We start from the raw sequence: 72,089 nt of genomic DNA on the forward strand, positions 1-72,089 counted from the left end.
ATATATTTGTAAAGTGTGATAAAAGTGTAGAGTCTCATCTGATCCAAATCTTCAAATGATTTGATCATACGGAACAGAGAAAATGTCATTATTGTACAGTACTCATCTGATCCAAATCTTCAAATGAATTGATAACTAAACTCTTTTTTTTTTTTTTTGGGTAATATCTCACTTAACTTACAAGTTGTCACTTAAATAAGTCATTTTCTTTACTTTTAAACGGTCACCCAATTAACGAGCTTACGTGGAAGTGTGACATGTCGATGAAGCTTACATGGCATTTAGCCACATCATCGATTTTTTATAGGGAAAATGTCAATGTAGTATGATAAACTATTCATATTTATCTGATTTGGTCACTAAACAACTGTTTTGCACATTAGATCATTAAATTTACAAGTTACTTGTCAATGAAATCACTTTCATTAATTTTTAAAGGATCTCTGGTTACCGAGCCTACATGGTTGGCTGACTTGTATGGGACGCTTATTTTGTTATGTACCACAACCCTATCAATCAAATATAAATTTCTTCACTCCTAAAAGCTTGTATGAAAAAGCAAAACTCATTATTATTTCATTATTAATTTAGTCATTTTCTTTGGTAAGCTCCACCATATGTACTCTTGATTTGTAAATTCTCCCCCTCTTCTTCTCTCCCTCTCTCTAATCTTTCTCCTTTGGTGATTGGATTTCTACCCCTTCCACCTTCATCGAAAAATCATTAAACATCACAACCGTCGGAAAATCAAAATCTATATTGTGAAGTCACTAGGAGGACAATCTAAATCTCGTCAACATCTTCAACACCATTGTGATGTAGGGATGAGCAGTTTGTCCCAAATCCCAATCCCGTACCGGTACCGGTACCAAATTGTATCGAAATTAAAAATATGGGACAATAGTCGGTACTACCAATACATGAAATTCGGGATTCGGTACTAGTACCGAAAACCGATACAATTCCCGGTACCGATACCGATGATGTTAATTCGGTTCGGTATTTGACTTTCGATCAAATTCGGTTTTCGAAATTCGGTTTTTGGGAAATAGGGAACGGTATGGGTCCGTCCCATGCTCATCCCTACCGTGATGTCTTCCCAACACCCAACCCTTTAATCTTGTTTTCTTTTTCTATATTAGTGGCAGGGATACACACCGTAGGTTGAATTTTGCTGAGTTGCAGCCAATATGTGGGTCACTAAGGGAAATTCTACGGATCGTGGTTCCGTCAGTGATATTTAGGTAGGCATTAAAAAGAGACGGGGGAGGATAGAGATAAGATTTTGATTTTCGATGGTTATGGTGTTTTATGATTAAAGAGAGTAAGAGATAGAGGGACGGGGAGAATTTACAGTCAAGAGTCCATGTTGTGGTGCTTGGAAAATAAGATGACTAGTGTTGGTAGTGTAACAATGTTGAGATTTGCTTTTTCTTACAACTTTTTCAGGATTGAAGAAACCCATTGGATTGACGGGGAAGTAGGTGCAGTTGGGGTGGTATTACATACCCAAATAAGTGTTCCTTACTAGTCAGCCAGACATTTAGGCTCGATAATCTGTGATCCGTTAAAAATTAAGGAAAGTGATTTAATTGACATGTAACTTGTAAATTTAATGACCTAATGCGCAAAATTAGTTTAGTAACCAAATCGGTAAATTGTAAAAGTTGATTGTGCTACAGTGACATTTCCTTATAAAAATGGTGGATGTTGATGATGTGGCCCACGACCACTTAAGCTTCCTCACCCATTGGACTTCCACATAAGCTCGTTAACTAGGTAACCGTTTAAAATTAACGAAAGTGACTTAATTGACATGTAACTCGTAAGTTTAGTGACATATTGCGCAAAAAAATAGTTTAGTGACCAAATCGGGTAAATGACAATAGGTGATTGTGCTACAGTGACATTTTCCCTACAAAATAACATTTTTCTTTTTAAATCACCTCTATTGATCTAGGACCTATGTATCTATCTGTTGGGCCAAAGTTGTCACATGTAGCACATTTGACCTTATTGTCCTGAAAAAACTACAAAGGTTTAAATAGGTTATAAAAAGTGGAGATCCTAGGTAAAAGCCAAAGAGAATGAGGAGTATTCACAAATTTCTAGTCAGATTGATAATCTCGAGATAATTGTTGAATCTTGGCCATTAACTTCCCTAAAAGACACTATTGTAAACATTGAAAGAGCAGGATTTTGGAGATCGATAATGCTAGAAGGCTTGATTTAAAGCAAAAGGCATAGGTGAAATGGGACGTCGAAGAAGACGAAAATAGAAAAAAAAATTCATTGTCTTATAAATGGAAAGAAGAAAAAATGTAGAATAAATGAGCTAACAATTGATGAAAATTGGAACATTGATCCTAAGTGTATTAAATATGAATTCCTGAAGTTTTTTTTTTCTGAAAAGTTTGATGAACGTGTTCCATTTTGACCTAGGTTTGTTAATCACAATTTCATGAAGCTTTCCAAGTTGGAAAGTAAGAGTTTGGAGAGTACTCTGATGATGGATGTGATGGGTTTTATAGGTTACAAAATCGGATTTTGGCGGAAACGCTTAATCCTTAAGTTAACATGCAACCTAAATGATCTATGTTCTCACTAGGATTTGCAACAAACAATTGAAAATCAAGAAACCTAAAAGTATGTTGCTATTGTGGATGAGCTGAAGAGGTTGCTGGCAGAAGACTCAGACGTAGAACAACAACATACTGAAACATAGTTTTCGCACCACGATACCCTTCTGTTAGCAACGCGAGTTTCCTTGATTCCAGTTTGTGTTTCGTTTGATGGGGTGACCATTCCGTCTCTAGAGAAAGTTATAAAGTGCGACCTGTTTCTTCTTCATGTTCAACCAACAATAGTCTCCTTATCAAAATTCTGGAGATCTACAAGAAAAAGATCGAAAAGTCGATAGTAGATAACAAGATTAGATTTTTACAAATTGGTCAAAAAGAAACATTTGAAGCAACGACTGGATTGGCAAAAGCCCGAGTAGAAGTTTATTAAGTTGGGAGTCTAGATCAAGACTCGCTAAAAAATGTTTATCGTGAGGCAACCCGACTTTTATAAATTATTTTGCATTTTCGTTTTGTTACTAGTTTTTATTTACTTTTGAATAAAAAGTTATTTTGATGATAAGATACCGTTAAAGAATAGGATAACTTGCAAGAATAGGGTGAGATATTACGAGAATAAGGCAGGAGGCATGGGACACAAATAAGTGTTGGGTGCACATTTGATATGGAGCGATACCAAGTTCACTTTGCATTTACTACTACAAATGGGAAGATATTGATAAGAAGGACTATTCAAGAGCCTGATCACCTTTTGTTTGGTCGATTTATTCAATGATTTGGGATTTTATTTTTCTTTTCAATCACGTCGTGAACCACTATTCACAATGCAAATTATCAATTCCATCGCGACTAACATTCCTAATATTTGAAGATCATGACGCGACATCCATACATTAGCAACGCAAATGTGCCTATTTTTATTGACAAAGGTCCGATCTATAAGCAATGAAGTTAAGTTTCCAGAATTTATTAAGTCAAGACAATTCAAACATTGTATCTACAAGCAACCCATGCCAATCATTCAATCTCGATACTACATACATAAGGGGAGTTCGTTCTCTTTTGCTTTTGATCTTTATTGATTATTTATAGAATAAGTGCATTTGTAACATCTACGTCCAAGTAATGATTTTCCCAAAATAATTACTTTAATTATGAATTGTGAAGATTTTGGGTGGGCCACGTTGTGGTAGTTAAGGCCCCACGGCGTGGCAATTATCCGATTAAGAATGTGGATATGTGTAGTGACATGGCGTGGCAGCCTATATGCCACAACCTGGTAGCCATTTTGGTGTAAACCCTAGATCTTCGGGTTTATGCCCTATTTAAAGGCACTAACTCCTAAGGTTGCCTTATTTGGAAGCCTATATCCTTTTAAATCGATCCCCGCCCCAAAGCCTAACCTATTTGTGTGTGTGTTTTGAGTGTGTGAAACCATATTTATGAAGTTTGAAGGAAGGATAAGCTTATATTGTGGTTTTATCAGCTTGGTTCCATCTTAGATCCAACATCTTCATCACATTTCAGACCTTGTGGGTGCATATTTTGGCTTCAAGACCACGGTGTTGTTGTAAAGTGGTCTTGCACGAATAATTTTGGTGTTTATGCCTTTGGTGCAATAATTTAGAACTTTATATTAGAGATCTTTATTTATTGGGATGTCTTAATGAATAAATTTGGAAACTTTATCCATCAAGACCATGTGGAGATTCAGATATGAGCTTTGGAGCTCATGAGATTAGGAGTTAAGAGCTTAATCCATTAAGTTGTCCCTGTACAACTTCCACATCATGGTGACTTGCTTGCCTCGATGTAGAGACTGGTTTAGTTGCGACTATGTTGTCTGGGTTACGCCATGACGTGGTAGCATGTTTGCTACGATGTGGTAAGCGGTTTTGATCGGGATCAAGTTAAATGTCCACAGCGTGGCCATTGGTTGGCTACTACATGGAAGGCAGTTGGAGTTGACTTTGACCATTGATCTTAACTGTTGACTTTTTTCCTGGTTTGAATTTTATTCAAATCACTAGTTTTAGAAGATAAACTAAGAGTTCATATTGACTGTTTCCATAGGAGGTGTGTATCACCTGATTTTTGGTTGTGTAAGCTTGCTAGCTATTGACTACATTTGTAAGGTATGTCTTATTACTATACTATGTAGGATGCTAGCTGTCTTCGTGACTCTTCCATGGAAGACCAGGGTTTGGCCCCTGGAAATTGTGTGGAAGACCAGGATCTAGCCCCTGACACTTGTACAATTAAATACCATGATTTGGCCCATGGCAGGAAGTAAGACAATGTTTTGGCCCATAGCATCCGATTACGGCTCAAATAGACCCATCAAGTAATGTATGGTGTGTGGTATTTTGGGTAACTCTCTAAGCTTTGTGTTTACGATTTTATCTTTAAAATGTTTTAGGTACTTTTGGTTCCAATGGAAAGGGCCCAACCTAATCGTAGTACATCCCCTAAAGTTTTATTCCTTACTACTTATTTGATACACTCTTATGTTTTTGAGAATTTTATATGTACTGGTTGGTTTTAATTAAATGGTTATACGGTTTGGCGATTTGAAATCAAAATTTTTACTTAGTATATTTGGGACATTATAAGTTGGTATCCGATCCTTAGTTTGAGGGATTCAAACACACTTTCGGGTGTGTCTGGACTCAAACAGAGTATCTTTAAATTTTTTCTAAAAAGAAAAGACTATTATAAATAAAAATGGGTGTGATGCATGCAATCATTGGAGCTCAAGTAAGTGATTTTCAAAATACCTAGTTATGGATGTTACGCTTTAGTATGCTATTATGTGTGATGCATGCTAGAACAGGGCTAAGGATCCCTTCAGGAATTGCATGATAAAATTGTGTGTTATATGTGATGCCTTATAGCCTAGGAAATTGTTTTTATGTGCTACTTGGAGTCTAGATCAATAATGTTAATTGCTAAGTGTATGTTTTTGAATTGTACATGATTAAGATGATATAGCCTTAGAATGATTTATTTAGCCTTATTTCATGTTCCTTGTTTGGTTGTGGGCTTAGGGTAGAACCGTTTATTCGACAATATATTTGATCTTGTATTCTGTATAATTGGCATGCACAAAGCAACCAACAGTGTTGGTAGTGATTTCTCGTGGGAGGTAGTATTGGGCCCGTACTACAGGAAGCATAGGATTTATACTCGAATCAAGGAGAGTCACGAAAATTCTAAGGATCATATAGAATGAGGGATTCTTCAGGTATGTTCTAATCTTTTGTATTGCTAACTTTAAGTATGGTGGTGAATACCATAGGTTCTGATTTTGGTTCCGGTTCAGGCGTTGATGCTGAACTAATTGATTAGAGGATACATGAGTTTATCATGTCAGAGATCACAAGTCGTGTCTTCAATACGCGTCCTGTGATGCTCGATACCATCAAGGATGGTATTATAGAGTTGTTGGATGAGTGCTTAGGGGTCTTTCGTGCAAAGATAGTAGCGAGTCAGTTTTAGGCACGAAATCTCACATTTCGGAAGTTCAAGGCTTACAGAACCCCAAAGTTCTTCAGGAAGAAGGATCATATTTCCAACAGATGGTGGTTTACAGACATGGAGAGTGCTAAACGGATGAGTTTCTACCCCGAGGGATCGAAGTTGATGTTTGCATCTAGCCTTCTGAGGGATTAAGCTCGCAACTGGTGGGAGGGGGTTGGTCATGCTATGAGAGTGGAGGCCATGACCCGGAAAAAATTTGTTACTAGGTTTAGACCTGAGTTTGCGCCCGTTATCAAGCTGCAATAGTTGGCGAGAGAGTCTTAGGCTCTGTGTCAGACGATGGAGTCTATGGTGGGGATCACCGCCAAGTTCAGGGAGAGAGCTTTGTTGGTTCCTCATTATGTTATGGATGAGGAGATGAAGAAGATGAGATACCATGATATGCTGAGGGATGACATCATGGAGTTTGTTATCATTTCAAGATGCAATACTTTGGAGGATATGCTTGACTGGGCTCGGGAATGGGAGATTGAGTTGGAGCTTCAGACGAAGTGGAAGTTAGCTCAGGTTCAAGCAGCTGAAAGCCCAGCGAAAAGAGAGGAAGCTTAAAGGAAGAAGTGAGCTGAATCTGATCACGAATAAATGGATTTCGATCGCATGATTCGAAGATCGTATTTTTGAGCTGCTACTTTAGAGTTAGGATAGATATATTGCTTAGGAATATGTAATAGCATAGTTTGCATTTGAATTGCGTTGTAAGGAAAAGTTTTTCCGCACCTTTTAGAAATAAAATAAATTTTATTTTGTCTTATTTATGTATCCTTGCAATGAAATTGTGAAAATTTATGTTTGTATGTTTTTATTATTATCAATGTTGAAATGGATGTGACTCTTTATTACTCCCTCCGTCCCAATTTAAATGTCCATGTTACTATTTTAGGTTGTCCCAAAATAAATGTTCACTACTAAAAATAGATGAACAGTTTACCAAATTACCCCTTATTATTTGAGTTAACCAATATATTTTTATTAATGTGTTTTGTGATAAGTAAATTTCTTTAAAAAAAAAGTCATCCACAGAATATGGAAACAAATAGTAAATCTAGTAAACTAAAAATTCAATCATATGAATTCATTGTGTAGTGGCAGTAAATCAAATCATAACCACACAAAAGAAAACATCTCATTTTTCTAATTTTCATTAAAAAAAATTCAAAATACAATGTATTCTTTTCCAAACATGGTGACGCACAATGCATTTTTACTGGTTCAAATACAATATGGCATCGTTTAATAAATTTTGATCTCATTCAATTTGGAGTGGTAAATTACCTTCTCGTTCTAACCTACATTTACCAATATGCGGGACATGATAGTTGTTGTCACCTTGAACTTTTATGATTTCTTTCATACATGTTTTTAGAGTTAAAAAAACATTGTTAAGTTGTTGTGATGACATTCTTTCAAAAAATGTTTGAACCGTATTAACTAATTCATCAATTGTACACAAAACCTCTTGTTTTTGAAGTGATTGGATTGCTCGAAAAAACCCAAGGTCTAACACATTCAAATCCAGACTATTAGGGGGCTGAAAACAAAGTCGAATATCAAGTCCAACTTGAGATACCGCTTCAAGAAACTCGTTATCTTTAACATCAATATGGGGCTTTGCGTTGTCTTGTTGAAGAAATATTGGACCGATACGACCTTGCGGCCATTTGGCTTTGATATCCGGTAGAACCTTTTCTATCAAACATGACCTTGTTACCTCTTTGTTCACCGATAAAATAGGCTTCGTCTCCAATGTTCCCGCAATACGGTTTTTGCTTGAACGCCTAGCGGGTTCTAATGTTGTAAATGGGTAGACACCAATTTTTCTTGAAAATACTTCATTACCTAATGAATCAAATCTCGGTCTTGCTACGACCACTAGAAACATAACTTTTGTGATATACTTTTTGCTTTTACATGTTCGCAACGGTTCATCCTCACCGGGGACAATGTAGTAACGTTTTGATGGTTTTGATATGTAAAACCACTTTTCATCAATATGAACAACATTAAACATATCATAGAATGTCGGAATCGGACTTAATAATGATTGTATAGTAATTATGGATAATCAAAACTCTAACCTTTCTCTTCTACCCTCATGAGTTAGAGTCGGCTTGATCGAATTTGTATGTGGTCGAAGTACACCTTCCTTCATACGTATATGCATCGTTGATTTCGAGACATTTATAGATTTCGCAAGAGGTCGTATATTTTCTCGACGACGTAATGGAACTTCTGAAACTTGATTCAAGTTTATTTGTACCCTTCCACCCCCCCCCCCCCCCCAACAACCTTTGGCTTATTTGAAAATAAATCAACCGGTAATCCGTGGTCAATTTGAAATTTAGCTGGATGCCAAATGCGACTAATTGTCCGTGTAGAAACCGAAAATCGTGAAGCTATTTCACTTATGGAACCTTTTTTTAATTCTCCATCACTACTTTCTTGCAATAAGAATTGATATATGGCTTGACGTTGTACAACGGTGGTGTTTTTTTTAGTGGATGGATTTGTGGAAGGCTCCATATGAAATTTTGAATTATGACCAATAATAGATAATGTTTTAGGCTAGTCAGAGGAAGTCTTTGCTTAAATGAAGACATATGTATATGTAATTAATGGGGAGTGAAGAGACACATGGAATAAGTTGGCGGCAAAAGAAAAAGCTACGTAATCTAAAATCAAAATGTAATTTTAAGTGAGTTTTAATATATATGAAATTTTAACTGTGATTTGCAACAAAATTATGACGGCAAATTTTGCCTCCGTTTGTTTACCAAAAATAATGAAAGTTTCAAGATACGTTGTGGCAAAAAAAATTGTTACAAGATACGTTTATATGAATTCTAAAAGAAACTAAATTAATAAGGGTTGAAATGACATTTTATTAGGTAAAAGCCACATTGATTTGTGTTTTCTTAAACTACGTATTTTTTTGTCGGTGGACACTTATTTTGGGACGGAGGGAGTATGTTATTTTTGGTAATATCGAGAATTTACCAAATAAGAAAATGTTCATATTGCTCAAGTTTCAATTGAACAGAAACTTGGAATCATACAACTTGTATTGTATGATGAATGAGAATTGTCATATTTGGAAATTAAGACTGATTCCTTGACAGAGAGTCAAGTGAACGACTAGCAGAACTAGTACACAATGTTGTGCACTAGTCAAGTCCGCTACAAAGAATAATAAGATTGTTCGTCATGATTTGCTAAGAGTTTAGTAAACATGGTTATACTTATATGATTAAGTGTAATTCTGAGTTGTTGAAAGAGTTTCAATAAAAGAAAGAACGGATAAGAAGAATCGGTTAGGCAGAAGATAAAATCGGTTAGGCACAATGGTATGATAATAAATGCGAAAACACGCCAGTACATTAGTAGTTTTTGTATAACCACGGTAGGCATGACAACACAAAGTACATGGGTTTAGCATGACAGTACAAAAGTACTTGGATTTAGCATGACAATACAGAAGTACTTGGGTTTAACACGGTAGTACAAAAGTACTTGGGTATAGCACGGAAGTATAAAAGTACTTGGGTTTAGCATGAAAGTACAAAAGTACTTAAGATAGACACGGTTTATTATCTTACACGAATCTTTCTCTCTCTCTCTCTCTATAACCTATCACAACCTCCCATTTATTAATTTGCACAACCCTCACTACCCAGTCATATTATTAAGTATGTTAAACATAACAATAAATCAAGTAAGAATCATATTTGTACAACTACATTAAACACAACAAAGATAGCGTTCATAACAGTTGAGCATTTAGAATACTTATATCTATGCGTAAGCTTGAAAGTAACTATGCGCTCACCTGTTAAAGTGATGACTTGAAATTTATATAAAGCTTCGCTTCTAGCAACTGATCTTTCCTTTGACGTGACCTAGTATCATTATCACCAAGTCTTAGTTTAATATTCTACATAACTAGAGAGAATCAAGACCTATAAATCATTCTAATGAATACTGATAGTTTCTATTAAATAAGTTTCAACCAGGCAGGACAATCGGGAGGCAAGACCATTTCAACATATAGTATTTTTGAAATCCAACAACCAAGCTGACGTGGCCATTCTAGATACCTCTCCTGTAAGTAGATCAATTAGTATATGACTTGGAATCACTAATAAATCTTAATTATAGGTTCATAACAACGAATATGACCATAATTATAAATTATGTGAGGGCAGAGTAAGTGTAGCACCTGGTTTCCGGTATGTGAATTTTATTTGAGCATTTCCCTATTTTAGCCTTGGACTCGGCGAGTCATAAGGTCCGACTCGCCGAGTAGGGACGAGACTCAGGACACATTTAAGTTGGCGACTCGGCGAGTCCATATCCCGGACTCGGCGAGTCACCTCTGCTGGATGAAACCCTAAATTTCAAGGGTTTGCACCCTATTTAAACCCCCATTCCGCCCCAAAGTCGTCCCCATTCACTCCCAGAACTCCCAACATCGTTTTTCCCTTATTTCCTTGAGAGATTGAAGTGTTTTTGGAGTGTTCTTGAAGATTTTGAGGAGAAAGAAGAGTAGATCAAGAAGAGGAGAAGGAGACCAGGCATCTTTGTGTCATCTCAATGTTTTCCTTGAGGTATAGCTCGTTTCCCCTCTGTTTTCAAACTTGTAATCTCTTTTAGCTTCATAGGAGTCCTTCTTGGGCTCTTCCCCAAGCTTGTTTGTGCTTTGTGGGTTGTAATAAGTTGTTAGCCTTTAGATCTAGGCATGATTTAGTCCCTGGAGCTTGGATCTAATGCCTTTATGGGGTCATATTGCATGAAAGCCCTAGATCTACCTCTTTTGGTGCACTATGAGCCTTAAAATCCATATTGGTGAATATCTACACGTAAAGTTGGAAACTTTACGTGTGATTTGTGTCCTTGAAGCCCAGATCTGTGAATGGCATGGACTGGAATCGAGCAAATCGGTGTATTTGATGGATGCATGGTTGCGACTCAGCGAGTTGTATATGTGACTCGACGAGTCTGGTCGCGAGTCACTGAATTGGTCCCTTCATGATGTGTCGAGTTGAGCCGTGAGTCACAGGGGGTGACTCGGTGAGTTGGGAGCTGAACTCACCCATGTTAGGACTCGGCGAGTCAATGCCCTGACTCGCCGAGTCCAAGGCAATCTTCATAGATCAAGAACAGACTCGGCGAGTTGTTCATACAACTCGGCGAGTCTTAGCATATGTGTTCTTCGGATGAAGATGAACTCGACGAGTTGTTCATACAACTCGACGAGTAGGATGAAGGAGTTGAATGTCAGTTTAGAAGATGAACTCGTCGAGTCATAGCCCAACTCGACGAGTAGAATCAGGGACCCAGGACAATAGTCTGGACAGGGACTCGGCGAGTGGAGATCCACTCGGCGAGTCGGGTCAACTAAAAGTTGACTTCGAATTGACTCAGGGCTAGACCAGGGGTAAAATGGTCTTTTTACCCAAAGGACAGTTAGCAGTGTATGATTAAGTATATTGTGGGAATTACAACCGGGGAGTTTCCGGAGCAGCAGCAGTAGTAGTAGGTGATCAATTCCCACACAGACCAGCAGCTATTTCGAGGTGAGTTTCCTTCCAGTAGTAACAGGTCTAAGGCACCAAGGTCGGCCCGTATAGACGAGACGTTAGTATTAGAGTGTGGGCCAAGCCCGTATCTTTTAGTTGAGTTGATTATGATATATGCCAGTATGATAGAATTGCTTACACTTGTTGTCTGTGCGATACTTGCATGATATGAGCTGGCGGTTGAGTGTGGGCGAGGCCCGTATCTCTCCGAGAATGGAGTGTGGGCTAGGCCCGTATCTCCCAGATAGCGAAGTGTGGGCGGGGTCCGTATCTTCACGAGTGTGGGCGGGGCCCGTATCTCTCAGAAAGCAAAGTGTGGGCGGGGCCCGTATCTTCACGAGTGTGGGCGTGGCCCGTATCTCCTAATTGCATGTTGTTTGTTAAATGCTTGCATGGTATGGGGTATTATGGGGGAGCTCACTAAGCTTTGTGCTTACGGTTTCAGTTTTGGTTTCAGGTACCTCCTCAGCTAGGGGAAAGGAGCCGGCGTGGTAGCAGCATGTCACACACACACTCTTCGGTTTCCGCATTTACGAGCTTTCTGGGATTGATACTCTGATATTCCGATTAGTTGTATGTTTTGGTTTTCAGACATGGTTCAGTTTATATTATGGATGATCGAATGATGTTTTAGTTATTAATATTTTCTAAAGTAACGTTTTTAAACAAAAAAAATTTTGATGTGAAAATTGGGTCATTACAAGTTGGTATCAGAGCCCTGGTTTGAGGGATTCGGACACGCCTTCGGGAGTGTCTGAACTCAAATCGAGGGATTGAAAGATTTTCTAAAAGAAAATGTTCTCTAAAACTTAGAAAAGAGTCGTAAGAATGAGCGAAGTGTGTGACGTGCGCGACCGGCCGAGCTCAAGTAAGTATTCCCCATAGTACCCATACAAGTTTATGTTATGTTTATCAGCTTTCGTAGAACCGCATGCTAGAATAGGACTAAGGATCTAGGAGTGATGCCTTATGTGCCTACTATTTGTGTTTCAGTTACATGAGAAATTGCATGCTAGTTACGGAGTAGACAGTAAGTAGGATAGCCTGAATAGGTTATGCCTGGTAGTATGAGCTTAGCACTATATGCTAGCTCAGATCCTGAGAGTGGATAGAGTTAGTTGAGACTGTTACCCTTGTCTGAATGCTGCTTGCTTCGTGCTTCGTGGGACTCTGAATAATGGGAGTTAGCCATTAGTCGAATGCATCACATCACATGTAACCAGGATTGGATAATCTTAGAGTGCCGAATTTGATCCTACTGCGTAGCTCTTGTTTGAGTCCAACCGTTGTAGGGGCGGGTCCGGTACTCGAAGGATTATCTGAGCCTCGTCACGTGTGATGGCATTCGAGTAATGGCCAATTGGCATTATAATGAGGCCTGCAGCAGCTGAGGACTGGTTAGAGTAGAATTAGAGATCTCCCTAGGGCAAGCCTAGGATGATTATAACTTTGATCAGCGGTAGTGAAGGGGATCTGGTGAAGTCGAGGAATTCCTTGGAGAAGGTACGGATAGATGTGGAAGGTAGTATGGGCCCGTACTACTGAAAGCAGAGGATCCGTACCCGAACCGAGGAAGGCCAAGATGAGACCAGGGAACCTGTAAGTAATTGAGATCCCTCAGAAAGTAGCAGTATCACTAATGATTATTATGATGTTTTGCAGAATGGTGGTACTTCGATCGAGACCGACAGATGGCGGTTCAGGAGAGGGGTCAGGTTCGGGATCAGGCTCCGAGCCGATTGATGAGAGGCTACGTGAGTTCATCACGTCGGAGATCACCAGGGGCATCCTTGAGTTGACCCCCATTCTCTTTGGGTCAATCAAGGAAGGGATCATGGAGTTGATAGAGGATCGCCTACGGGCATTCAGGAGCGATTTAGCCTCTAGCCAGTCAGGATCTCGCACACTGTCCTTCAAGGACTTCAGGGGCAGTGGTGCGCCGGATTTCCATGGGGTGAAGGACCCCATTGTCGCCAGCGGTGGATTGCAGATATCGAGTCTGCCCAGTTGACTAGCTTCTGCCCCGAGGGGTCGAAGGTGAGGTACGCAGCAGGGTGTTTACGAGACCGAGCCCGGGATTGGTGGGAGTCAGTGGGTGACTCGTTGGGAGCCTCAGCTATCGAGGCAATGACCTGGTCGGACTTTGTGACCAGGTTCAGGGCAGAGTTTGCACCGGCGGTCGAGCTTCAGCAGCTGGCCAGGGAGTTTCTAGACATGAGGCAGACAACGGAGACAATGGCGGAGATCACCGCCAAGTTCCGGGAGAGGGCTTTATTGGTGCCCCAGTATGCCGGTGACGAGGACATGAGGAGGACTCGTTACCATGATATGCTACGAGCTGACATCCGGGAGCATGTTAGCTTTTCGGCTTGCCCTACCCTGGACTCTATGATTGCCAGGGCTAGGGAGAAGGAGATAGATTTGGAGCACATCCGGAAACGGAAACTAGAGGACGGTCAGGCAGGAGGGGCTTCGGGGAAGAAGCCCAAGGGATCAGACGGTAGGCCGAAAGGTCATTCAGGATCGAGCCGCTGCGGGAAATGCGGCAGGACGCACGTGGGGGTATGTAGGATGGGATCAGGAGGCTGCTACAAGTGCGGCAAGACAGGGCACTTTAGCAGGGATTGTACTGCTCCAGTTTCAGCTATTCAGACATCCGAGTTGTTGTGTTTTCACTGCAACCAGAGGGGCCATAAGAAGGCTAATTGCCCCCAGTTGACAGTTGCAGCACCAGTGAAGGCGCCAACTCCAGCGACCCTGCGGATCACGGATGGTCGGCAGGGCAAGGCACAGGCTCCAGTGGTGAGGAGTCGGGCATTTCAGTTGACTGCCGAGGAGGCACGCGCCGCACCCGATGTGGTGACGGGTATGATTCTTCCCCTTTATTTTTTTATGATGATGTTATGTTATTGATATGTGCTCTATATGTATATGTATGCCTTAGGATCGTTCCATGTGAACGGCCTCCCAGTTCAAGTGTTATTTGATTCAGGAGCATCCCGATCATTCGTTTCCCTTGCACTTAGCAAGAAGTTTCATGAGCCATCGGGCGAGTTAGATTGCCCCTTGGAAGTGGAGATCGCTGACGATCGATCGGTGCGAGCATCGATGATATTCCGAGATTGTGTGCTGCGTTTGTTCGAGGAGCGCTATTTGGTAGATTTGGTTCCCATTCCGTTGCGTGGGAACAAGGTGATTATAGGCATGGATTGGCTGAGCCCCAATGGGGCGGTGATAGATTGCGCGCAGCAGCTAGTACGGGTCAGGACCCCAAGCGGGGGAGAGCTAGTGATTCATGGAGGGAGGCCTCAGCGTGGACCCACTGTATGTTCAGCTGCGAGGGCTAGGCGCTACCTCCAGCAGGGATGCGTAGGATATGTCGCATATGTGATAGATACCCGGGAGGCGGGTAAAGCGACAGTGAGCGAGGTTCCGGTGGTTCGAGACTTTGCAGATGTTTTCCCGGAGGAGCTTCCTGGGATACCTCCGGAGCGACAGGTGGAGTTCAGGATTGACCTTGTCCCTGGCGCGGCTCCGATAGCCAAGGCGCCGTATCGGTTGGCCCCTCCAGAGATGCAGGAGTTGTCTACGCAGCTACAGGAGCTGCTAGACAAGGGATTTATTCGTCCGAGCAGTTCACCCTGGGGAGCCCCGATTCTGTTTGTAAGGAAGAAGGATGGGTCGCATCGGATGTGTATAGATTATCGGGAGCTGAAAAAGGTAACGGTGAAGAACCGTTACCCGCTTCTGAGGATTGATGACCTATTTGACTAGCTTCAGGGGGCATCTTGGTTCTCCAAGATTGATTTGCGTTCGGGTTATCATCAGATGAGGGTCAGGGAGGAGGATATGCAGAAGACCGCGTTTCGGACGCGCTATGGTCATTACGAGTTCGTGGTGATGCCGTTTGGGCTCACCAATGCTCCTGCCGCGTTCATGGACCTCATGAACCGCGTATGCAGACCGATGCTGGATCGGTCTGTGATAGTCTTTATCGATGATATCTTGGTCTATTCCAAGACTCGGGAGGAATACGAGGAGCATCTGAGGGAGGTATTGGAGACCCTGAGGAGGGAGAGCTTGTATGCCAAGTTCTACAAGTGTGAGTTTTGGTTGCGCGAGGTGCAATTTCTTGGACACCTCGTCAACCAGAGCGGGATTCTGGTTGATCCGGCCAAGGTCGAGCCCGTGATGAGATAGGAGGTCCCGAAGTCTCCATCCGATATTCGGAGCTTCCTGGGATTGGCGGGCTACTATCGGAGATTTATCCAAGATTTCTCCAAGATAGTCGTACCCCTGACACGACTGACGAAGAAAGTCGTGGTCTTTCGGTGGGGACCCGAGCAGCAGGCTGCGTTTGAGATGCTGAGACAGTAATTGTGTGAGCCGCCGATCCTAGCCCTGCCTGAGGGTGTAGAGGATTTTGTGGTTTATTGTGATGCGTCCATTTCGGGGTTGGGCGCAGTTCTGATGCAGAGGGGGCATGTCATTGCCTACGCTTCAAGGCAGCTCAAGCCTCACAAGGCGAACTACCCGACGCACGATTTGGAGTTGGGGGCGGTGGTCTTTGCCCTTAAGATTTGGCGACATTACCTCTACGGGGTTCGGTGTACCATCTACACGGACCATAAGAGTTTGAGGTACCTCATGGACCAGCCGAATCTGAACATGAGGCAGCGTCGGTGGTTGGACGTGGTGAAGGATTATGATTGCGAGATCCTTTACCACCCGGGGAAGGCCAATGTGGTGGTCGATGCGCTTAGCCGCAAGACGGTGCCGATCAGGGACGTTTGCTTGAGGATGACCGTGGTGACTCCCCTATTGGAGCAGATTCGGGAGGCTCAACAGGAGGCTATCAAGGAGGAGCATCAGAAGAGCGAGCGTGTGGTGGGTCAGGTTTCCTCTTTTGATTATGATGGCCGAGGACTTTTGACACTACACTGTAGGGTGTGGGTGCCGTATCACGGAGGCGTGCATCAGATTTTGATGGAGGAGGCGCACAAGTCCCGATTCTCTATTCATCCCGGGGCGACGAAGATGTATAGGGATCTTCGTCCGGATTACTGGTGGCCCTGCATGAAGCGGGATGTGGCATGGTACGTCGAGCGGTGTTTGACCTGCAGGAAGGTCAAGGCCGAACATCAGAGACCGCATGGCAAGATGCAGCCGTTGGACATTCCACTGTGGAAATGGGAAGATATCACGATGGATTTTATCACAAAGCTTCCCAGGACCGCACGTGGAGTGGATTCGATTTGGGTCATCGTGGATAGATTGACCAAGAGTGCTCACTTTATTCCAATTCAGGAGAGCATATCGGCCGAAAAATTGGCCGACATCTATATCAGGGAGATTGTGGCACGGCATGGGGTACCAGTATCGGTGATCTCGGACAGGGATGTGCGTTTTACTTCCAGATTTTGGAAGAAATTCCATGACGAGTTGGGCACTCGTCTGCATTTTAGCACCGCCTTTCACCCGCACACAGATGGTCAGAGTGAGCGGACCATCCAGACTTTGGAGGACATGTTGCGGGCGTGTGTGTTGGATTTCGGTGGTAGCTGGGATACCTATCTTCCCTTGGCTGAGTTCTCCTACAACAACAGCTATCACGCGAGTATTGACCGACCACCGTTCGAGATGTTGTACGGGCGGAGGTGCAGAACCCCGATATGTTGGGGTGAAGTTGGCCAGAGAGTCATGGGAAGCACCGAGGTGGTGCTAGAGACGACCGAGAGGATCCAGCAGGTTCGGAGCAGACTTCAGAATGCTCAGAGTCGGCAGAAAAGTTACGCCGATAAGCGTCGATCCGACTTGGAGTTCCAAGTCCGGGATATGGTTCTCCTGAAAGTGTCGTCGTGGAAAGGCGTCATTCGATTCAGGAAGCGGGGCAAGTTGGGCCCAAGATTCATCGGGCCGTTCAGGGTTGTAGCCCGGGTGGGCAAGGTGGCGTATAGGTTGGATCTGCCAACCGAGCTCAGTTAGATCCACATCACTTTCCATGTTTCGCAGCTGCGGAAGTGCCTGGTGGACGATTCAGCGGTAGTACCGTTGGAGGATATTCAGGTTGATGACAGCTTGAATTACATTGAGCGCCCAGTCGCAATACTCGACAGGGAGTCAAAGGCTTTGAGAAACAAGAGGGTAGAACTAGTGAAGGTGCAATGGCAGCACCACAAGGGTTCGGAATGGACTTGGGAACCGATGGACGAGATGATGGAGCATTACCCCGAGCTGTTTCAGGATCGAGCAGCAGACTTCGAGGACGAAGTCTAAAATAAGTGGGGGAGATTTGTAGCACCTGGTTTCCGGTATGTGAATTTTATTTGAGCATTTCCCTATTTTAGCCTTGGACTCGGCGAGTCATAAGGTCCGACTCGCCGAGTAGGGACGAGACTCAGGACACGTTTAAGTTGGCGACTCGGCAAGTCCATATCCCGGACTCGGCGAGTCACCTCTGCTGGATAAAACCCTAAATTTCAAGGGTTTGCACCCTATTTAAACCCTCATTCCGCCCCAAACTCGTCCCCATTCACTCCCAGAACTCCCAACATCGTTTTTCCCTTATTTCCTTGAGAGATTGAAGTGTTTTTGGAGTGTTCTTGAAGATTTTGAGGAGAAAGAAGAGTAGATCAAGAAGAGGAGAAGGAGACCAGGCATCTTTGTGTCATCTCAACGTTTTCCTTGAGGTATAGCTCGTTTCCCCTCTGTTTTCAAGCTTTTAATCTCTTTTAGCTTCATAGGAGTCCTTCTTGGGCTCTTCCCCAAGCTTGTTTGTGCTTTGTGGGTTGTAATAAGTTGTTAGCCTTTAGATCTAGGCATGATTTAGTCCCTGGAGCTTGGATCTAATGCCTTTATGGGGTCATATTGCATGAAAGCCCTAGATCTACCTCTTTTGGTGCACTTTGAGCCTTAAAATCCATATTGGTGAATATCTACACGTAAAGTTGGAAACTTTACGTGTGATTTGTGTGCTAGAAGCCCAGATCTGTGAATGGCATGGACTGGAATCGAGAAAATCGGTGTATTTGATGGATGCATGGCTGCGACTCGGTGAGTCGTATATGTGACTCGACGAGTCTGGTCGCGAGTCACTGAATTGGTCCCTTCATGATGTGTCGAGTTGAGCCGTGAGTCACAGGGGGTGACTCGGTGAGTTGGGAGCTGAACTCACCCATGTTAGGACTCGGCGAGTCAATGCCCTGATTCGGCGAGTCCAAGGCAATCTTCATAGATCAAGAACAGACTCGGCGAGTTGTTCATACAACTCGGCGAGTCTTAGCATATGTGTTCTTCGGATGAAGATGAACTCGACGAGTTGTTCATACAACTTGGCGAGTAGGATGAAGGAGTTGAATGTCAGTTTAGAAGATGAACTCGTCGAGTCATAGCCCAACTCGACGAGTAGAATCAGGGACCCAGGACAATAGTCTGGACAGGGACTCGGCGAGTGGAGATCCACTCGGCGAGTCGGGTCAACTAAAAGTTGACTTCGAATTGACTCAGGGCTAGACCAGGGGTAAAATGGTCTTTTTACCCAAATGACAGTTAGCAGTGTATGATTAAGTATATTGTGGGAATTACAGCCGGGGAGTTTCCGGAGCAGCAGCCGCAGTAGTAGGTGATCAATTCCCACACAGACCAGCAGCTATTTCGAGGTGAGTTTCCTTCCAGTAGTAACGGGTCTAAGGCACCAAGGCCGGCCCGTATAGACGAGACGTTAGTATTAGAGTGTGGGCCGAGCCCGTATCTCTTAGTTGAGTTGATTATGATATATGCCAGTATGATAGAATTGCTTACACTTGTTGTCTGTGCGATACTTGCATGATATGAGTTGGCGGTTGAGTGTGGGCGAGGCCCGTATCTCTCCGAGAATGGAGTGTGGGCTAGGCCCGTATCTCCCAGATAGCGAAGTGTGGGCGGGGCCCGTATCTTCACGAGTGTGGGCGGGGCCCGTATCTCTCAGAAAGCGAAGTGTGGGCGAGGCCCGTATCTTCACGAGTGTGGGCGTGGCCCGTATCTCCTAATTGCATGTTGTTTGTTAAATGCTTGCATGGTATGGGGTATTATGGGGGAGCTCACTAAGCTTTGTGCTTACGGTTTCAGTTTTGGTTTCAGGTACCTCCTCAGCTAGGGGAAAGGAGTCGGCGCGGTAGCAGCATGTCACACACACACTCTTCGGTTTCCGCATTTACGAGCTTTCTGGGATTGATACTCTGATATTCCGATTAGTTGTATGTTTTGGTTTTCAGACATGGTTCAGTTTATATTATGGATGATCGAATGATGTTTTAGTTATTAATATTTTCTAAAGTAACGTTTTTAAACAAAAAAAAATTTGATGTGAAAATTGGGTCGTTACAGTAAGTGTAGCTCACTTACAGATTATGGATAAGAACCAGGGTCCAAGTGGGCAGAACTCTTACTCAGGGTCTCCTACTCGAACGCGTACTCCAGGGTGTCGCAACCCTTCGTCGAAAGCAAAAAATAAGGGAAATGGACAAAAACTGAGAGAATTTCGAGAGAGTGGAGGATGGGGAGTGAGGAAGCAAATGAGCAACCAAAGTCTATTTATAGCACAATTGTGTGCCATGTACACTTGAGAGTCGCTTCACCCAATTTCTGCCACATGTCGCAAAAATTGTGATACAAGCCTAGGTACGCGACGTGCAACCCAACTGCGCGTGACGCTTCTCAGAAAACTTCAGAAAATCTTATCTTCTTCATACAAATATCCCCGGGGAGCTCTAGACAAGATCTACAACTTTCTTTTAGACTCTATCGGTTAATTTTGACTTTATTTTTAAAGTTATATTTTTAACATGCTTAGACTATTAAGGTCTATTAAAAATTCATAACCTTCTCATATGATATCCGTTCTCGATTGTATTTATATCGACGGGACCATATGGACGAGATCTTCAACCCTCGTTTAGATTGCTTTTTCCTAACAATCAACCGATTTCTACTTCGGTTTCTTAGTAGTATACTGCTATGTTGAAACTTCTAAAAATCGTAACTTCCTATTACGAAGTCAGATTATGGCGTTCTTTATATATACACTCTCGGTTTAACGACTACTACGACTTTCATTTAGATTATTTACCCTAAATAATCCTTTTTTATAATATCTAATTATCGTTGCGACTAATAATTATCTAAATTATTCTTTAATCATCTAGCCCTCTTTTATGGGCGTTACAATCATCTTCTCCTTAGGATGATTACGTCCTAAAATCATCAATAAAACAGAGCTTGTATAATGGCTTTGTACATTACCTTTCCATTCTAGGTGGTAATCATAACTCTCATGACTTTTCTATTGAGTTTCTAACTCTTAGACTTCTGGACCGTTGATGGTATTGTATCCATTCTTCTTTCTAAATTTGATTTCTAGGGGAAGATCTTGCTTCTTCTTAACCTAAATCAAGGGCCTTTTATTCACTATTGTAACCGACCTGTTGGGTCATGTCCTTAATGACCTCTCATCGATGATACACCAGTTAGACTAAGGTCTCTTTGAGCCAGACTCTTAACATGAAGGATACATTCCTTTATGTTCTAATGTGATACAATCACATTCTATCATGCATCACTTCTAGCTATATGTTGCTTGATTTTAGCGGCGATCGCGATACTTCTATTGATCCCTTCAATTAATCTTTTCCTTCAATCTTTTGACTAAATTCGGACTCGATTCGCTTTGACTACTAGGGTTGGAATAGAAATCATCATCGAAAGAAAGGTAATGATGGAAATGAACGATAACGAATCCAATTACTAGTGCTTTAGTAACCTTGCGACTCCACGTGATCCAAGTACGAGTTTTGTGCTTCCGGTAGTATGGGCCCATACTACCTTTCATACTTACTCATACCCGTCCAAAGCTTGTCTCGCAAGTTTCCCAAGTCACTATTTCCTAAAAATCACAAAATCAATTTAACACATACAAATGTGTCCAAGTAATCATATACAACAAATTTCCTAGACTCCACTATGATATCCTTTATGTGTATCCTTAACCGCAATTTTACTCTCCATCTCTGATATCCAATCCAAGAGTCCTATGGGATCTTCCTTTCTGTTAAATTATGATGTCTTGAAAGTCATGAAATCCTTATACTTACAATATCCCCTACGATCATCATTTATCTGGACCTCTGTTTGCACCGTCCCTTAATAACTTTCTAAGTCATCATTATTTCCTTTTTGGACTGTATGCGTGGAAATTGGTATGTTGCTGACTTGTTCAACTACTACCAGCTTGTTGATCATTGGCAGTCCTCCCTTATCATTAGCTACTTCCTGAGCTAAGAGCTCCATAAACTCACGTCGTTGTTGATCGAGCATTTCTTGCATCATAATCCGAGCTTCATTCATAGGGATTTGAGCAACTCCCGGTCCGACGTTCTGAGGTGCTTGACCTCCTTCGTTTGCGGCAACTCTACCACTCCTTGTGATGGTCATGATGTTCTATATACCCGAGAAGGCGTTTAATGTACCGAGATGAGAATATAGATAGAGAAGATTTAGACGTGAAAACTTCCTTATTATTCTAAGAAGTTATGTGTCTGTTCTAATACCTTAATTAAACATTTAGAAATCTGAACACATAAAATTTCTGGATCCGGTCAACAATCGACCATAGATCCGAACATCCTAAAGCATCTAAAGGCATCCTATAGCATCCTAAGGCAGATTATAACTATAACATATGTAAATCATTTAGGACATAAAAACAAATTAGGCATCCATCCTAAAATAAGCTAGTGCTCATATCTATTCAGGTATACTACCAAAAATATACTAGACAATCATCTCATGATCATCCCTTAGCATTATAAGTTTAAGTCTAGGAATAAATCCTTACTCCTAGTTCGCTTAAACTAATGCTCTAATACCAACAGTGACATCCCCATTTTCACGGCCAGAAAAACCAGTTTATGTTTTCAAAATCAGAGTTTTAATTTACAAGTGCGTAATTTGTCCCATAAAATATTCCCAAAGGAATGTTTTTCATGATTTTATTAAAAACTCGGGATATTATCATCGATACAAGAAACATAAGCATAAACGAAAACTTACAACATCTCTTTATACCAATGGTCTACATCTCTTTGAATCTCTTATCGGATACATATATCATCATATATGTAATTACCTATGATACAATAAATAGAGTGATTCATGTTGGGAAACCTGGTGAGATACATAGGACATTCAACTCACAATATATAATACTTAATTATATAACCATTAACATTCAAATAACCCAATTACCCCATTTCCCATCACTCTCACTTACTAATCCTATTATGATGATCTTAAGGGATCTTTCATAAAGGATCTTTATCAGCGGACAACTATAATTCCTAGGTGACTACGCACGATGGTATGATAATACATGCGACAACACGGTAGCACATTAGTACTTTATGTATAATCACGACAATCGAAGTCTATTTATAACACAACTGTCGCGTGCGGCATACACCTGAGACGTCACTCCTCCCATTTTCAGCCACACATCGCAAATATGGTGGTACATGCCTCACCTTCTATAAGGTGTGCGCCGTACAACCCACTTGCACGTGACGCTTCTCGGAAAATTTCATAAAATCATATATTCTTCATACGTACTCCGTTTTCGACATTCTTTATATCCCCGGGGAGCTCTCGACGAGATCTACAACTTTCATATAGACTATGTTGGCTAATTTTGACTTGATTTTGAATATATATTTTTAACAGTCTTAGACCGTTAAAGTTCGTTAAAAATTCATAACTTCCTCGTAAGATATTCATTCGCGACTGTCTTTATATCGACAGAACCATATGGACGAGATCTTCAACCCTTGTTTAGATTGTTTTTCTTAACAATCAACCAATTTCTACTTCGGTTTCTAAGCCATATACAACTACGTTGAAACTTCTAAAAATCCTATATTCTTCTTACAAAGTCAGATTGGGCGTTGTTTATATGTACACTCTCGGTTTAACAGCTGCTACGACTTTCGTTTAGATTATACCATAAATAATCTATCCTTTTATAATATCTAATTCTCATTGTGACTAATAATTATCTCATTTATTCTTTAATCATCTAGCCCTATTTTACGGGCATTACAAGAACCATCCGACATGTTGGGGTTCTGTAAATTTAAGACTTTTTTTCTTCATCGGGTTGGGCTCTGAAACCAAGAAACAATATAAAGGAGTTGTATTTTTGTATGTTATCATGCCTCCAAAAAGGTTGTATTTATACAAAAAAAGGTTTTATTGGCATCAATACACTATCAAAAGGTAGCAGAAGCAATCAAATGATATAGCTAAAAATACATGCACGCTAGACTAGGTTTTACTAGTTGTAACAATGAACTTTAAAAATCAACAATATAGAAACAGACTAACCTCTTGATTGTTCGATTGGAATCTTATACATGCCAGTGCTTGCAATGGATGAAGGATCTAAAGTAAAATCCTTCTAATGCAGTTAGACCCATAAACATCAAAAGCAAAAGGAACAAACCCTAGGCTAGGGTTTGATCGAAATTCTCTAACCATAGGAGAAAGGCTATAAAACTCTTATATGGAGAGAGAGAGAGAGAGAGATAGAGAGAGAGGTTGGATGAAATTATGAGGGAATTATGCAACTTCAGTGTTTACCTCTAACAATCTATTTATTGGATGCAGATAGAATCCTAAAAAGATTCAAACTCTTAAGTTTAACCTAATCTGATTCAAACTCGTCTAATCATTAATAAAGAGCTAGCCAAAATTGTCCACCCCAATACTCTAGGAGCTTCTGGAATATTCCAAATTAATCTCTTAAATTAATTAATATTCAAGCTCTTTAATTAATTAAACTGTTTAATTAAATCGAAAATAATTTCTATTTGATTTATTAATTCGTTAATAAATTAATAACTAATTTATCTTCATTTCCTTAATGTTATTTGGTTCATGAACCCAATCCAAAAGGACATCGTTATTATTAATGTAACATCCCAATTTTCAGGACCAAAAATTGAATTTCTAATTACGAGAGTTATAAAATAGTTTACCAAACATTGCCAATGTCATATCAATTTATAAAAGTCATAACAACGTGTCTGAAAACCATATCATCAAAAGTAATAAAAATCAGAGTTCAATCCCAGAAATCTCCACGCGGAAACCATATGTGTGTGTGATGCGCTGCTACACCGCCGGCTCCTTCCCCTTAGACGAAGAGGTACCTGAAACCAAAACTGAAACTGTAAGCACAAAGCTTAGTGAGTTCCCCCATCATACCCTTACCAAATAATGCATATTCGTTGGTATCTTCCAACCAGTAATTGGGAACTATCCTCCCTTTCGGTATCTTTCAACCGGTAACTGGGTCTTACCATCCCTTTCGGTATCTTTCAGCCGGTAACTGGGAACTACCCTCCCCTTCGGTATTTTTCAACCGGTAACCGGGAGCTACCCTCCCATTCGGTATCTTTCAACCAGTATTCAGGGACTATTTCACCCATGCTATTACTAATACATATCAAGCACAACAAGTATATCAAATATAATGATCATATCAAGCACAGTAATCATATCGCACATCAATCCTAGATGATTATCACAAAGACAACCATCTATGCAACGCCCTTGCTGGTGGGTCGGCATTGTGGCCGTAGACCCACCCCTACTAGAAGAAAACTCACCTCCAAGTTGTGTAGTGTCTGCACTGTATTCGGTGTAAAAGTAGGCTCTCCTCGCCTCCTCAATCCCTACACGACAACCCCCTCTAAGTTATCAACTCGTACACAACCCCTACAAGGGTCAACTCGAATCCAGGTCAAAGTCAAACCCTGTTCAAGTCAACTCTTTGGTTGACCAGACTCGCCGAGTTGGTCCGCCAACTTGTCGAGTCCCTTCATCCACAGAATACTACAAACCTGTCCCCACTCGTCGAGTCTAGTAAGAGCTCGACGAGTTCACCTTCAACAACACTTCAGTCAATCTTCAACCGACTTGCCGAGTTCTTCCTTGAACTCATCGAGTTCGTCTTTAGCATATGAATGTGTCCGGTCTATGACTCGCCAAGTTGTATGAACAAACCGTCAAGTCCATCTTCATGTTTTGGGAGATTGCCTTGGACTCACAAATCCCAAGAACAACTCATTGAGTCCTATGATTCCCAGGTCCCTTATGATTCTAAACAACTGAGGGACCTTTTATCCTAACAACTGGCCCAACAACATAAAGGATTTAGTGGTCATTACACCCCGACTCGCCGAGTCCATCCTTAACCATTACTATACAGTCGATTGGAATGGGTCTTAACACATTAAAACCATAGATCTAGCCTCCTACTATGCATTTTACTCATAAAGCTTCGAACTTGGTGTACATGCATGGGGCCTTTGTCTCAAAAAGCCATTAAAGAAGGTCTATAAAATGTATGGGGTGTTTATGGCAAAAAAGTTGGCATCTTTATGCCATAAAGACCCCCAATGGCCCTAGATCTGAAGTGCAAAACTCACTTCCACTCTCAAACCCGAATACAACCTCACTAAGGCTTAGAAAAATGTAGAAAATGGTCCAAAATCAAGATCTAAGCAAGTAATAGCCAAGGTTTTAGCTTTATACCTCAAACAAGCTGGAAATTTGCTCAAAACTCTGGATCTTCTTGTTTCCCCTTGATCTCACAAGCCTTATTCTTCACTCCGAGCTTCAACCACACAAAATAACACCACAAGGCTCAAGAACACACAATAAATGGCTAAGGTTTCGAGTTAGGGTTTGCTCTGGGCAATAGGCGCCGAGTTGGGGAGATATAAGGTGTTTAAATAGGGTGCAAACCCTCAATTTAGAGTTTCACTCAACAGCACCTACTCGCCGAGTCGGTCTTCCGACTCGTCGAGTAGACTACTTAAACTCCCCGCGAATCATGATCATACTCGACGAGTTGGGCCTCCAACTCGTCGAGTCCTAGAGAAAACAAAGCTTCTTTAATTAAATGCATACCAGGAATCAGGTGTTACAATTAAAAATATTATAAAGCAGTTAACAATATTGGACATAATTTTCAATATTTTTAACTATCAAAAGAAAATAACACAAAGATAATCAGTGGCGGAGCTAAGCTTTGCTTAGTGGGGTGTATGGCCCCACTTGAAAGTGGACCACACTTGCTATTTTTTTTTTTTTTTTAAGAAATGGTCCCCCCTTGAGATTTGTCATGCCCTCTCTTGAATTTATTTAAAATGTTCAACACCTTTTTGTTTTATTCTCTACGCTTTCCCTTTCTTCTAAAAACACCAAGCCCCAATATATCTATTTTCCTCAATTTTCCCTCTGATTTTAACCTAGCCACAAGCCCCAACAACCAGGAGTTTGTGATTCCATCGTCCTTGGTATGATTTGTTGTTTTTTTATTTGTTTGGTTAAATATGTTGATTCTTTGAGATTGATTATGTTAGATTATTTTTAGATATGTTGATTGTTTGGGATTTTGGGAAATGTTGAAGTTTGTTAGTTTCTTTTGAATTTTAACCTAGCATACCAATTCACAAGAACTAGAAACAGCCTGAAGTTATCACTCCACAGCTACTGCCCACAGTCGTCGAAAACTTAGCACAAGTGCACAACTCCGTTGCAGTACTGTGGAGGCTTGACTAACAACATTTATCATTGTACACAACCTACCATTGTCTTTAGAAAGTTTGTAAGTTTATGCCCCTGGTTTTGTGTTTAATTTTCAGAAATGGGTTTGATATTTTGAGATCTAATGTTAGTTCTATTTTTAAACTGAAATGCGTTTATTTTGTTTTTGGTATTCTGATTTCTGAACTAGTTTTTGCTTTGTAAATTGATTTCTCTTTGATTTAATACTCTATACTGATTAATTTGTGTTAAATGGATTTGAAATGATAAATGTAGGACATGGGTTGGGAGCAACCCTTATAGTTAGTCTTCTATGAAAGTAGAACAAGTTAAGCAATGGTCAATGGTCATTTGTGCACCCCACTTGACTTTCAGGCTGGATCCGCCACTGAAGATAATCAACTCCTAAATACATGGAGATGATAATGTTGGATTAATGTCTAAGCCCGTAACCATATTTGGTAAGTACTTGACTTGGCTATGCATGGTCCTTTTAGGTTGCCTTCACCAAAGCAACTTGACTGGAAAAATAATAGAGAAAGAGGTTATTATGGTTTATTAATATATTATATGAATAATATATTAAAGGAGAAATCATATTTATTTAGTTAACATTGGTCAAGAATTAATTAAGAATTAATTTTGTGATTAAAAGAAGTTAACTAAACTAGGGGCTAAACTATAATTATGTGATAGTTGCAAAGTAGGGCAACGGATGCCCTATAGGATAGGGTGGACGAATTCAAGGGGATAAGGCTTTAGAATTCGTCCATGATAAAGTTTTTAGGGTTATCCTTTGGACTGCTTGGTAGGCAAGTAATCAGATAAGGATAAAAAGTGAAACCCTAATCCCTGCACCTATATAAACACCCCTTGGCATATGAAATTCGTCCATGACTTGATCCTTAGGGTTCCTAGAGCCGAATTTCACACCTCCCTTCTCTCTTGCCTTTCCATTTGTTCTTGGTGTTTGTGAGCCACTAGAGGTACTACAATTGTGGTACTTGCTTTCAAAAACTAAGGAGATTCAAGGAACTAGTTGTTATTACTATATAACAACAAAATGTATGTATTTTATTCTCCAATGTGGATTTCGAAAATAGTAGTAGCATGTCAGGTTTCTTTTGGTGTTCATAAAGTTGTATGTCTAATAGTGAAAACATAGATCCAACTCTAGGGTTGTATGCACACATATGATTGTTTGTTTAAATCCCATCAGATAAACCATGAGATATCTTGTCATTATATCTTCAATAATAAGGTCTTACAATAGTTTTGTTGTTAAACTAGGGTGATATTATCCCGATTTTGCGAGAGACGTACAATATAAATTTTGTATTAAGCAGAGACCTTAATTTTCTTAAATACATGAACCATTTTCGTGAAAAAAATATATATACACATAGACATTTTCTGTAAATTATAGAGCAGATTTTTATAATTTTTTTCTACATAGAGACCAAGACAAACTAATTGTGACCGGCTCCAAAATAAAAGTAGCTAAAAAAACAATTTATATGCAAGATTGATTTTAATATATATTATAATTATACAAAACATATTAGGCATGGCATTTCTTTTACAATATACATAATTTTAAGGACTTCTTAGCAAAAAGTCACGCGACTGGTACATGTGGTTTGTTAAATTACATTAACGGTCCTCCTACCATTAAATCTAACTTTTCAGCTGTTAGATTTTAATGAAAAAGACTATTTTGCCATTATACCAATATTGCAATACACTACAAACGTTAATGACCATTCGTGTAATTTTCTAAATTTGAAATTATATATATATATATATATATATATATATATATATATATATATATATATATATATATATATATATATATATATATATATATATATATATATATATATAATTTCAACAATTTGATAAAATTTTTTTTATCTTTTTGACATTTTGTTTACTATTTTTATTTTATAGTTTTAGTTATTTATGGTTTTTTGTTATATTTTTATTTATTTTGAATCATGCAAATAAACTTAAATTCAATAAACCATGCCGAAATTATTTTTTCTTTAATTTTTCTTATATGTGAATTGAAGCGTTAATGTTTTTTAATTTGTTTTTTTTTTAATTTTATGCCGTTATTTTTCATGTTTTTTTTTATGCTCCATAATTAATATCGTTAGCAACTTTATATTTGCAGTTATCATTCTATTTTTGTTATAATTTTATTTATTTATTATTTTTCTATTGTTTTTATTTATTTTGATTCAAGTAATGAAAAATAGAAAAACAAAAAATAAAACTCAAACACCATTTCTAATATACTCTAACATATTAATACATTTTACATTTTCATCTTTTTTTTTTTGGTTTTTTTTTATCTTTTTTAATTTTTTAGTACTACTTTTTTTTTAAAAAAATCTTATTATTTTTTAATTATTTCCTAATTTTATTTTTTTCGTTGTTTCGTTTAATTTTTCATCAACTTGATAATTTTTTTTGACATTTTCCAAAAAGTGTAAAATGTATGAATATTAAAGTATATTACAATTTTGGTGTTTGAGTTTTTTTGTTTTATAATTTTGGTTACTTATAGTTTTTGTAACTACTTTTATTTTGAGTCGCGTAAATAAAATAGTTATATTTACAAATGTAAATAAAGAATATAAACATAACTTTTTTATTTACACAAATCAAAATAAATAAATAAAAAAGTTACGAAAACCATAAATAACCAAAATTAATAAAAAAAAATGCAAAAAAAACCAAAAAGTATATATATTATAGTATTTTACAACTTTGGTGTTTGAATTTTTTTTTTCTTTCTAATATTCATTACTTGAATCAAAATAAATAAAAACAATAGAATAATAATAATTAACTAAATATATATAAAAAAAAACAACAAAAGGTGAAATAATGATAATGATAAGTGCAAACATAAAGTTGCTAACGATATTAACTATGATACATCAAAGTAAAAAAAATAAAAAATAAATAAACTGTAACAACATAAAATTAATAAAAAACATCAACGTTTCATTTCATAATTAAGAAAAAAAAGGTTTTGATAAGGTTTATCGAAATTAAGTTTATTTACTTGAATCAAAATAAATAAAAACATTAAAAAACCATAAATAACTAAAATTATAAAATAAAAATAGAAAACAAAATGTTCAAAAGATAAAATCAAATTACCAGGTTGTTGAAAATATATATATATATATATATATATATATATATATATATATATATATATATATATATATATATATATATATATATATATATATTACCGAAATGATCCTTGAGGTTTGTACTGTATTGCAATATTGGTACAAAGGCAAAATAGTTTTTTCCATTAAAATCTAACAGCTAAAAAGTTAGATTTAACGATACGATGGCCTTTCATATAATTTTACAAACCACAGGGATCAATCGTGTGACTTTTTGCTAAGAAATTCTCAAAGTACAATATTCTGTAAACCACAGGGACCAATTATAAAATTTTGTCTAATTTTAGTAATAAGATATCAATGCGGTCTCAACATAGTTTTGTTGTTAAATTATATAAAAACGGGTTAGACATTATATTTCGTTTACAAAATAAATATAATTTTAATAATAAGATATTAATGTTTTAACTTTGAAACAATAAAGTTGCATCAAAGAATACTTATTTGAAGGGGGGTGTATCTGGTCACTTCACGCTCAAAATCAAAAGCTTGCTGACAAAGCTTTTAAATAATTTATAAACTTATTCGAAGTATTTATATTTTGAATTCCGTTTCACATTAAATTATCATCTATAAATTACAAAAAAGAAATAAATAGATCTTTTACCCAAATTAAAGCCTCTCACTTTTGACCCATGGACATATTATGGTGGCCAACCTACAATTATTATGTCCAGTGTCACTTACTCTTAATAAAAAAATATTATTGATAATTGTTGATTTTAATAGTTCCATAATCACAAGTTCAATTGTAACTTTTACATCTTTTCATATAATTATCAGAATCAAATATTAAATCAATAAAAGGAAAGAAAAAAGTGGACTACAAGAATCAAGAACGGACCTACATGAGTTTCATAATGCCCAACCAAGAGCGGATGAATAATGTCATTTTTGTTAAATGAAACTTGACTCAATTTAAAACTCTTTACAATGTTAGACAGATAAGTTGATATAATTTTTTTGTTTAAAGTGCGATTTACTCTAAATTCTAATGAAAAAAAAAATGTTATAATTTTCACATGTTGAAAACTAGATATCTGAAATTTTGAATAATGAATTTTAATATCTAACAACTCTATATCTCAAAAATTTGGATAAAAAGGATATCAAATTAGATATCTGAAATTCTAGCCACATGTACTCTCATCTAACATAAAAGGTATCATTTAATGTGCACTTAACATAAACAAGAAACATTGTGAGCATGAACGTTTGTATTTTACATTTTATACTCCGTGCTAATGATGATTGATAAAGATTGGATTTCTCAAATTCAATGAAGTATAAAAAAAAAAAGAATACAATAATTTACAACTTGAGGGTATTTTATTCCTTGTTAAGTGTTAAATTTTTAATTGTGCTGAATTGATAATGATACATGAATTAATAAAATATTATTGTTATAAATATTGTTTTTTGGACGGATCAAATCTAAATAAATAACTATTTCACTCTTCTATTTAAAACTAACAAATAACAAAATTATCATTTATTTTAATAAATGTTATAAAATATAAATGTAAAATACCATATAAAATAGTTTTTAAATTTTAACTATATTTAAAAGAACATATTAAATAATTTAAATTAACCGAGAAAAAGTAAACAATGGATGAAGGCTAGGGTTTTTCCGAGATGAAAGGAGGGTCTAGAGGCTAATAATGAACCTTAAAATGGGTTAAGAGGTGTTTAAATACGAAATGAACCCTAAAAGAGTCATGGACTTGGGCCTTATCAGCTGTCACGCCGTGGTGACCCAAAAATATCATGCAACTAATTAACCATTGTCACTTCAGGACATTCCTTGGCCACGTTGTGGCATAGAGTTTCCTCCAAAACCCCATCTTACATCCTTGTTACAAGCAAGCTCGACCAATATGGAACGCGGTTGTTACATATAGATTTGGAAAATAATTATGAGTATTTCCAATTGAGATAGGATGCTAGAGGTAAACATGATTTTACTATAATACAAAAATGCACAATCGATCTAAACAATTGGCATACGACATAGCGGCAGACAAAAGTGACACATAATCAAACATCCGACACAGACATGGGATAAGGAAAAATTGACGACGATGTTCACTACTTGTGTTATTTTACAAAACGTGATAATAGAAGAAGGGGGTAGGGCTATTTGTATATATACCGCGAACGATATACTTAATCCACCTGCAACAATACAAGTTGGCAGCCCAACTGTGACATCCCCAAATTTTTGACCATTTAAAAACTTTTTATTTATGCTTATTTAAATCAGAACTCATTCATAAATGCGAAATTGGTCCGGTAAAAGTATTTTCGACGAAATGTTTTTCATTGACTAAAAAAATATTGGGATGTCATAACTGATACAAAACATAAGTATAAACGGGCCTTATAATAATATTCTAGCAGCCTACAAACTCCTTTAACCTCTTGGCAGATAATTAAATTATCTATCAGTATCTTCGTATTGCTACCTATGATACAAGAAACTGAATTGGTCAGGTTGGAAAACCTAGTGAGTACATAGGGTTTTCAACCCACAATATTAAAATATCTAATCATATATATTCTTCAGCATTCAAATACCTCGGCTACCCCATTACCGTTATCCTCACTTTCTAATCCTAGTATGGTGATCTCGAGGGATCTCGCTTAAAGGACGATAGTACATTAGTACTTTGGACAAACACGGCAGGCACGACAATACAATAGTACTTTGGTTTAGTACGAAAGTACAATAGTACTTTGGTTTAGCACGACAATACAGTAATAAGGATATCACATATCAATCAGAAAAATCGAATTTAGATATTAAAAACGAGTTATGGTAACTATCCAAATCAAAAAAACTGATCAAAAAGTCAAAAAACCCGGTACCAAACAAGTTGACTCGTCGAGTTGGGCAAGGAAATCGTCGAGTCCAGAGATGAACTCGTCGAGTTTTGCTGCCAGACATCAAATTTTTGATTTCTTGATCCTTTTGGCAGTCCACACTTGCACCAATTCAATTGAAAAACATCCTAGGCTCTGATACCACTGATGGGTTTTTAGCATAACAACAATCATATGGTGTACATGCAACCCTAATTGTTTTGAATATAAGGTTTTCTCTATTGAACATGCAAATATAAACTCCAAAGCAACAACCATATGAACTAGCATATAATTTTCGAAAATGGCATAGAAACTAGGGTTAAAACATTACCTCTCTTGTTATCTAGCAATAACAAGTATAATCCTTCTTGATCTTGACTTCTGAAATCCTAATGCTCCAAGTGTTGCATCTGTAATGGAGTCTCAACACCCAATGCAACAAGATGACTTGGAGAGGGAAGGAAAATCGGCTAGGGTTTCTTAATCTAATGCATAGGCCGGAATCCTCATGTTAGGAGGGTTTATATAGTTGAGGCTATTAGGGTTTTCAGGTGGAAACCCTAATTTCCTTGTTTAGGCCTTAAGCAATCCATGGACCCCCATATGACAGGCCTTGGTCGAAAACTCTATGGGCTTCCCATAGATTTTCGTCCACCCATTATCAATAAGATCCGTTAGCCCAAACTACAACTATTACTGATTTACATAATCAGTCCCTCCATTGTTAATCAGTTCCTTTAATCCCAAAATTAATAATAAATTAATTTCTAATTAGTTACTAATTAATAATATGATTTCCAAATAATATATTAATCTTGTAATATATTAATAAAATCATTTTGAGTACCAAGTCTGTTAAAAATAACAAGGTTAAATATTACAATCTCATATTTATTTATTTATAATCTAGAGGGTGTGATATGTACAAGTATTATTCTTCTGGGTTTAAGTGATTTTACAAGAAATGCACGCAGATCTTAAGTGGGTCAAAAAGACTTCGGGTTGAATCCATTTTACGTGGTTGACATATAAAAGAAGAGAGAGAGTGTATCTGATCAGAACTCTCGATCATTTTCTCATCTGGTTTTCTCAACTTGAAGCTTTTCTCTATGATTAGGGTTTCTCTATGTTTAGGGTCTCTCATTGTTAGATCGTTAGTGTTTCAGTATATCTGTTGTTCTTTTCTTGTTGATCATTTGTTTCAGGTGAGTAGTTCTTAGTTCTTACATCTTCTGACTGTATTTTTAGTTTAGGGTTTGAGTGTTTTGTTATGAGAGTAGTTTAGGGATTTTGTAGTGAGTTTCTTTTGTAAGTTCTTGCAAACCTTCTGTTTCTTTATCCTTAAATGATATAAGAAATGAAGATGTTGGGAAATTTGTGATTGTGAGTTTTTTAACATGGTATCAGAGCTACGGCGTAGTATCTGTTGAAGATCTTGGTGACTTGAAGACGATTTCGTACAGGTTCGTCTTGCTCTCATCCTTATCTTTTTTTTTCTTTTCGTGTATCTTTGGGTCTGATTGTTGCAGTCCGATCGTCTTCAGATCGTTTCTTTGTTGATTACATTGTTTTTTTTGTTAAGAAACAAGTTACTGCGAAGCTGTTATGTCTTTTGCAGTTTGATGATATTGTCTGACTCTTGAGGATCTGTGGTTCGATCTTGGATAAAAGCTTATCATCGTTTTGTCTGCTCACTTAATCCTTACAAAAGGTTCAAGTTCTCTATCAGGGAACGAACTAGTGTCTGAAATAACTTTGGCAGAGAACAACCCTAGGGGAGGTGAGCGGTCTTCTGCCTTGCGACTTCTGCTTACGACCACTGTGAGCGATTTCTTGTTCCCTTCTCAACCTTTTTGTAGTTAGATGTGGGAGTCCTGATGTCTTGAGTACATCAGTGACATATTTGTGTGCTTATTTGATTACTTGTTGTATTAACTGTCTTGGGCCCAAACAAATTTGGTGACCATCTGGATGTTGATATAGTTTGTACTTGTTGCTTTATTTGATTGGTACTTGTTTGGTTGTTTGCTATCCTTGATCCAATTTTTGTTTTAATTAATTTGTTTTTTATGATTTAGACTCTGTGTTGTTTGTCTTGGGCCTCGACAAACAGTGGTGACCATTTGGACTTTAAGTCAACACAGGTGTTTGTTTTCTTTTAAGTTTTCTTGTTGTTTTTATCCTCTATTGCTTGCTTCTTGTGTGTCTTTTGTGACTAATCATGGTTGGTGAAACACCTGAAGGGAGTGGTACTCCCAAAGATGTTCCTGTTGATTTTGATGACCCATTGTACATTCATCCGTCTGATAATGCAGTTACTTCTATAATAACAATTAAATTGTCTGGTAATGAAAACTTTCGAGTATGGCGTAGTGTTATGACTAGGGGCCTTAAGGCCAGGAATAAATTGGGTTTTGTAGATGGAACTATAACTTGTGAAAAAACTGATGACACTAAAAGTGCTAAATGGGAAAGTGTAAATGATGTTGTGTGTAATTGGTTGCTAGGATCAATATCCGAAACTATATATGCTAGTCATGTTTATTCTGATAATGCTAAAAGTATTTGGGATGAATTGTTTGAAACTTATAATAAGGCTGATGGTTCTGTAATTTTTAATATCCATCAGCAGATAAATACCTTAAAACAAAATGGTTCTTCTCTTTCAGACTATTATAATAAACTTGACTCTTTATGGAAAGAATTTGATGGTTTGACTAGTTTAACTGAATGTGTATGTGAGGCTGCTACTTAACTTAATGATCATTCTAAAATGATGAAATTAATGCAATTTTTGAGTGGTCTTGATGATGTGTATAATCAAGTTAAAAGTCACATTCTCTTAGTGGAACCTTTACCTAATGTTAAAACAGCTTTTTCAATTCTTTCTAGAGAGGAGTCTCTTCAAAAGAATGGTTCTATGAGTTCTGTTTCTTCTTCAAAACCTCAAGTGTCTGTTTTTAATAGTAAAGTTACTGATTCAAAAAGGGGTCAAGGTCAAAATAGGTTTAGAAATCAAGGGTTACAGTGTAAGCATTGTAATCTTAAGGGTCACACCATAGAAAGATGTTATAAATTGATTGGTTATCCAAAAGATTTTAAACCAAAGAATGATAAAAATAATAATAATCAAAATAAGTCTTTTTCTATGAATTCTTCTTCTATTGTTCCAACCAACAATTCTGTAGTTTCTTCTGATTCTGTTCCTAGTAGTGAATGTCACTATCTCACAAGTGAAAAGTATTCTAAATTTCTTCGTTTCATAAATGAGAACTCTGCTAGTGAGGATGTATCTATTGCTGCAAATATGGCAGGTACATCAACGTATTGTTTTACTTCCTTTGTTAGTTCAAATAATTCTCAAAGTTGGATTGTTGATTCTGGGGCAAATCAACATATGATTGCCTCAGAGTCACAACTCCAAGACACTGTGGATGTGTCTAAACTTAATCTTCTTGTAAAACATCCTAATGGTTCTTCTGCATCAATAAATAAGATTGGGAATATTCGCTTATCCTCTAATCTTACTTTATTTGATGTTTTTGTTGTGCCAGATTTTAATGTTAATCTTTTGTCTGTACATAAACTGTGTAAGGATAATGGATGTGAGGTTACTTTTTATGAACATAATTGTAAAATTCAGGATTCCCTATCAAAGAAGATGGTGGAGAATGGTAGAGAGTCTGGGGGACTATAATATCTAGATCATGTTCCCTCATGTAATTCAGTTAGTCTAAATAATTCTAAATGCTGTGTTTCAAAGTTAACTTGGCATAGCAAACTTGGTCATCCTGCTGACCAAGCCTTAAACTCCTTAAAAGATAAATTGAAATTAGGAAACGAATCTCTTCCCCCTTGTGATGTGTGTCATAGAGCTAAACAAACTAAAGAGTCCTTTTCTCTTAGTCAACATAGTTCAACTCAGTTAGGTGAATTAATTCATCTAGATGTTTGGGGTCCCTATAGACTTGCTTATGTAGAAGGGTTTAAGTATTTTCTGACTATTATGGATGATTTTACTAGGGCTACTTGGGTTTTTCTCTTAAAGTCTAAAAGTGAAGTTTTTGATTGTTTTAAGTCTTTTGTAAATATTTGTATAGTGTTAATATTAAGGTTGTGCGCTCTAATAATGGTACTGAATTTGTTAATAATCAAATGAGATATTTTTGTATAGAACAATGTATCATTCATCAGACTTCCTGTGCTTATACTCCACAAAAAAATGGGGTTGCACGATCTCTTTTGTTTCAATCAGCAGTTCCTGTAAAGTTTTGGGCAGATGTTGTTTTAACCTCGGTGTTTTTGATAAATAGAATGCCTACTTCAGTTTTAAATGACTCTTCTCCCTATGAACTTGTTTTTTAAAAGGCCCCCAATTTTGATCATCTGAGAATTTTTGTTTGCCTTTGCTTTGCTGTCAAACAAAATATTAATGATAAGTTTTCTGAGCGTGCTGAAAAATGTATATTATTAGGATATTCATCTGATAAAAAGGCTTATAAACTTCTTAGTCTGTATACTAACACTCCTTTTATGTGCAGGGATGTGAAATTTTATGAGTGTGTGTTTCCTTACAAATTAAAGTCAACAAATGTTGACAAAATTTTACATAATTTTGGCCCTAGTGATCCATTTTCATATGATGATTTCGAAACTAATGAATACTTAAATGATTCTGTTAATCCTGATGAGTTGAGAATAGAGTCACAGTTGGATGGTGCTGATGCAACCACTCACCTGGATGATATTAATTCTAATGATATTGTCAACCGTAGTGGCGAGGCTGTTGTGCCTCCTTCTGCTAGTTTTGTTCCTTCTTCTTCTTATATGTCTGAGGAAAGTAGTCAGTTATCTGTAATCCCTTCTGTTAAGCAGTCTATAGGTTCTTCTAGGATTAGACGTGAGTCACATATGCCTATAAAGTTTGTTGATTATATTGTGATCTATCAATTATTCCTTATTAGATAATAACACAAAATGTTTTATTTCAAATTTAAATAAAACTGTTGAACCAAAAGATTATAAGGAAGCTTTAACTGATCCAAACTGGATTAAAGCAATGAATGAAGAGATGGAAGCACTTCATCGAAATAATAATTGGGAAATTACTAATTTGCCTAAAATAGAAAACCAATAGGTTGTAAGTGGGTTTTCAAAATTAAATACACATCTAGTGGTGAAGTAGAAAGGTATAAAGCTCGCTTGGTAGCTAAAGGGTATAACCAAAGAGAATGTATAGACTTTGAAGAAACTTTTTCTCCAGTTGCAAAAATTGTGATCGTTCGTATTGTTATTTCTTTGTCTGTTCATAATTCTTGGCCTTTATATCAACTTGATATTAATAATGCTTTTTTATATGGTGATTTAACTTAGGATGTTTATATGTCTCTTCCTCCTGGATACTATTCTACTGGTGATTCTAGGGTTTGTAAACTTACTAAATCATTATATGGGTTAAAACAAGCTCCTAGAAAGTGGAATGAAAAACTTTGTTCTTCCTTATTTTTATTTGGTTTTCAACAAAGTATAAGTGACTATTCCTTATTTGTGAGAAAGTTTGAAGGTTCGTTGACTGTGTGACTTGTATATGTAGATGACATTATTTTGACTGGAAATTGTGAATTTGAATTACAGAAAGTTAAAAATTTCATGAAAACTCAGTTTTTTAATTAAAGATCTTGGAATTTTGAAGTATTTTTTTGGGAATTGAAGTAATAAGGTTTAATAATAGTTTATGCTTAAATCAAAGAAAATATTTTTTAGAGTTATTACATGAATATGGTATGCTTGGGTGTAAACCTGTAAGTACTCCTTTGGAAACAAATTTTATAATAGATTCTGGTGGAAAAGATAAAGGAAATGCTTTATTAGAAAATAAAACTGAGTTTCAAAAACTTATAGGAAAATTGATGCATAGACCCGATATTTCCTATGTTGTTCAAGTGCTTAGTTAATTCATGCATAGACCTAACAGGTCTCATCTAAAAGTTGCTTTTAAACTTTTAAGATATTTAAAGAATAGTCCAGGAAAGGGAGTAGCTATAACAAAATCTGATAGTTTTGAACTTAAAGGGTTTGTAGATGTTGACTGGGCTAAGTGCTTGACTACAAGAAAGTCAGTGTCTAGATATTTGGTCTATTTTAACAATTGTTTGATATCTTGAAAGAGTAAGAAACAATCTACTGTTTCTAGATCTTCTACTGAAGCTGAATATAAGGCTCTTGGTTCTGTTACATGTGAAATAATTTGGGTTTTAAAAGTTTTGTTTGAGTTAGAAATTAAGGAATTAATTACAGTTTCAGTTTTTTGTGATAATGAGTCAACTATTAAGTTGGCTTTAAATCCTGTGTTTCATGAGAGGACAAAACATTTTGAAATTGATCTCCACTTTGTTAGGGAAAAAATTTCTAATGGAGTGATAAAATTGGTTAAAATTTGTTCCTTTGAACAAACTGCAAATATTCTAACTAAATCTTTAACTATAAAACAACATGATTTTCTATCTAACAACTGGGTCTTGTTGATGTTTTTAAAAATGAAAAATAAATATTTCGATTGAGGGGGGATGTTAAAAATAACAAGGTTAAATATTACAATCTCATATTTATTTATTTATAATCTAGAGGGTGTAATATGTACAAGTATTCTTCTTCTGGGTTTAAGTGATTTTACAGGAAATGCACGCGGATCTTAAGTGGGTCAAGAAGACTTCGGGTTGAATCCGTTTTACGTGGTTGGCATATAAAAGAAGAGAGAGAGTGTATCTGATTAGAACTCTCGATCATCTTCTCATCTGGTTTTCTCAACTTGAAGCTTTTCTCTATGATTAGTGTTTCTCTATATTTAAGGTCTCTCATTGTTAGATCGTTAGTGTTTCAGTATATCTGTTGTTCTTTTCTTGTTGATCATTTGTTTCAGGTGAGTAGTTCTTAGTTCTTACATCTTCTGATTGTATTTTTAGTTTAGGGTTTGAGTGTTTTGTTATGAGAGTAGTTTAGGGCTTTTGTAGTGAGGTTCTTTTGTAAGTTCTTGCAAACCTTCTGTTTCTTTATCCTTAAATGATATAAGAAATGAAGATGTTGGGAAATTTGTGATTGTGAGTTTTTTAACAAAGTCATTATTCATATAATAAATCTTACTCTCTTTCCACTTGTTATCCTATCAAGTTGCATGAGGGAAAGCAACTCAAAATGACCATATTCGTAATTAAATCAAATACATACTAAAAATAGTTATGAGTTTAAACACCTAATCTAACAAAATTAACATTCAATGGATTAATTAGGACTTCAATGACTAATTAACTCATCAATGTAATACGAAAAAAAAATTTAATTCTTAATTAAATTGGAGTTTTTTGAAATATAATGATATTTAATAATCTATTAACCTCTATAAAATTTAATATATCGTGGATGACCAAGCCTCAATAATTATCACGGTATCAATAGCTTTGTGCTCTTTATAAATTGCAAAGATTATTGTTAGTGTGATTATATACTTGAATTTCAAACACAGATCCTTGAAAATGGGAACACGACGGGCAGCCCGGTTTTCATTAAAAATTCTATTACAATTTGTATTATTTTTTCCATGATTGTTAAGATATTTCGAGGGTTTTTTTTTCTTCATTTTGAAATCGTCACACTTTTATATGAACAAAATTATTTATGTACACGTGGACAATTAAGAGGTGTTTGGTTTAGCTTTTGAATGATCAAAAGTCATTTTAGAAAAATATTATAGGCAAAAGATTTCTAAAAGCTACTTTGAGATTTTGCAAAGAGGAAAATCAAAGCCAAACACCCCTTACTTTCTTGATTCGTAGGTCATGTTCAATCTATCCAAAAAAACTAAAAACTAAAGTTCACCACGTATACATGCATGAAGACGTGTTTCTCAGGATCGGGTAACAATCGACACAATTCTTATTTTGAGCATAAGAGATCGATACTTTGCATGTAAGTTATCTTTTCTAAGTTTACTAAATTGGTGTGCACACGGTTTTCCGGTCAGAATATCAGAAACCATGTCCAAAGCACGTACACGTATACAAGTAAGTCAGTCCTGATGAAGCCATGGACGGATTGCCACGTTAGCTAAGTGCTTACGACAATCTTTGTAATGCATGCATGCTGGCTCATGTGCATCTGGCCCAAACCACCAAAAAGCCACGCTTGTCCTTTTGTGGCTTCTTGAGTGTCGACCGCTACCTATGGACGTACGTAGCATGTTTCCTAATCAGCCAGCAGATAGATCATGTATCACTCAAATAATACGTTTCGACTTCTTTTTAAGCACGTAACTCGTTAGCATTTTGATCACATCGATTCAAACGATATAGTAGTCTCAGCCTTGCGTAGAATCAAAATCTATTAACATGTACAACAAACATGATCCTCCCCCTCGAACCCAAACTAGTGAAACCGTGGTCTTATCGTCTTCGGGTTCAGAGAAAGTCGATTACTTTGATGGGGTGTTCTGTTACTTGAACAAAATGCTCATGGAAGAAGATGATCTAACCAATAAGCCTTGCATGTTCATCGACAGCTTGGCTCTCCAAGCTACAGAAAGATCGTTTTATGATGTTCTTGTGTATAATCCTCCAGAAACCGAGCCATTAGAGATTTATGATTCTGCAGTTCTTTGTGACGATTTCAACCGTCTATCTATACAGTACAAGTCACGTTCGAGTTCTTTGCCTGGGTTGATCACCGATGGTAAGCCGGTGAAAAAACGAAGAAAAAAGGTGGTGGAAATGGTGGATCCGACAGAACTATTAATGCAATGTGGGGAAGCAATGGCTAATGGTGATACAACAGAAACTGTTCAACTCCTGAAGATGATACGGAAAGACTCCTCTCCTCTCGGAAATTCCTCAAGGAGAATGGCGCATTACTTTGCAAACGCCATCGAGGCACGCTTATGTGGCACGGGACCAGAACTATACCGAGCTTTCTCGTCCACATCAGCGGCCCAAATCTTGAAATCTTACAAGGCATACATCACGGCATGCCCGTTCCATAGGATGTCGAACATATTTGCAAACAAGTCGATCGCAAAGCTAGCGAACACTACAAATAAGCTACACATCATCGACTTCGGTATCTTGTACGGGTTCCAATGGCCTTGTATTATACAGGGTCTCTCTCTGAGACCCGGTGGACCTCCTAAGTTACGCATCACGGGAATTGATCTACCACAACCTGGTCTTCGACCCTCACAGCGGGTCGAAGAAACAGGCCGTCGGCTGATCAAATACGCCAAGAGATTCAACGTCCCTTTTGAGTACCGTGCGATTGCTAAAACTTGGGAAAATGTTAAAATCGAGGATTTGGATATTGATCCCGAGGAGATGCTTGTGGTGAATAGCGTGTACCGAATGAGGAATGTGCTTGATGAGACAGTGGTGGAAAATCGACCGAGGGACTCGGTGCTTAAATTTATCCGGAAGTTAAAACCGGATATGTTTGTACACGGTGTCCTGAATGGGACATATAATGCAACATATTTTCATACGAGGTTTCGACAAGCGGTTTTACACTTCACGACACTTTTTGATATGTTTGAGGCGACTGTAGAGCATGATGATGAGGATCGAAAGTTGTTTGAGCGAGATGTTTTTGGGAGGGATATAATGAATGTGGTGGCGTGTGAGGGAAGGAGTCGGGTGGAGAGGCCGGAAATGTATCGGAAATGGGAAATGAGGAACTTGAAAGCCGGGTTTGTGCAGTTGGAATTGGATTCGGATATTTTGAATGAAGTAAGGGCAAAAGTAGAGAGACAATATCATAAAGATTTTGTTGTCCATGAAGATAATAATTGGATGTTGCAAGGTTGGAAGGGCCGAGTTCTTTATGCACTCTCCTTATGGAAGCCCGGGAATTGTTCTTAGATTGTTGATCAGAAAAATGAAATTCCAAACAATGTAAATATGAGTTGTATTTTATTTCTCAACGAAATGCATTAGTAAAACTTTGGATATAATATATAATGTGTAAAAGAATTAGATTTCAGAGGAATATATAGTTATATATACAGCCTATTAATTAAAAGTTACTATGATGTATGATCACATTTATATAGCAGTTTTTAAAAAGCTCAAATATTTTTCACCCATTTTTACTATTGAAGTGAAGAATATTGTTTTGGGTCTCCGTGTGAACCCGGTGTTTTCGACAATGGAATCTTGACCATGTAGTGTGAACAAGAATTTTCAAGAATGCTTTTTTATGTAAGAAAATGACAAATGACATGTACGTGGGGAGCAAGTCAAAAAGGTTAGAGAGGTCTATTAAATGCAAGTTTTGTGGAAAAGGTTGCAACTTGCAACCACTCAACAAAATCTTTTGTAGTCAAATACAGAAGTTAAATGGATAACATATTTTGATGTATTTTATTTTTATCCATATGTTATCGAATAAAATACACTTCAAGTATTAAATCTCTTTTTGAATATTATATATATATATATATATATATATATATATATATATATATATATATATATATATATATATATTGGATAGAATGGGAATAACAAACACCCAACATCCATCCAATGTAATGTAGGGTGTTCAAAACAAATTAGCATTTTAAATTTTATATAACTACAAGTTTTAATTTATATAATTATATTATTTAGTTAATATAATATTTTTAACTTTACAAAATTCAACAAAATATATTTAAAAAATTTAAACTGTTTTTTTTTCCCATTAAACACTCTAATGACCATATATGAGCTCAAAATAAATTGAATATCAACTCATCATCAAATAATGAGGTCGTTTCAACTTCATTAAATCATGCATTTTACGATCACTTTTTGAAAGATTTTAAAACCTTTTGGTTTTTAGATTAAAAAAACAAAAAAAAAAAAAAAAAAAAAAAAAAAATCTTGAACTAAAAAATGTATTTTGAAATAAGAGTTACATCTTTTAAAAAATTTTACTGAATAAATAAATCGTATAATTAATCTAAAAGCTAGCTTAAATAGATTTTAAAACTCTTTTAGTAGCTTTTTATTTTTATTTTATGTAATTTCATGTCTTATAATTATTTATATCATATACTACCGCGTACTTATATCATATACTACCACACATAAAACTATAGAGCTAGTTTTAAATACCATTTACTTTGTCAAACATATATAGAGCTATTTTTTATTTGAAATATAGTTAAACCAAGCAGTATATTTATTTAAGTCATTCACAATGAATTGAATTTATTATAATTTAATGAATTTGTACATTATAATTTTATATTTTATAAAACTCTATTTTAATTTTCTTACAATTCATTCATCTCAATAAAATTCAATTGAATATAATTTTAATAATTAAATTGTTTCATTTTTCCCAATTAAATGAAGAGTAAATTACACGAATGGTCCCTATGGTTTGGGGTAATTTGCGTATTTGGTCCCTAACTTATTTTTTTAACTTGGAAGGTCCCTATGGTTTGTTTTTGTTACGTGTTTGATCCCTACTGTTTATTTTTGTTACACGTTTGGTCCCTGTCTTATCTAAAAAGACTATTATTTAAAGAGGAAAAAATAATGGGGTAGGTGAGATAAGGTGAGGGGTTGGGATTAGGGGTGTGTTTATTTAAATAAATTAAAAAAGTCAAGAGCATAATAGTCTTTTTAGGTAAGATAGGGACCAAACGCGTAACAAAAACAAACAGTAGGGATCTTCCGAGTTAAAAAAATAAGTTAGGGATCAAACACGCAAATTACTCTAAACCATAGGGATCATTCGTGTAATTTACTCTTAAATGAACGCGTATTCATTATTTTTCAAAATAACACCATCTCCAACCACTTTTATTTTTCCCCAAAAAAATTAAGTAAAAAATAAGGTAAAAAGTGTTTTATCTCCAATCATATTCCATTTTATACCTTAAAAAGTATATTCCTAATATATATCTAACTTACATATATTGTCAAACACACCATTTCTATTAATTTGATTTTAACAAATATATAATCTATATTTTTTTTAAATAAGATTATATTTATAACACACTTATAAAATTTTTTTTGTAAAATACGTTACCGTTTTTTAAAATTTTAATATGTATTTAACTTTTATATGAATTTGTTGAACAAAAAAAAAACTTTATATTTATATTTAATTAATATAATTTAATATAAAATAAAATATTATAAGTATTAAAATTACATTTAAATTTAAATTATAATTATTACGTAAAAATAAACTATAAATTTATAAATATATAAACAGATAGATTAAAACCGACAACGCAAAGTTTATCTCCATTTTAAAAGAATTGAATAGTATAACATCATATGTGATGTAATAGTATTCATATCCCTCAAAATAAAGAAATAAATTGAGAAGGATTGGAAACTAATAGAAAAAAAAAATGATGGAAAAAATGAAAAATAAAATGGGTTAGAGACGCTCTTAAATGTCAATTAAACATATAGTTCAACTCTCACTTTAACTATTCAAGGTCCATGCTCATCCATTATAACATGAATTTTGATCGGAGCTTTTCACTTAAGATCTATCTTATAGATTATATTTCCATATTAACATGAATTTTGATCGGAGCTTTTCACTTAATATTTATCTTAGGTTACTAGGGGTGCGCAACGCACACTCACGTTATTATCTAAAAACGAAGTGGAACACCGTCCCAACTTGGTGTTATTAGATGTTGTGTTATTATGATGTGGTAACAGGAACCGAATTAAATCATTTTTTTCTCTCTAACTCTTCATCTTAACACCATTTTATAAGACCGGAGGATGTGGAAGGAAAGTTTCCCTCATTTTTTGTGGGTCATACCCCTCTTTCCCTCACTTAAAACCCAAGAAATTGGTGGAAAACTCTTCCCTCACTTTTTTTATTAAATAAAATTATTATTTTTTTATGATTTATAATTTTTAAATTAATACTAAACATAAAATTCAATTAAAAATAAAAGCATTTCATTAATTAAAATAAAAATTACATTAAACATAAAATTTAAATAAGTAGAAAAAAACGCAAAAAAATAAAATAAAACAACACGCACCATAGAAAACATAATTAATTAATATCCTAATTTTATTTAAACCAAAATGCGTTACTCAGAATCATCGTCTTCGTCATCGCCTTGATCGTCTTCGTCATTCTCCCCAGCGTCACTTTCGTCATCGGAATATTCACTCTCGACGAACATATCAGAATCCTTGTCTGATTCGTCAAACAAATCATCGTGAGAAAACTCTAACGGGGGATGAATATGAGCCCTATAAATGTGCTCCACCAAATCAGCACAAAGGTCATGATGAATATCGCGATTGTGTACTTCTCTTCTATTCACCCTATACTCTTGTGTACCAACGGATACTCCTTCGATATTTGGCAAAACTTCATTTTCGTTGTACCGGCATATCGCTTTTCTTCCATCGTCAATAATCATATTATGCAATATGATACATGCATACATTATGTGTTGTAACCTTTTCACCTCATATGACCTTGCCCCGACCGTTAGTACTTGCCAACGTCTCTTAAGCACACCAAATGTTCGCTCCACATCCTTCCTAGTTGACTCTTGCACCTCTTTAAACTTTTTCATTTTCTGGTCATTAGAATATGTAAACGATTTCACAAAAACAAACAAGGAAGGATATATACCGTTAGTAAGATAGTATACATGCTTATATGCTATCCCATTTGCTTATAAAGGTACATCGTGCGACTTTCCAAAGTAGATATCGTTGAATACCACGACTGGTCTATCACATTGATATCATTTTTTGCACTAGCTGGACCAAAGAATGCATGTCATATTCAAAGATCATGTGATGTGATAGCCTCTAGAATGATCATCGACTCTTTGTGGTCGCCTCTCATGTACTGACCACACCATGCGTTGGGGCATAATGACCAACTCCAATGCATGCAATCGATACTACCTAGCATTCCAGGGAATCCATGTTTGCCTTCATGCACCGTGTACAGTTTGTGGATATCGTTGATAGTTGGTTTGCGCAAATATCATTGCCCAGAAACCAAACAGATCGCTTTGCAGAACTTGTACACACACTCCCGCACGGTACGCTCTGACATCCTAAAATATTCGTCCCATTTGTCTGCGCCCATGTCGTATGCTAGCCGACGAATTGTAGCCGTGCATTTTTGAATGGGAGATAAACCTTTTTTCCGCCTTGCATCCATTTTCCATTGGAAATATGGAAAGTGGTCTTCCAAATCGCCAATAATACGTAAGAATAGTTCCTTCCTCTTCCGGAACGGACATCGAAACTTTACAATGTAGATTGCGTCATTTGCAAAATAATCTTCTATAAGGCGATCGTGTCCAATTTCGTGATTTCTATGCAACGGCGGCTTTCTTAGCTTAAGTCGTGCACGTGATGTTTCGCCTAGTCGGTTTTGATAGTATGCAACCATTTTTGTCATGACAGAACCGATAAATTTAACCTCCTCTACAGTCGTCGAATCGGATGACGAAGATGATGACAATTTGAATAATATTTTTTGGAGAGAAATATATGTTACGGGTTAAAAAAATGGTAGAATGTTGTAGTATTTATAGATTAAGAAAAGGGAAAGAGAAAGAATATATATATATATATATATATATATATATATATATCCGTTTGGAAAAAAAAAAAAAAAGTCAATCGTTTCAAGAGAGAGAGAGCGGAACTATCTTCCCCCATCCTCTTCCCGCATTCCTTTTCCCGCATCCACGGTGCGGTGTTTCTTCGTGAGGGAAACGATCCCGCTGTCTCCCCGTTATCCACTTCGTCCGGCCTAACATGTAATAACATGAAGAACACCATCCTACTTTATATTATAATATGTAATAACATGGAATAAAATTGCCAACCTCCAATAGCCTTATAGATAAATTAGGTTGGAGCTTGTTTCTCACTCTTTGGGCTTCCAGAAATCTAATGAAAACATCCTACATCACCCTACTTAATTTTCATTAGTAAGCTTAATCTTTTATATCCATTAAAAATAAAACTACATATATTAGATTTATATACGATGACTTTTTCATAAACCTCATAGACGAAGGAAAACTGGTGATGCTATATATATATATATATATATATATATATATATATATATATATATATATATATATATATATATATATATATATATATATATATATATATATATATATTGTCCGCGCAAAGCGGCAGCAGCGAATAGTTTCTTTCAAGCAGTTAGTTCCATTCGGAGACATGTTATATATTTCTAAAAACACTTGCACCATTATCGATCGGTTTCATAAAAATAAAAAGTGTGATGCCAAAATCAAAAAATATTGTGGTGGTGGATTCCATGGAGGAAAAAGAGATGAAGAGTTGAATTAGTCTCCAGTCAACTATATTTTATGCAAAAAATTAGGCAACTCCAATTTGAATGAGATTTTAAATTTCAAACGATTTATCGAAAAGAGTGTTTCAGATTTCGAATACACCAAATACCAGAGAAGAGATATTTTAGGAGTACAAGTTGGGTTAAAATTGATGAAAATACTAATTCAATCCCTAAAAACAAAGAAATACTAATTTAAATATGTTTTTAATAATTGTATCCCTAGCATTACAAATGATATATATTATAATATTATTATATTAATAGTTGATTGTACTTTAAGCTTAAAGACTTGAACATTTTAAAAAAATATTATTATTATATTGATTTTATTTATAGAAATAGTAAGATTTGTTTTATAAGTTTATATATATATATATATATATATATATATATATATATATATATATATATATATGTAGGGTTAGGTTCATTTGAGACCACCTATATTTTGTGAGACCGTGAGACGTATTTTTTTATTTTTTTTTAGTTAATTCATGTTCCGAAAATAATATTTAAAAAAAGAATTTTTTGATTTTTTCATTTATTTTGCATTTTAAAATTATTTTTAAAATATGTACAGTATAATATTCTATTTAGAATATTTCACGTATTTTTCAAAAAAAATAGAATTTTTTTTTATTTTTTTTTTAGTTAATTCAAGTTCCGAAAATAATATTTAAAAAAAAGAATTTTTGGATTTTTCCATTTATTTTGCATTTTAAAATTATTTTTTAGAATATGTCAGTGTAATATTCTATTTAGAATATTTCACGTATTTTTCAAAAAAAAATGGAATTTTTTTTATTTTTTTTATATTTTTTTTAGTTAATTCAAGTTCCGAAAATAATATTTAAAAAAAGAATTTTTGGATTTTTCCATTTATTTTGCATTTTAAAATTATTTTTAGATTTTTCCTATATATATATATATATATATATATATATATATATATATATATATATATATATATATATATATATATGTTAATCATATAGAAAATAATAAAGTCATTTTCCGTGGTGTCAATGTCATATATTCAGTCAATTGACAATTCCAACTTGGCTCAACACTACTTCCTTTCCTTTGAATCTTCCTTCACTTATAGAACCAGGTTCAACCTCACCGTCACCGGACCCTCCGGTTGCCGGTAAAATATATCAAGGTGGCTAAGCTTCACTTCTCCCTCAACTTCTCTGTTTCTACGAAGCTTCCTTTCTCAGTTTCTCTGTCTTTTATATCCAATGATTTCTCTTTCTTTTCTCCCAAGCCCAATCACTCACCAACTACTTGTACCACACGCATCAAAACTTGTACATATCTCACCTGGATAAAGCAACCACCGACTCTCGATTCCCTATATGAACCCCTCACCTCACCGGTGTTAATTTCAACTCACACTTCAAACTTTCACTCAATTCCCTTCATGGACACTCTATACTCAAATGCCATGAACAACAACTACATCAACACCTACAACCACCATTCGGTTCAACCCCCCCAAAACCGGCGCAACGTTGATCCCACAACAGTGGGGGCCGGTTCAGACAAACCGGACCATTATGACTCCGTCCTCAAGTACCTGAACCAAATGCTCATGGAAGAAGACGACTTACAAGAAAAGCCATGTATGTACAACGAGTGTTTAGCCCTACAAGTCGAAGCAGCTGAAAAGTCATTGTACGACATCCTAGTTAACAAGAACCCCGAAGAACAACAACCGTTTGACACGTACCAGTATTGCGCGGAGAGCCCACCGGAATATTCCACCGGAACTACAAGCAGTGACGACAGCAGTAGTAATTTCAGTCATCTTACCAGAAAGAGAAGCCCGGTTCAAGAAGAAGAACGAGAAGCTAAACTTGCAACCATTTCAGAGCTGGAAACCGATCAACCCGAAGAAGATTTGCTGTTATATGATCCCGATCCTCAACGGATCGAGTTAGGTAAAAAGAGGAATGAGTTCTCAAAAAGAGGAAGACCACGAGGGAAGAAAAACACAAACAATCAAGAAATCGTGGTCGATTTACGGGATTTGCTAACTCAATGTGCACAAGCGATTACAAACAACAATTCTAATTCTATCTATGGAGTGTTGAGAAAACTCAAACAGCATTGTAATCCAAACGGAGATGCCACCGAGAGACTCGCGTATTATTTCGTAAACGCGATCGAGGCCCGCTTAGCTGGCAACGGGGCCGAGCTTTACCGGGCGGCTAACCTTAAAAAAATATCGGCGGTTCAGATCTTACGGGCTTACCATTCTTACATGGTTGCATGCCCATTTCACCGAATGTCAAATATTTTCGCCAACGGGTCAATCGAGAAGCTATCAAGAGGGAAAGATAAGCTTCACATTATAGATTTTGGAATCTTATACGGGTTTCAATGGCCATGTTTTATAAAAAAACTGTCTATGCGACCCGGTGGCCCGCCTGTGCTCCAAATCACGGGTATTGACCTTCCGCAACCCGGGTTCCGACCCGGGGAGCGGGTTGCGGAAACGGGTCGCCGTCTTGCAAAATTCTGCAAGAGGTTCAACGTCCCATTTGAATTCCACGGGATTGCAAAGAAATGGGACGAGATTGGAATCGAGGACTTGAAGATCGATAGAAATGTGTTGACAGTTGTTAACTCGGTTAACAGGTTACGGAATATTCTAGACGAGACAGTTGTTGAGAATAGCCCGAGGGACGCGGTGTTGCGGTTGATACGAGAGATCAATCCGGACATGTTTGTTCTCGGGATTCTCAATGGGACCCACAATGCACCTTTTTTGTTGAACCGGTTTCGAGAGGCGTTGTTTCATTTCTCGACTTTGTTCGACATGTTTGACCAGACATCGGATAGAGAGAGTGTAGATAGGCTTTGTTATGAGCAGGAGGTGTATGGGCGGGAGGTGATGAATGTGGTGGCGTGTGAGGGAACAACGAGGGTGGAGAGGCCGGAGACTTATAAGCAGTGGCAGTCGAGGAATGTCAGGGCGGGATTCCGGCAGGTGGGATTGTTCAGGGAGAAGGTGGAGGAGGTGAAGAGTAAAGTAAGGTTGGAGTATCATAAGGATTTTCTTGTGGATGAAGATGGGAAATGGATGTTGCAAGGATGGAAAGGGAGAGTTCTTTATGCTTGTTCTTTGTGGAAACCTGCTTAACTTAAGTCATAGAATCCTAGATAGATTCCCATATATGCATTTTTCCTATTCTTTTTCATGTCTTTCTTTATTTTTTGATTTCTAATGTAACCATATTTTGCAAGTATTTCCTACTTAAATCGATGCTTAATTTTCAAGATTTTATCTAAAACAACAAGAAATGGCTTACTGGTGATCACTTGGGATTTAAGTAAACAGAGTTGAATAAATATTTCAGTATAAACACATTTCACACGTGAATCTCCTGTCGTTTTCAAACCCTAAATTGTAAATTTCCAAAACATCAACATCATGATGCAACTTTCACTGTGCCTTTGACAATTCGCTGAACCTGGTCATTCTCAAAGTACGCCTCAGTTTCCTGGGAATCTCCCTATTTTGAATATTTTTATAGTTATCAACGATTATGAAGAGTCAAGAGGCCAACATTATAAACTATTACATTCAAACTTTATATAAAATATATTTAAGTTCAATGGATAAAAACAACCACCAACACCATTAAGAATTTTCTAGCTTATCTTTCAGCCTAAGAAACTAACTTTGTCTTTATAATAATAATTCCCATTATTCAACAGATTAGTTTTGTTGAGTAGGTCATCAAATAATATCTGTATTCAACCATACATTCAAAATAAAGCAAATCACAAACATTGAACATTCTACAATGCAACTAAACTAAGAAGTTAGTTACATGATAAGCTTGATGAGAAAGTTATACATTGCAACTAAACTAAGAAGTTTGAGGGCAAAAAATATAAAATAGAAGCATATTCTTTTAATTGTTTAACATGAAAAAGATCAAGATCATGACCTTTTACTTTGATTCTTAGGAGATCTTAAAACATTAAAGTCGAGCTTTCCTCGCTTAGGTGGCTTATGAGAACTCCTTTTACCATTGTTTGATGATGAAGTATTTGCTTCATTGATATTTGGTGATTTGGTGTCTGAAATAACTTCTGCTTGTTTCCTTTTGGTTTTCTTTCCACTTGAAGTTTCTTCTCTCATGCTCATTAATTCATCTTCTGGTGATACATTTTCTCTGTGATAGAAGTACATGATTACTTTAAAATTTAAAAAAATAAATGAAACAGATTTGATTTTATATTTAAAAAAAAAAAAAAAAAAAAAAAAATGGATAACAAAAACAAACCTATTAGGTTGATGCCCAGAGGAAGTAGCATCATTTTCTGATTGTCTTGGGTTTGAAGCCTCTTCGTTTAATTTCTAAAATGATTTCACATTTGACAAAAAGTCAATGACTGATAAAGTCAAAAGAATATTTTTTTTGTGAGTTGACTTTTGTACTTACATCAATGGAAGGATTAAAACTCTGGAATGACATTCGGCCTCTAATGGAACCTGGACTAGGATCACCTTCCATAATGACCATACTGCATATAGAATATAGATACAGTAGTTAATCATGTCCATATAAAATTATAAATAGAAACATAAAAGACGAATCTATATACTTTTTGTTTTGTTCTTATAAACTAAGACAAAAGTAGAACACTTATGCACTAATGAATGTGAGTTACATGAAATACTTTTCAATTAACCATGACACCTACAGCTACAGAAACTTTGAATACAGTGTATGATCAATTGATCATCAAAGAATAGCAAAATATGAAAAATCTAAAGCAAACACACCAAGAACATGTTATGATGTTCGATACAGCCATAGATTTTTTACGTTTGTGCAACTAGCTCTAAAGATTAGCATAAGTTACTGAAACATGGCCTCATGGATCCCGAATGCAAAGTGTGGTTTCTTTTGGGATGCAGAGACGATTGGTTCCAAAAAGATCCCATCACCTAGAGCGAAAAATAAGTCAAAAAACAAAGTATTATATCGAAGAGTTATACCATTTTTTGGTGGTAATAAAGGATGGGAAATTTCCATTGGGAGTGACTTCTTCTACTTTTTTGGTTTTCTCCTCTTTATTAGCTCCCCTTTGCATGAACTATCATACAGATAAATAAGAACACCACCTCAAATTTCACAGAGAAAATCAAAAGAAAGAAGGTATTTTTTTTTAAATTTGAACAACGAGCAACGTAATTGAGCCTTACCTCAAAATTCGGGGATTGAGAACAAAGTTATGCATAGAAAAGACTGAAAAGCATCTGAAAAAATCAAGAATCGGCTTATAATTACCTTCAAGTTCTTCAATGTGCTTGACAATTCGCGCTTAGCCATCGTTGATAATTTGAAATTAGGGTTTCGGCAGAGCCCTCTCAATCCGGCTCCCCGAATAGCGCTGTGCCCTTTTTGCTGGCGAGGGTTTGGTAATTAGGAAACCCAAAATTTCATTCAAAATGACTAATATACCCTTAAAAAATCTTTTTATTTTTTATTTCCTACTCGCGCGTTATCTCACTCGCCCCCTCACCCCTCGCCGTCTACTTTACGCCTTCGGCTTCCGGCCTGCTGGCTGCTACCAGTCCTCTCGCCGGTCCCACGCTATATTACGTTGAACTGCAGAGACGATACTTAACCTTCAACCCATCGATTTTGCTTTGAGACCCTGTTTCGTAATCCATTATCATATTAGTTGTTTTTGTAAGAAAAAGGGAGTTAATTGTGTATTCTTCAATGAGTTTTAGGGCTTTTCGGTGATGGTGTGATTCAGCAAAATTGGCGTGGTAAAGTTTCATTATCTTTACTGTATTTTGGATTTGGAAGAATGAAAATTGACATTCGGGCTTTACTGTATTTTGGATCTAGAAAAATAAATTGCTGTGATAAAATTTCTCAATTTCTTTAATGAGTTTTTGTTTCCCCTAAAATGGGTCATTTCCATCTATTAAGTTAAATATTTTGATTTTTTTTTTTTGTTTTTTTGTTACAACTTTCAAATGTTTAAATCAATGCCTGAAATGTGGGAACGACTATGGATATGTTTGGCACGGAGCTTCTGAAAGCGTTTGGGAGCTTCTAGCTTTTAGCTTTTGGCAAAATACTCTACTTTAAACAAAAAGTTTTATTTAGCAGTACGAGCGTTTAGATTTTAGTTTAAACAAAACCTTTTAAATCTAAAAGTTACTTCATGTAGCGTTTAACAAAACGTTACTGAGCTTTTGAAATCAATTTTCATAATTACCCTTAAAAATATATTTATTTATTTTTAATCAATTATCCTTTTATATAATTTTATATATTTCAAAAGTTCCCAGCTATTTTTGTCAAATACTCATATAACAAATAAAAGCTACACCTTCCCGCTACCAGCTTCCTACTACCAGCTACCAGCTACCCGCTAACCGCTTCCAGCTAGCTTTTGTCAAACACGTCCTATATAATGCAACTTCTAAAGGGTTCTGTGTAAGAATTTTGCTTCATTATTCACAGGAGTGAAAACTTTTAATGGTTGTAACTTTCTCTAATTTTGTTGCAATCATGCTAAATCTTTTAGGAATAGTCAATTAGTTTATAAGGATTACTCAATTCACCATATTTGGTGATCGTGTATATTTGATGTATGTTTATAGTACAATGAATAGAAAACACGTACGAAAGAACAGGGATAATATTATCTAGACTATACATCATTATATTTGAATACTATGTGATCTTATCGCTAATACACCCCCCCCCCCCCCCAAAAAAAAAAAAAAAAAAAAAAAAAACAAAGTGGTGATGGAGCAACATGAAGCTTGGCACAAAACACTTCAAATAATGGGCGTAGTAGACTCTTGGTGAAGATATCTGCAAGCTGTAAGGATGTAGGTAGAAAACGAGTATACAACACTTCAACCAATTTATGAATCAAAAACATAAGAGCATGTATGATGCATACTCTATGTCAGCAAAATTTCAATCAAACACCCCATGCAAGCAATTCAAATAGTCATTAAGCAATTGGAAACCCTAGAAGTTCTTGTTTAAGTCCATTTTGGACTAGGACTTCCTTATTGGGCCTAATGGACCAATAAACTTCCAATTTGGCTATATTGGGCTTAGAACTCTTAAATGGGCTCTAATTGGACCCACTTCCATTTAATTCAATATTTTGGGCCATATTGGGCCTAGAATGAAATAGATTAATTATATGAACCATTTTGGACCATAATTAAGCTAATCTAGCCTAATAAGTCATAAAAATCACATTTATATTTTTTTAGGGCCAAAAATCATCCAACCTAGCTATAACATGGGCTTAAGGGCAAAAAGCCCAAGAACCTCCTCTCACCCTCCCCATTCTCGACCCAAACCCAAAAGAAGAGGAGAGTTGACTTTGTGAGTGACACCTCACAATTGTTCAAGGGACATCCATGCATGAAGACCCAAACATCCATGCACTCACATACTTCCAAGTCTAGCTACTATTTTTCTCCCTCTCTCTCTTGCTCTCGGCCGAGTCCAAGCACACACACACACATTTCACTCACTTTTCTCTTAAGGATACACTCTCATAACTCATCCATATTTCGAGATCTAAGAAGGAATCAAGGGGATTTTTACACAAAAATCATCATCTAAGGTAAGAAATCTCTTATATCCTTAAGCTAGCTACTTCATTTCATCCAAAAATCACCTCTTAATTCATTCAAACTCATGATCTAGCACCTAAGAAGCATCCAAGTTCGAAATCTTCCAAGGAAGGTTGTTAAGGCCGAATTTCTTCTCATTTTCTTCCAAAAACCGAAACCACACCCAAAGGTAAGCTTCATACCCCCTCTTTTTCGGTTTTTATAAGTTTTATGGGGGAGAATACAAGCAAATGTGTAGATCTATGAGTATATGTATGCCTTGTGTGATTTTTATGCTTATATGTATGATCTTGTGTGATTGTGATGTTTATACTAGCCATAAGAACCTAAAAACCGAGATCTACAATATGAAGAATGAAATAAGTATAACTTATACCATTTCACACTAATCAAGTCTAGAAAAATAATCTAGTTGGTTAATATGAACATTTTTGGACTTAAAACCCCATTTTTGGGCTCAAAATGCTAAAAATACAAAACTAAGGGGGCCAAAACGACAAAATATAAATTATGAAGGTTGATATGAGTCTAAACAGTTTCTAATATGTATTTTCTGAATATTAACACTTTTGAAGGGTTAAAAATGTGAATTTTAAGCATAATGGGCCAAAATGGACTTTTCGGTCCAATAAAGCCCCAAATTGCGAGATATTTGATTTGGAGGGGCTGAAACTGCACATTTCTGTAAAATGCTTTTCAAATTAAAAAGGGACCAAAGATGCAAAAAAATTCCATTTTGGGTCAAAACTGTAAAAGTTGCGAAAATGGAGGTTTCAACCGAGAAAATTTCATTTTTGAAGGACTTAAGCTGTTTATCAAGTAAATTTGTGCTAAAAATGCCTTTCCAATAAGTTTTGATACTAAAGTGTCAAGAAAAATAGTTTACGGACTAAACCGGAAATTCTTTTATACACAAAGGGTTAAAAGTGTAAATTTTATCCGAGAAAGGGCTTAAGAAGATAAAATCACATTCTTAAAACAATAGATCCCTTAAAATAAAAATACGAGTACTACGTCTACCGGCGAAACGTAATAATAAATACACCAAAATCGTTACCAAACGAATTGATTCGGTCTCGAATCAATAACGAATCAAAAATCAATAAAAAATGATACTTCAATACACACGTGGAAATTTACGAGAAGTCAATACACCATCTTTGGGCTCGAAAGTTTCAAATCGTGCTTGTTGGGCATAGCTAGCCCAATGACAAGATCTTTAGGCCTGAAGGGAAGGCGCTTACATGTTATTGGGCCATATATGACCTAATTCCGTGTAAAAGGACTTTCAATAGCTTTATTGTGTTGTTGGGACCCAAGGGTCCTTTGGTACTGCTAGCAAAGTCGAGAACTCAAATGCGAGTCGGGCCAAGTGCCTTTCGCATTCACGATAGCCTTGAACGACTTATGGAAATAACGGGGGCTTCGCACCCTCTTTTCTCCTCGGTTGTGGGGCTATGAGAAGTCAGGGTGGTTGGATTAAGTGAGTAGTACGGACGACGCCTAAGGGATTGTTTGTATAGTTGTAAACTAGTCACTTTCATTAATGCGTGATTATAACGACTCACAACCCATAATTAATCCAATGTCACCTGGAATTATAGAAAACAACATCGTATCGGAATAATACTAACTAAGCCACGTAATTTAATGTATTGGGAAAACATCGGGTTTTCCCTGGGGAATTCAACACTCTTCACTATTTGATATATACAAAGTCTAACAATTATTCATGTAATCAACAAGCATACTTACTGATCTTCACACTTTTTCTTATATACAACACTTTTTTTTTAGAAAATATCGGATTTTCTGTGGTTTACAAAATTATACAAATCATTTCTTTTCAAACCGTACTTATGAACTCACCAACATTTCATATGTTGACGTTTTTCCAAAATACTTGTATTCTCAGGTAACAAGTAAATCGAAGAAAAATGTATCCAGTGATTTCATAATGTGTGTTTAATTAGTATCGAACGGTTTATGTTTTGGGAATGTAATGTTTTAAACAATGTACTGAATGTAAATAATATCGGTTGTAATATTTCAATGCATGGTGGTGAACGATGTTATGATTCATGTATATTCATTGTGATGGTATTCAATTAAGTCACAATAGCCCTCGGATGTTTCCGCCGTCTGGTTCGGGGGTGTGACATTCCTCTAAGGAACGCCCTACGCTCGAGGCCTCTTACAACCCTATAAATAAGATGCGAGACCTCCGACTTTTGTTGCTACTTTCTTTCCTTTCACCCCCTTAAACTTTCTTTTTACATGCAAGTTATACCCCCGAAGCCCTGATATCATCCCGACACCCGAAGCAAGTCCCGCAGCTCCGAAGATCCCGAGAAGAAAAGAGTTTTCTAGTCGAAGATCTGCCCACGAGAAGCCCGGTATGTGAAGATATCCCGATTTCATCGAAGAATACTACTTGAAGAGCTTTAGTATTGTCCGATAATCGTCTTATCAGGTGAGTGTATAGTCTCTTTCATAAACATGATTTTAATACAAGTATTGTTTGAATGTATTAAGTATATGGTTCGAGTGAGTGTGTAGTCACTTTCTTCTAACACATAAATATGAAATATTTGCTATGAAAAACGTGCTATGTGTTTATATATTGTTGTTTATTTGAGATGAGTGTGGAATGGATGTTTTATATAGTTTTTTTAATGAGTTAAACTATATATGTATTTTATATCTACGAATATGTTGGGTAGAACATAGGTAGATGAGATAGTTGGTGTGTGATAGAAGATGAGTTGGATAATGAGATAAAGGTGTTATAGATCTTGAGATGAGGGTGACAGGTGAAAAATGAGTGAAATCTTTACCCAAACGATGACCCTCGTCATTTAGCAGAGTAGGGATGACAACAACGGACTATTTTAGACAGTCTAGTGGAACACTAGTAGGCTCGCAACTTGTAGGTGTTGTGGACCTGATGTTCATCGGTGTACTCTAAAAACCCATTGACATGTTTGCGAGAGGGGTCTCGAAAACGATATTGTCAATAAACGAGATAAACTTGTTATTAATCATGGAGTATAGATTAAGCCATAGTTAATTGGCCCTAGTCCAGGAGTATGGATTGGGCACAATTTTAGATCCGGGAGTACGGATAAGGTGAAGAGGTTAGTTTTTGATCCGTGAGTAAGGATCAGGTAAAGAGGAAGATTTAGATACGAGAGTTTAGATCGTGTCATTGTGAGGATCGACGGGGTGGGATAAAAGTTGTTTTTATATGGTGAAACTGTATAAAATTGTGAGTTCTAATATATATATATATATATATATATATATATATATATATATATATACATACATACATACATATACACATATATACATATATGATATAACATTGTGGGTTATAAACCTTATATGCTCACCAGGCTCCCAAGCCTGACTCACTCACTTTTCTTTATATTACAGGTTGTGGCACAAGAGCATAAGTTGGTTGACATGACGAGAGATTTTGAATTATAGGACAGTAGTTATAGATAACTGTTGTAAGGTCTATTTTGTTCTGTTTATGCTTTTGGTCTGTATCGGAACATGACATCCCGAGATTTTGTGATATGATGAAAATTCATTTCTTTAAGAAATGCTTTGATAAATTCTTATCATATTTTGTTTTGGGAACAATTCCGTAACAATTTTCTTTAAACGATTACTCTGATTTTAAAAACAAAGCATAAACAAATCGGTCTTTTCTGGCTGTGAAATTGGGGATGTCACAGTTGGTATCAGAGCATTAGTTTAAACGAACTAGGAATTTGTAGGATTTATATACTTATACTTAGAATGCTAAGTGATGATAGTGAGATGAGTGTCTATCACATTTTAGGCACGAGCACTAGAATATTTTAGGAAAATGCCTAAAATGCTTTTATGTGCTAAATGCTATATGTTTTCCATATATGATATTATTTGTTCGGATCTATGGTTTGTTGCCGATCAGATCTGGAAAACCTTATGTGTTTAGGATTCTAAGTGTATGACTACAATATTAGAACTAGCATGTAAACATTTCGGAATGATAAGGAGATTTATACATCTATCGTAAATAAAGCTTTCCTATCTTGAAATTCTCGCCTAAGTACACTGAGCGTCTGCTTGGGTGTACAAAATGTTATGGTGAAGACTCGTAGAGAATTGAGTAGATGGAGGAAATGAAAGGCTTATGATAGTGAATGACACCTATCGGAAGATATCGTAAAAGTGGTATCTTGACTTTAGAATGTGTCTGATAAAATAACGGAATGTTTAAAGCAGTACAGTATGTCTGAAGTACACCTTCGATTCGCAGGATGATGGAACGGATGGTGTAATTCTTGAAGTTGTCCCATCGTCTGGAATTTCAATCACCAACCGAGTTGAAGTATAATTGATGATTGAAAACAAAGCATAAACAAATCAGTCTTTTCTGGCCGTGAAATTGGGGATGTCATAGTTGGTATCAGGGGATGTCACACCCTTAGTCCAACCTGATCCATATCTAAGGCCCAAACCATAAAATAAAGGTCCAACACTAAGTAAGCTTCCCAAGCCCACTAATGGCCTAATTTGCTACATTGGGCCCAATCCCTCTAATGGGCCTTACCCTAAGCCCAAACATATCTTGGACCAACTTATCTGACTTCTAATGGCCCACCAAAGCCCAAAGACCCAAAGCATGATGTAAACTGTGGCCCAATAACATAAAGCCCATACAGATATATTACGTGGGGAGTACATCTACGTACGCTAAGTGTACTTGATAAGTGGTGCGTATGATGGGCGTAGCTACACGTACACTCAACGTAACCCCCAACTAAGTCCATTTCTCGTTAAGTGCTTAATATGTCCCTTCAGAGGCTATAATCACAGATCCTGGTCCTTTTTCCACTTCTTAATCCATAAAGTCACTGACTTGGTGACTTTACTTGGCCCAAACAAGTCCAAACTCCATAATGATGTATTACTTCCATGAAGATGGTCTTAACTCTTGCTCGAATCCATTAAGACCATCAAGCTGACAACTTTCTGACCTAGAGAGTCATTTAGCACCAAGGGTGGCAACCCTTGGCCTGGAAATCGGATTTATGCTATAAAGCTTCCACCTTTGGACCAAAACTACTTCAAAGCTAAAATTCACTAGATCTAAGCACCCTTAAGTAAAGTTATGAATTTTATACCTCCAAAGAGTCCCAAATGATGATGCTATCCCAGATCTATGAGCTCCAAATTCCCAAGTTCTTCCTTGCCAACTTCTTTTCTTCTTCCAAGCTCACACCATCAAGATGAGCTTCTCAAGGATCAAGATCAACCAAGGATGAAGGAATGAGGAGTTCTAGGGTTTCTCTGAGGTTGGTGGAACAGATAAGGAGGCTAGGGTTTGAGCCATTATGTTCTTTATATAGTGGTTGGCCCTAATATTAGGGTTTCTGGACACTGGACGTACGTTGGGCGTACATCCTGTACATTGGGCGTACACCTAAGGCACCCGCGACCATTTCCCTTTATACGTTGGGTGTAACCCAGCTTACGTTGGGCGTACGCACATACCTTCCACTTTGCATGCATGGTCCTTCTTGCCAACTTTTCCATTAAGGGTCCATTAATGTCAATAACTTCAAAGTGCTATAACTTCTCCATTTTAATTCCGTTTCCGACGAACTTTATATCCACAAAAAGGTGGAGAGAAGCCCTTCACTTCTAGTGACATACCCCGGCCCAAAACCTCTCGAATAAGAACTCAAAACCCATAAAAGACCAAAACACCCTTAGTCTTGGCCTTCTAAATTCACAAGCGAATACTTTCAGAACAGGGTGTTACAGCAAATTCATCATGTAATTTAGAAATAAAGCGTTGAATGAGAGATGAAGTGTTTCCTGTAAGAATTATGTCATCCACATAGACTAACAAGTATAGAATGTGGGACTGTTGCTTAAAAACAAATAGAGAAGTATTTGTTCTACTACATACGAAGCTAATGGTGATTAGAAAGGCAATAAGTCATTGAAACCAGGCACGAGGAGCCTGCTTTAACCCATACAACGCCTTTTTTAATCGACATACATGATCTGGAAAACGAGGATCTTCATAACCAGGTGGTTTCTCCATGAAGACCGTATCAGTAAGATGCTCATTGAGGAAAGCATTATTAACATCTAACTGATGCAAGGGCCACTGATGCATGAAAGCTAGGGTTAAAATAATACGAATGTGGTTGCCTTAACAACAAGACTAAATGTATAAGTGTAATAAAGATCTGGAATTTGGGTGAACCCTTGAGCGACCAAATGTGCCTTAAGTCGTTGAACGGAACCATCTGAGTTGTACTTGGTGCAGTAGATCCACTTAGATCCAACAACATTAGTCTTTAAAGGACGTGGAACTAGGTCCCAAGTATTATTGGAACGAAGAGCTGACATCTCATTTTCCATAGCTAACAACCATTGAGGATTTTTGGGAGCGGATTTGAATCCTCTAGGTTCCTTGATTGTGAGTAGAGAGTGCACCAATGAAGATGAGATTTGACTAGCAAGCAAATCAAAGATTCTTCTTCGTTTAAGTGTGCCTGTTTAGGAGCGAGTAACCATGAGGTGAGTGAATGGTGGCACATCAGGAGATGGTGGTGGTGAGGGAGTTGGAGATGAGAGTGGCGAGTCATGATCAATAGGAATCGTAGAGGCAGCAGATGACGCTCCGTGGTCATCGTGTGAGTAGATGTTACATGGAGACGGCGATGAGGAAGGCGGTGGTGTAGCTGGCGGTGCAGAGGATGGTGGAGGCAGCGATGTAGAATCATCAAAGTCAGAGAAGACCATAACATCATCGTCTGATGTAGAAGTAGTGCCACTAAAAGGAAAAGAAGCTTCATCAAATACTGCATGCCTTGTGACATAAATACGGTTTATGGAAGGATCGAAGCAAATGTAGCCCTTGTATTTGAGAACCTTATCCAAGAAAGATGCATGGAGCACTGAGAGGTTCGAGTTTATTAGATGGATACTTGTGTAGATAGGGAAATACGCGACAAGCAAAGGGATGGAAGATTGCATAATTTGGGCGCATGTTGAATAGCAGTTGAAATGTTTACTTGTGTTGAAGTAGTGGAGCAGGTAAACTATTGATGGTGTAAACAACAGCACTGAATGCATCAGCCCAAAAACTAGCAGGAGACCTAGCATTGAAGAGCATGGCAAGGCCTGTTTCTGTAATGTGACGGTGCTTACGTTCAACACGGGTATTTTTCTCCGGTGTGTAAGGGCAAGATATCCTATGGTGAGTGCCATTTTGCATTAATAACATGCGCACTCATGAGTTTGTGAATTTTGTGCTACCATCATATTGAAAATTCTTCATCTTGCAAGTGAATTGGGTTTGAACAAAGACTATAAAAGCTTCAAACACATGATAAAAATCTAACTTTAATTTCAAATGATAAAACCAAGTGAACTGTGAGAGGTCATCCACAAATATGCAATAGTATAAATAACCTTCTGATGTGGGAACCGGTGTCGATCCCCATAAGTCACAATGAACTGAATCAAGCACATTTAAAGACTGTTTATCATTAAGAGCAAAGGGTAAATGCTTGCTTTTGGCAAGTTGACATGATGAAAAAAATCGTAGGTTTAGGTAATAATGAAGTCAACGACAAACAACCAGTCTTATTTAAAACAGAAAGAGTATCAAAAGAAACATGGCCTAATCTAGCATGCCACAGTTATGGAGAGGCACGAAGCTTGGAAGAAGTTGAAGCTGCAAAGAACACTTGGTGACCATGTTTAAGTACATAAAGCCCGTTGTCACATTTACCCTTTGCCAGTATTGCCTTTGTTTTGCGATTCTAAATAGTAAAAAAGGATTAGAGAATAACACATCAACTGGGGAGTCTTGGGGTTAGTTTGTTGATTGATAATAGATTCTTGGTTAAATTGGGAACCACAAGAACATCGGATAATACAAGATTTGAATGTAAAGAGGAAGTACCAATGTAAGAAATGGAGGAAACTTTACCATTTCCGAACATCACTTGTTCATGACCGTTATAAGGAGAAGAAGAGTCCAAGTGGGTAGTAGATGGTGTCATGTGCGATGTAGCCCTTGAATCGACATACCAATCAAGAGATCGATTGGTGATGTGGCATTAAGCATAGAAAGCATGAGTAAGAGTTTCATCGGTTGCAGTTCCTTTACTAGCGAAGGAGGCAAGGTCTGGGCAGGAACTGGCATAGTGGCCATTTGTACGACATAATTGATAATGTGGTGGTCTTTTGTCATGGCCCCTACCACCATAACTAGATCCACGACCTATGCCTCTATAAGTAGAGCCACCAAGAGATGATTGAGAAGATTGATGGCGTTGAGTTGTAAAGGCATCAATAGGTGGATACTCTTGAATTGAAGCCAAGAACAGTTCATGAGATTCTTATTAAGAGACAAGATCAAGGAATGCTGGAACAGGCTTGATTGCATGATAAGTGACAAAAAAGTGCTCAAATGAGGAGTCAAAACCAATAAGGAAGCAATGGGATTTGTCAAGTTCATCCATAGGGTGACCGATTATTGATAACTGGTCAGAAAAAGATTGAAATTTAGAGTTGTATTCAGAGACAGAAGAGTTACCCTTTTTTAGGCTTCAGAGGGAGTCTCTTAGGGTTTGCATACGTTCATGAGAATCATGGCGAAAGGCATGCTCAAGGCTCCGCCATACTTCATAGGTAGTAGCGAGTCCAATGGTTTCTGTCATGGTTGTTTCAGTAAAAGATGAATGAATGATAAGGAACGCACACTCATCATCTTTAATCCATTTGACATAGGTTGGATTAGAAACCGGAGGATCGGCATCATCAGTGGAGACGATTGTCTTGGCTGGGACAGGAGGTTTGTCAATGAGGCTAAGAATGGAGTGGGATTGGGGGAGTTAAGGAGCTTAAATAGGGCTTAAACCATGAAAATAGGGTTTGGGCATTGATTGCGTACGCCCAGTGTACCCCTGGTATGCCCAGCGTATGCAGGATTCCATTAGTACACCCAACATACACCTTTTTGTATGCACAACGTACTCAGCTTGGCCCAAAACCACCCAAACTTCAAGCGGTCATAACTTCTTCGTTCTAACTCCGTTTTCGATGTTCTTTATATGTACGGAAAGGTATTGAGGAGCTCTACAACCCTATCTAATTACTTTTGACTTAAAACACATCGAACTAAAATCCATAATTCATAAAAGAAGTCTTATGATGACCACACTCTAAATCTTACATTTTTAAAGTCCCTAATCCTTATGATGACCGCACTTCGGGCCACAACCTCGAATTAGTAATTGATTCAGAACAGCGCGTTACAATTTTGGTCTCTTTAAGGGTTTGGAGTTCATATTATCTTTATGTACTTGCTTGATTATTATAATTCGATTTTTTGGTCTCATTGGTTTTGCTTTTTATCTATTGTGTTTCGATACAACAACACATAGTTGTTATTAAAATATAATAAACTTATAAATATTCTAAATATGATCTCATCGAATGAGATTCATGTATTAGAACCCCATATTTGTTCTTGTTTGTTAGCATGTCTTGGTGACCTTTTAAAATAAAATAATCCTTAATTCTGCTTAATGGACATTCTTTGTAACATTCTTTGGAGTGTTTGTCTTCCTTTATATTCCGAGATCACTATAAGTTCAATATTTTTTTTTCCTAGATTAGTCTTCATCTTAAAGACATGGAGTAATGACGAGAGGGGTAGGCATATCACTAATGTTATCATAAACTTGAGAACTGCATGCATATGTGTTGCAATATGGAAACACAATCAAATTGAGATCATAAACACCAGGCCCAGTTTAGGGCAGGTACAATATGGGCGTTGGAACAGGGCCCAAATTTTAAGGGGCTCGATTTTTTTATATATAGTATAGGATGTATCAGTTGAGCCCCAATAAATCCAACACCATTGGAAATCAACATCAAACCGAAGACAACATCGATCAATCAATTAATCAATGAATCAATACATCATCGATTCATCGTGTTTGTTTTTGTTACAAAAAAGTCAATTGCAGCAATCATCAAATATAAATCAGTCGACAGTCGATCAGGATAAGGAAAGGGCAGGGCATCACGCCTCAGCAACAGCGTGCAACAATCATCGATTCATCATTCATCGAATTATCATCCATCCTCTATCGAATATTGATACATCAGATTCTAGGTGAGGTTCGATCACGATTAGAGTCTTAGATAGTTAGACGATTATCCATGTATGATTTATCATGTATTTTGTTATCACTTTATCAATAACTCTTCATTCTTGATTCTTGGTCTTGCTAATGTAATAGATTATGGGAAATTAAGGATTAAGGAATAAGGAATTAAGGATTATGAGTTTGTAAATTATAATTGTCAATTCAGTTTCATACTTGAATCAATTGAATGTTTGAATGAATTATAGAATATATAGATTATCAATTTTTCAGATTCATGGTATGTTTAATTGTGTAATTGTTTAACTGTTTATCTTTAACTGTTTAATTTTTCAGATTCTTGAATGTTATTCATAAATGTTTAATTGTTTATCACTATGTCGTGTTGTCATTATGTCATATTATCATATTGAAATCTGAATGAATGTTCACAATGTTGAATGAAATCAATGAATGATTTTGAAATAGATTATTAGAAACAAAAATTAAATTATGAGATTATGTTTATTGTATAACTGTTTATCAGAAATTTGAAATTCAGAAACCATAGTGTTTAAAGAATCAAATTATGTTTATTGTTTGTAAAATTATGGAGACGAAGTCTGAACAACCATCCGGTAGTAAAAAATGTAAAAAAGAAAACTAGATGAAGAAAAGAGAAAGATTGACGTCGGTTCTCCAGATAAGTTTATCCATAGACAACCTATTTAAGAGCATGCTGAAGAGCAAATTGAAGAGATTGTTGAAGAGCATGTTGAAGAGCAAGAGCATATAAAAGTAGAAGAGGCAGAAGAACAAGAACCCGTTAAAGAGCTTGTTGATATATATGATCCAAGAAGGTGGGAAAAACTTAATTATGAGGAGATTGAACTTTTGGTCCAGAAAGGTCCTATAAGAGATAATAGTATTATGTATGGTCCCTACGATAAATTTTGTAAACGGTTTTCTGCAGCTTTATATACAAGAACTTTACCAAATTTGGAGAAGTGTGATTGAGAATGGCTAATATATTAGAAAGATATAGACAGAGTATTTTGTTTATGTTGTAACGTGTTTAAAAAAGGGATTTCAAAAGGTAAACTCGATGACGAAGGTTATGCAGGTTGGCGCCATGTTACCATTAGTGTTTGATATGCGTAAAAGATTGAACATGAAATTTCATTGGTTCATCTTACAAATAGGAATAAGTGGTTTGATATGTGTATAAGATTGAACTTGAATGAAACAATTGATAAATTTCAATACGAGCAATTCAAGACAGAAAGAGATTACTGGAAACAAGTCCTTTTGAGAATCATTGTAGTAGTGAAGTTTCTTGCTAAACATAATTTAGCATTTCGTGGATCCAATGAAAAGTTGTATAAAAAAGGTAACTATAAATTGTAATTTTTTTTTGTTCTAATTCCACCAAATACCTTTTTGTTAATTATTATGACTGATTTCACTTCTTATTTGTTAATTGTATTTAATAGGTAACATAAATTTTTTTGGGTGTCATTGAAATGTTGGAAGAGTTTGACCTGGTTATCAAAGAGCATGTGCAACAAATCACAAGTGATGGGCTTCATGTGCATTATCTTGGCCACTTAATCCAAAATGAACTAATATCTTTGATAGCTCAAGAAATTAAAAAAGAACTTATCAAGAAGATAAAGGAAGCAAAGTACTACTCAATCATACTTGATTGTACCCCCGATTCAAGTCACCGGGAACAGATGACTATAATAGTGAGGTATTTAACGTTATCTTATAATTCTATTACTATCGAGGAGTCCTTTTTAGGTTTTTTGAATGTTGATGATACCTCTGGAAAAGGACTATTTGATATTACACTTGAGGAGTTAAAGTCTCTTGGTCTTGAAATTGATGATATGTGTGGTCAAAGCTATGATAATGGAGCAAACATGAAAGGAAAACACCAATGAGTGCAAAAGAGATTTTTAGATATAAATCCTAGAGAATTTTACACTCCTTGTGGTTTTCATTGTCTTAATCTGACATTATGTAATATGGCTAACAAGTGTGTCAAAGGAAAGAACTTTTTAGGATTCATCCAACGCATTTATACTATCTTTGCAAATTCTATTAAGAGGTGGGGAATTTTGAAAAATAATGTTAAAGCTTGGAGTCTTAAGTCATTGTGTCAAACTCATTGGAAAAGTTGGGTTGGGAGTGTAAAGGCTATTAAACTTCAACGTGTGGATGTACATGAAGCTTTACTTCAAGTTGGAGAAAAAGATAATGATGTTGCAATTGCAAGTGAAGCAACTTCACTAGAAGAAAAAGAACTTGGTGACTTTGAATTTTTGGTATCAACTGTTATTTGGTATCAAGTACTAAACCATGTGAATATTGTGAGTAAGAAGTTACAATCAAAGGTTATGTATCTTCATAATGCTATTATTGAAATAAAAAAAAAAATTGTTTGAGTACTTCAAGGATTATAGAGAAATTGGTTTTTCAAAAGCGATTGTTAAAGCTAAGGAGATTGCTATTGAAATGGGTATTGATCCAATATTTCCACAAAAGCGTATGATTGAAAGAAAAAAAAGGTTTGATGAGAGTTCAACTAGCGAAGAAGTTTCATTTACACCTGAAGATAATTTTAGAGCCAATTATTTCTTATTCACTGTTGATTAAGCTATTTCTTCTCTTGAGACAAGATTTGAACAATTCAAAGAGTATGACAAAGTATTTGGTTTTTTATTTCCACATAATTTGAGGGGAATTGAAGATAAAGATCTTAAGTCGTATTGTCATCGTCTTGAATAAACACTCAAGTTTGAAGACAGATCGGATATTGATGTCGATGCACTTTATACGGAGCTGAAATTATTTGAGACATTGGAAACCAATGAATTTAGCAACCCTATAGATGTTTTGAAGTTTTTGAAAGAACTTGATTATTTCCCAAATACAAGCATTGCATATAGAATATTGTTGACTATTCCACTAACAGTTGCATATGCAAAAAAGAGTTTTTCAAAATTGAAGTTTGTGAAATCTTACTTACGCTCCACAATGACACAAGAAAGACTTAGCGGTTTGGAAATGATATCTATCAAGAACGAAATCTTAGAGGGTATAGACTATGAAGAGTTGATCAACCAATTTACAATCAAGAATGCTAGGAGAGCTTCAGGGATCATCAGTTAGTTGTTAGGATATGTAATTACTCATTAAAATACTATGATTTTACTTTGTTTATTACTATAAGTTTATCATCCATTTAAGTAAAAAATTAGTTTATGTAATTTAGTTCGTTACACGTTAAGGCCTAAGGATATTTTTTATCCATCTCGTCCTGGGCATTTGAATCCTCAGAACCGGCCCTGATAACCAATTACCAACATGTTAAAGAACCTCAAGAATCACAATGTAAAATTTTGATATTTACCTAAAGATATAACCTCCAAGAGGACATAACTGGCATATAAGCTAAGTAAGCTCTATGGAATCAGAATAAGCAAACCAGAAGGAGACTCCATGGCTAATCACATTAAGTGCAAGTCGATGGAGTTTCTAGGGAGTACCGATTGGTGATAAATTGACTCCATGGCTAATCACATTAAACGTGCAGGTTAACAAAAGCAAATAATTAAGAACCTAAAATCAAAGTAGTATGAATATAGGGAAAATTACTAATCTAACCAAATTCATTAATGACTTCTCACTTTTTAGCCAAAATTTAGGACTTATTTCAAAATAGTTATCGAAACTGTAGGTGGTTAAAATGGTCTATTGTTTCGCACATTTACCTACTGTTTTGATTTTAGTATATAAAGATTTTTGTTTTCATTTTTCACTACGAAATAGTAGACGATAAAATGGTCTACTGTTTCCTCTAAGAAGTCTACTGTTTCCCAAAGAGTAGATTAAAAATGATCTACTGTTTCATCTAAAAACTTATAGTTTTGGTTTTTTTTGGTATTTGACTACTAATTCATGTATTTTGACTACTATATCGTACTTACTATATGTTAAAAGAAAAATCTCTTTTAGAGTAAAAGTTAGTGTTTTTTTTTCATCTTAAAAAAAAAAATAAAAACCAAAGTCGTAGGTTTTGGACGAAACAGTAGATCATTTTTAATCTACTATTTGGGAAAAAGTAGACTTTTCAGAGAAAACAGTAGACCATTTTTTCATCTACGGTTTCACAGTGAAAAATAAAAAAAAAATCTTTATATACTAAAATCAAAACAGTAGGTAAATGGGCGAAACAGTAGGTCATTTTTACCACCTACGGTTTTGATGATTATTTTGAAATAAGTCCTAAATTTTGGCTTAAAAGTGAGAAGTTATTAATAAATTTGGCTAGATTAGTATTTTTCCCATGAATATATCTACATCTACATCTATATCCTCTAATAAACAAAACCTTTAAATGTCACATGTCCTATTTCTAAATAGGCTAATTGATACGTGGCAATTTTTAAGAAATTCTTAATTTTCGATTTTTTTGGTATTTTCTTATTTTTCAGAAAAGTATTTATAAGGAATTCAAAATTAAAAATTCAAGTTTCCATTTTTTTTAGTAATTGTAAAAACCTTTCATTTAAAATTTTGAAAAACATTCTATCCTAATAACATAAATATTTGAAAAACTAAGAAATATTTATAAAGAATGATCAAAATTTCCTTTTTATTTATTTATTATTATTTTTTTTAACTCGTAAACCGTCTTTGATTTAAAAATTCGTCTACCTCCTGTAATCTTCGATGCTTCTTATTTAAAGTTTGAATTTAATTCCTATACTTTGTTAGTACACCAATATAAGTCGTTGTAACTTTTTTTCCAATAACTTTTTAAACATGTAATTATTTTTTTATCTTTAAATAATTATCAAAAATTATATTAGTTTACTTTCAGTTACAAATACTATTACAACTTTTTTTAACACAATACATTATTACTGTTAAATTCTCGTTTATAAAATTAATGTTTCATCATTACATTTAGTTTTTAAAAAAATTTATACATAGTAATAATACAATAAAAATGACTTTATCATATATTTATCTATAAACTTTTATATAGTACATATTCCTTTTATAGATTGTTTTAACACTTTTGGACGTCAAAATTCCATTCAAATTGAAAATGAGACAATTTTCGATGGCTGCTTGTTTTGTTATAACCATAAATAAAATTCAATGTCAATCGATATCAAAGGTTGATTTCTTTTACAAGTGTCAATTTTCTCACACGGTCAGTTATATGTTGTTTTATACAAAAAAACTGAGCATATAATAATTGAATTTATTGATTTTAAATAAAAATTATAATTTAACCAATAAAAAGTCAAATGTTATATACAGAGAAGTGTTTCAAAATGTAATTTAAAAGATTTTCTTTTTATCAAATTCTTCATGTTTTACTTACAATCTAAAATACATTGTTTTTATTATGTTGTCATTTAATCTTTTTTTTT

At 36.2% G+C, this 72,089-nt stretch overlaps 6 protein-coding genes and 1 pseudogene across 6 annotated transcripts; 5 read left to right on the forward strand and 2 right to left on the reverse strand.

The window, feature by feature from the left end:
* Positions 1 to 7,368: 7,368 nt before the first annotated feature.
* Positions 7,369 to 8,130, reverse strand: LOC145016052 (uncharacterized). Its single transcript, XM_078974485.1, has one exon. It carries the CDS (start codon positions 8,128 to 8,130, stop codon positions 7,369 to 7,371), a length of 762 nt encoding a protein of 253 aa, XP_078830611.1.
* Positions 8,131 to 35,641: 27,511 nt separating this feature from the next.
* On the forward strand, positions 35,642 to 36,175 carry LOC145016053 (uncharacterized). Its single transcript, XM_078974486.1, has one exon. It carries the CDS (start codon positions 35,642 to 35,644, stop codon positions 36,173 to 36,175), a length of 534 nt encoding a protein of 177 aa, XP_078830612.1.
* A 5,626-nt stretch (positions 36,176 to 41,801) lies between these two features.
* On the forward strand, positions 41,802 to 43,316 carry LOC145016054 (scarecrow-like protein 14). Its single transcript, XM_078974487.1, has one exon. The coding sequence runs from the start codon at positions 41,802 to 41,804 to the stop codon at positions 43,314 to 43,316; it is 1,515 nt and encodes a 504-aa protein (XP_078830613.1).
* Positions 43,317 to 50,013: 6,697 nt separating this feature from the next.
* LOC145014443 (scarecrow-like protein 30 pseudogene) lies at positions 50,014 to 52,089 on the forward strand (annotated as a pseudogene).
* Positions 52,090 to 52,557: 468 nt separating this feature from the next.
* Positions 52,558 to 54,272, reverse strand: LOC145014444 (scarecrow-like transcription factor 11 (SCL11)). Its single transcript, XM_078972808.1, has 5 exons — positions 54,117 to 54,272; positions 53,825 to 53,922; positions 53,265 to 53,346; positions 53,106 to 53,179; positions 52,558 to 52,994 (listed from the first exon to the last, which is right to left on the reverse strand). The coding sequence occupies exons 1-5, from the start codon at positions 54,156 to 54,158 to the stop codon at positions 52,760 to 52,762; spliced, it is 531 nt and encodes a 176-aa protein (XP_078828934.1). The 5' UTR covers positions 54,159 to 54,272; the 3' UTR covers positions 52,558 to 52,759.
* Positions 54,273 to 67,246: 12,974 nt separating this feature from the next.
* On the forward strand, positions 67,247 to 68,582 carry LOC145016055 (uncharacterized). Its single transcript, XM_078974488.1, has 4 exons — positions 67,247 to 67,274; positions 67,382 to 67,496; positions 67,839 to 68,026; positions 68,170 to 68,582. Exons 1-4 carry the CDS (start codon positions 67,247 to 67,249, stop codon positions 68,580 to 68,582), a joined length of 744 nt encoding a protein of 247 aa, XP_078830614.1.
* Positions 68,583 to 68,666: 84 nt separating this feature from the next.
* Positions 68,667 to 69,813, forward strand: LOC145016056 (uncharacterized). Its single transcript, XM_078974489.1, has 3 exons — positions 68,667 to 68,990; positions 69,097 to 69,288; positions 69,439 to 69,813. The coding sequence occupies exons 1-3, from the start codon at positions 68,667 to 68,669 to the stop codon at positions 69,811 to 69,813; spliced, it is 891 nt and encodes a 296-aa protein (XP_078830615.1).
* The last annotated feature ends 2,276 nt before the right edge of the window (positions 69,814 to 72,089 follow it).

Source organism: Lactuca saligna, chromosome 9 (assembly GCF_052625555.1).
Source record: "Lactuca saligna cultivar CGN05327 chromosome 9, ASM5262555v1, whole genome shotgun sequence".
In the NCBI taxonomy this organism is placed as follows: Eukaryota; Viridiplantae; Streptophyta; class Magnoliopsida; order Asterales; family Asteraceae; genus Lactuca; species Lactuca saligna.

Excerpts from the sequence above, each read along its gene's own strand:
- LOC145016052 (XM_078974485.1), bottom strand. The coding sequence starts at position 8,130 with ATGTTTAATGTTGTTCATATTGATGAAAAGTGGTTTTACATATCAAAA.
- LOC145016053 (XM_078974486.1), top strand. The coding sequence starts at position 35,642 with ATGGTTGGTGAAACACCTGAAGGGAGTGGTACTCCCAAAGATGTTCCT.
- LOC145016054 (XM_078974487.1), top strand. The coding sequence starts at position 41,802 with ATGTACAACAAACATGATCCTCCCCCTCGAACCCAAACTAGTGAAACC.
- LOC145014444 (XM_078972808.1), bottom strand. The coding sequence starts at position 54,158 with ATGGCTAAGCGCGAATTGTCAAGCACATTGAAGAACTTGAAG. Across the intron at positions 53,347-53,824 it reads TTTATTACCACCAAAAAATG|TATGGTCATTATGGAAGGTG; the intron begins GTATAACTCTTC and ends TTCTATATGCAG. Across the intron at positions 52,995-53,105 it reads TCTGGGCATCAACCTAATAG|AGAAAATGTATCACCAGAAG; the intron begins GTTTGTTTTTGT and ends CTTCTATCACAG.
- LOC145016055 (XM_078974488.1), top strand. The coding sequence starts at position 67,247 with ATGGAGACGAAGTCTGAACAACCATCCG. Across the intron at positions 67,275-67,381 it reads GAAGTCTGAACAACCATCCG|AGCAAATTGAAGAGATTGTT; the intron begins GTAGTAAAAAAT and ends AGCATGCTGAAG. Across the intron at positions 68,027-68,169 it reads TGAAAAGTTGTATAAAAAAG|AGTTTGACCTGGTTATCAAA; the intron begins GTAACTATAAAT and ends AAATGTTGGAAG.
- LOC145016056 (XM_078974489.1), top strand. The coding sequence starts at position 68,667 with ATGGCTAACAAGTGTGTCAAAGGAAAGAACTTTTTAGGATTCATCCAA. Across the intron at positions 68,991-69,096 it reads CAACTGTTATTTGGTATCAA|GATTATAGAGAAATTGGTTT; the intron begins GTACTAAACCAT and ends GAGTACTTCAAG. Across the intron at positions 69,289-69,438 it reads CCAATTATTTCTTATTCACT|TTTGAAGACAGATCGGATAT; the intron begins GTTGATTAAGCT and ends TAAACACTCAAG.